This window comes from Bos taurus, chromosome 12 (genome assembly GCF_002263795.3).
Source record: "Bos taurus isolate L1 Dominette 01449 registration number 42190680 breed Hereford chromosome 12, ARS-UCD2.0, whole genome shotgun sequence".
NCBI lineage: Eukaryota > Metazoa > Chordata > Mammalia > Artiodactyla > Bovidae > Bos > Bos taurus.
Genome location: NC_037339.1, coordinates 23,642,982 through 23,715,070, shown reverse-complemented (window position 1 = coordinate 23,715,070; position 72,089 = coordinate 23,642,982). Strand labels below are relative to the sequence as shown.

The 72,089-nt window shown below is 38.4% G+C and overlaps 1 protein-coding gene and 1 long non-coding RNA gene across 2 annotated transcripts; both read left to right on the top strand.

Moving 5' to 3' along the window:
- Nucleotides 1-20,057: 20,057 nt before the first annotated feature.
- UFM1 (ubiquitin fold modifier 1) lies at nt 20,058-34,400 on the top strand. Its single transcript, NM_001046314.1, is given in 6 exon segments — nt 20,058-20,134; nt 20,211-20,267; nt 25,751-25,808; nt 29,355-29,394; nt 30,755-30,787; nt 32,281-34,400. Coding segments are annotated over 6 exon segments (258 nt in total). The 5' UTR covers nt 20,058-20,132; the 3' UTR covers nt 32,349-34,400.
- Nucleotides 34,401-50,965: 16,565 nt separating this feature from the next.
- LOC132346748 (uncharacterized) lies at nt 50,966-57,585 on the top strand. Its single transcript, XR_009496687.1, has 2 exons — nt 50,966-54,574; nt 56,475-57,585. It is a non-coding gene; the product is annotated as an uncharacterized lncRNA (long non-coding RNA).
- The last annotated feature ends 14,504 nt before the right edge of the window (nt 57,586-72,089 follow it).

Sequence of the window (72,089 nt, the reverse complement as noted above, 5' to 3'; positions counted from 1 at the left end):
TTTCTTTCCATTTGTATTGTTCTCAGCAAACGGTGCTAGAATAATCTGATACTTCTATGAAAACAAAACAAAACATTTAACCTTGACTCTGGCCTTAAACCACTCACAAAAATGGCTTTGAGACAGATTATGGGCCTACTTTTGATTTTCTGTTGGGGTATAGCCAATTAACAACATTGTGATAGTTTCTAGTGGACAGTGAAGGGACTCAGCCATACATGTACATTATCCATTCTCCTCCAAACTCCCCTCCCATCCAGGCTGCCAGGGAACATTGAGCAGAGTTCCCTGTGCTATGCAGTAGGTCTTTGTTGTTAAATACAGCAGTGTGTACATGTCCATCCCAAACTCTGTAACTATCCCTTCGGCCACCCTTCTGCCTGGCAACCGGAAGTTCGTTTTCTAAGTCTGTGAGTCTCTTTCTGCTTTGTAAGTTCATTTGTATCATTCCTTTTCAGATTGTGCATATAAGGGATATCACCCTGAGTAAAGTAAAACAGACAGAGGAGGAGATGTACGGCAATGACTTCTTATACCACATAAAAAAGTGCTAACAATAAGAAAAAAAAAATGTACTTTAATAGCCCAACAAAGTAATAGGCAAAAGATTTGAAAAGATATTTCCCTCATGTGGATGTGTAACTGCAAAATAAGCACATGAAAAAATTCTCAGCATTATAAGTCATCCTAAAAATACAAATTAAAACCACCCATAAGTTACCACTATGCAATCACTAGACTGGCTAATTTTTTCTTTAATGACAATGCCAAGTATTCACGAGGGAAAGGAACAGTTGGAAGTTCATATGTAGCTGACGGAATTGTAAATGGTAATATCACTTTGGAAATCTCTTAGGCAATTTATTTTAAAGCTAAACCTATAGCTACCCACCCATTCCTCTTCAGGATGTATAAAATATATATATAACCAAAGTGACTTATAGAAAATGTTCATAGCAGCCTGATTTATAATAGTCAAAAAAACTGGAAGCAACCAAATGAACAAAAGAATAAACAGCATATATATAAACAATGGTACACAAGTCAGCAACATGCTGATAATGTGTGTTAATCGTTTATCAAACAAAAGAAAGCAGACACAAAAGATCATATACTATATTACTCCAACTATATGAATTTTACAACAGCAAAGGCTAAACAGTGATGATAATCACAAAATATTAATGGTCACCTGGATGAGAGGAACTGACTGGAAAAGAACACAAGGGAAGTTTCTGGAGTCATGAAAACTTTGTCTTTATGTAGTGGTGGTTTAATGAACACATATATTTACCAAAGCTCATTGAATTGTACACTTAAAAACTTTACAACTGTGCATTTCATAGGTAAATTATGATTCAACAAATTAAATAAAATTAACTTTACCTTATATATATTTAAATGTATTCAACATAATTCTCATAACATTTTTCTTAGATAGGTTTCATGTACATGCAAGCATGGTTTCAAAACCCCTGCACTAGAGATGGAACTTGAAAACTAGTTGCCTGGCTCCAGAGGCTATAGACATACTCAGTGTAGGATGAAAGAGAAATTTACCAGCTTTATATTCTTTAATTCAGTCATCACTAGACATTTAACAGAACCAAAAACTTCAAGCAAGAATTCTCCGTTTACTAAGAAATAAAGTTTTTAGAAGACACTCACTCACTACATATGAACCTTGTTAGCAGTTAGGGAAAAGGTTCAGTTCAGTTCAGTTCAGTTGCTCAGTCTTGTCCAACAGTTTGTGACCCTATGGACTGCAGCATGCAAGGCTTCCCTGTCCATCACCAATTCCGAGAGCTTACTCAAACTCAACGTCCATTGAGTCGGTGATGCCATCCAACCATCTCAACCTCAGTTGTCCCCTTCTCCTCCCGCCTTCAATCTTTCCCAGCATCAGGGTCTTTTCCAAAGAATCAGTTCTCATCAGGTGGCCAATGTATTTGAGTTTCAGCATCAGCATCAGTCCTTCCAATAAATATTCAGGAATGATTTCGTTTATGATGGACTGGTTGGATCTCCTTGCAGTCTTGAGAAGACTCTCAAGAGTCTTCTCCAACACGACAGTTCAAAAGCATCAATTCTTATGCATTCAGCTTTATTTTTAGTCGGCTCTCGCATCCATATGTGACTACTGGAAAAACTATAGCATTGTTGGCAGAGTAATGTCTCTGCTTTTTAATATGCTGCCTAGGTTGGTCATAACTTATCTTCCAAGGAGCAAGCATCTTTTAATTTCGCAGCTGCAGTCACCATCTTCGGTGATTTTGTTGTCTCTCACTGTTTCCCTTGTTTCCCCATCTATTTGTCATGAAGTGATGGGACCAGATGCCATGATCTTTGTTTTCTGAATGTTGAGTTTTAAGCCAACTTTTTCATGCTCTTCTTTCACTTTCATCAAGAAGCCCTTCAGTTCTTCTTCACTTTCTGCCATAAGGATGGTGCCATCTGTGTATCTGAGGTTATGGATATTTCTCCCGGCAATCTTGATTCCAGCTTGGCTTCATCCAGCCCAGCATTTCGCGTGATGTACTCTGCATATAAGTTAAACAAACAGGGTGACAATATACAGGCTTGACGTATTCCTTTCCCAATTTGGAACCAGTCTGTTGTTCCATGTCCAGTTCTAACTGTTGCTTCTTGACCTGCATACCGATTTCTCAGGGGGCAGGTCAGGTGGTCTGGTATTTCCATCTCCTTAAGAATTTTCCACATTTTGATGTGATCCACACAATCAAAGGCTTTGGCATAGTCAATAAAGCCGAAGTAGATATTTTCCCGGAACTCTCTTGTTTTTTCCATGATCCAACGAATGTTGGCAATTTGTTTTTTTTGTTTTTTTTTTTTTAATTTTATTTTATTTTTAAACTTTACATAATTGTATTAGTTTTGCCAAATATCAAAATGAATCCGCCACAGGTATACATGTGTTCCCCATCCTGAACCCTCCTCCCTCCTCCCTCCCCATACCATCCCTCTGGGTTGTCCCAGTGCACTAGCCCCAAGCATCCAGTATCGTGCATCGAACCTGGACTGGTAACTCATTTCATACATGATACTTTACATGTTTCAATGCCATTCTCCCAAATCTTCCCACCCTCTCCCTCTCCCACAGAGTCCATAAGACTGTTCTATACATCAGTGTCTCTTTTGCTGTCTCGTACTCAGGGTTATTGTTACCATCTTTCTAAATTCCATATATATGCGTTAGTATACTGTATTGGTGTTTTTCTTTCTGGCTTACTTCACTCTGTATAATAGGCTCCAGTTTCATCCACCTCATTAGAACTGATTCAAATGTATTCTTTTTAATGGCTGAGTAATACTCCATTGTGTATATGTACCACTGCTTTCTTATCCATTCATCTGCTGATGGACATCTAGGTTGCTTCCATGTCCTGGCTATTATAAACAGTGCTGCGATGAACATTGGGGTACACGTGTCTCTTTCCCTTCTGGTTTCCTCAGTGTGTATGCCCAGCAGTGGGATTGCTGGATCATAAGGCAGTTCTATTTCCAGTTTTTTAAGGAATCTCCACACTGTTCTCCATAGTGGCTGTACTAGTTTGCATTCCCACCAACAGTGTAAGAGGGTTCCCTTTTCTCCACACCCTCTCAAGCATTTATTTGTAGACTTTTGGATCACAGCCATTCTGACTCGTAATTTGATCTCTGGTTCCTCTGCCTTTTCTAAATCGAGCTTGAACATCGGGAAGTTCACGGTTCACGTATTGTTGAAGCCTGGCTTGGAGAATGTTGAGCATTACTTTGCCCTTCTTTGAGACTGGAATGAAAACTGACCTTTTCCAGTCCTGTGCTGAGTTTTCCAAGTGTGCTGGCATATTGCGTGCAGCACTTTCACAGCATCATCTTTTAGAATTTGAAATAGCTTGGCTGGAATTATATCACCTCCACTGGCTTTGTTCATAGTGATACTTCCTAAAGCCCACTTGACTTCGCATTCCAGGATGTCTGGCTCTAGGTGAGTGATCACACCATCATGGTTATCTGGGTCATTAATATTTGGGGGGGTATTGTTCTTCTGTGCATTCTTGCCCCCTCTTCTTAATATCTTCTGCTTCTGTTAGGTCCGTACCATTTCTGTCGTTTGTTGTGCCCATCTTTGTATGAAATGTGCCCTTGGTATCTCTAATTTTCTTGGAGAGATCTCTAGTCTTTCCCATTCTATTGTTTTCCTCTGTTTCTTTGCATTGATCGCTGAGGAAGGCTTTCTTATCTCTCCTTGCTATTCTTTGGAACTCTACATTCAAATGGGTATGCCTTTCTTTGTCTCTTTTGCCTTTATCTTCTCTTCTTTTCTCAGCTATTTGTAAGGCCTCCTCAGACAAGCATTTTGCCCTTTTGCATTTCTTTTTCTTGGGGATGGTCTTGATCCCTGCCTCCTGTACAATATCACGAAACTCTGCCCTTAGTTGTTCACGCACTCTTCTTCAGGCACTCTGTCTATTAGATCTAATCCCTTGAATCTATTTCTCACTTCCACTGTATAATCATGAGGGATTTGATTTAGGTCATACCTGAATGGTCTCATGGTGGTTTTCCCTACTTTCTTTGTCTAACTCTGAATTTTGCAATAAGGAGTTCGTAATCTAAGACACAGTCAGCTCCCGGCCTTTTTTGCTGACTACAGAAAGCTTCTCCATCTTTGGCTGGAAAAGTTTGGTGAATAATAATGTTATTCACCGCACATTTAAATCTATTTATATTTTGTATCTTCAGTGATGGCTTTCTTTCTATTTATTCTTTTCCTTGTCTAATCCGAATTTATCAGAAGTACCGTATTTAAATTTCCAAAAGAGAAGGAGAAAAAAAAAATCACAAGAGACATCTAAAATAAAGTTTCCTAAGTTCTTATACTTTCTTGAAAAACAAAAATAAGAACTACACTGATAATATCAGTTACAATATGAGTGAAAACAATCCCACGTGTGTTTTATGACCTGTGACTATTTCCTTTTTTATGTTTTATTATTCCAAGCAGTTTGATCAAAATTAAATACCAAAAAGTTGCTTATCAGGTGCCTCAAAGCACCTAGTTAGTGAAAGTGTTTTAATAACAAAAGTGTCATCTTACATTGTTATCACTTTGCACTAAATGAAAATAATTCACAGAGAAAGGAAAGATGTCCGTTTCAATATTGAAGAAAGATGTACTTAAATTTACTTATATATTGCAACTTGATAGATGATGATCAGCTATCAAAGCTATTTCAATTTTTGTTGTTGTTGTTGTTTAGTTGCTAAGCTATATCCAACTCTTATGTGACCCTATGGACTATAGCCCATTAGGCTCCTCTGTCCATGGGATTTTCCAGGCAAGAATACTGGAGTGGGTTACCAATTCCTTCTCCAGGGGATCTTCGAAACCCAGGGATCAAACCGGTGTCTCCTGCTTGGCAGGCAGATTCTTTAACACTGAAGCATCTGGGAATCCCATTAATTCATTTTTAGTTTTCTTTTAATCAAGGTTATGAAAACTGAGACTGACTTACAGAATTATTTTTAAAATTTTCTCTTCACAATAAATGTGTCTATATATGATGTACACATATAAATATATATGTCAAGTCCATATGTCAACGTCTGCTTACCAAGAAAGCCAAAGTTTTTACTGTAATACATTTTTAATGAAAATTCCAAAAATTGTTAATTGAGTTTTATTACTAAAAAAATTTTATTGGAAATCATTTGTCAGAATATGTGTTGCAGAAGGGCTTCCCAGGTGGTCAGTGGTAAAGAATCTGCCTGCCAATGCAGGAGATGTGTGTTCAATCCCTGGGTGTGTAGATCCCCTGGAGGAGGAAACAGCACCCTAATCCTGTATTCTTGCCTGGAAAACTCCATGGACAGAGCAGCCTGATGGGCTGCAGTGCATGGGGTTGCAAAGTCTCAGACATGACTGAGCAACTGAGCATGTTGTTAGTGTGTTTGTATAGAGGTTAATTTTACCCCCAAACCTTGTGGTAATTAACTCATTACATTCTTATTCTAATAAACTCAAGCATTAATAAAATCATGGTAAATTTTCTTAAAATTAGAAACATGGTTAAAGGCATAATAAGTTTCCACAAATTTTCACTTAAAAAAAAGACTCAAAAACATTTATTTTAAAATGTGCAAAGCTCATTATGCCTGTTGTTCTGGCCTAAAAGGGTTAGTGGAGTATTATATCAAATGGAGTATTATATTGAACTCCCCAGGTCGGTAGGTGCCCAAAATGCTACTGGAGATCAGTGGAGAACTAATTCCAGAAAGAATGAAGAGACAGAGCCAAACAAAACCAAAACCCAGTTGTGGATGTGACTGGTAAGGGAAGTAAAGTCTGATGCTGTAAAGAGCAATATTGCATAGGAACCTGGAATCTTAGGTCCATGAATCAAGGTTAATTGGAAGTGGTCAAACAGGAGATAGCAAGACTGAACATCAACATTTCAGGAATCAGTGAACTAAACTGGACTGAAATGGGTGAATTTGACTCAGATGACCATTATATCTACTACTCTGGGCAAGAATTCCTTAGAAGAAATGGAGTAGCCACCATAGTCAATAAAAGAGTCCAAAATGCTGTACTTGGTTGCAATCTCGAAAACAACAGAATTATCTCTGTTAATTTCCAAGGCAAACCATTTGGTATCACAGTAATCCAAGTCTATGCCCCGATCAGTAATGCTGAAGAAGCTGAAGTTGAACGGTTCTATGAAGACTTACAAGACCTTCTAGAAATAACACCCCCCAAAGATGTCCTTTTCATTATAGGGGACTGGAATGCAAAAGTAGGAAATCAAGGAATACCTGGAGTAACAGGCAAATTTGGCTTTCGAATACAGAATGAAGCAGGGCAAAGGCTAATAGAGTTTTCTCAAGAGAGTGCACTGGTCATATCAAACACCCTCTTCCAGCAACACAAGAGAAGACTCTACACATGGACATCACCAGATGTTTGATATAGAAATCAGACTGATTATATTATCTGCAGCCAAAGATGGAGAAGCTGTATAAGTCAGCAAAAACAATACCAGAAGCTGACTGTGGCTCACATCATGAACTCCTTATTGCAAAATTCAGACTTAAAATGAAGAAAGTAGGGAAAACCACCATGAGACCATTCAGGTATGCTCTAAATCAAATCCCTTATGATTATGCAGTGGAAGTGAGAAATAGATTCAAGGGATTAAATCTGATAGACAGAGTGCCTGAAGAACTACGGATAGAGGTTCGTGACATTGTACAGGAGGCAGGGATCAAGACCATCCCCAAGAAAAAGAAATGCAAAAGGGCAAAATGCTTGTCTGAGGAGGTCTTACAAATAGCTGAGAAAAGAAGAGACGATAAAGGCAAAGGAGAAAAGGAAAGATATATCCATTTGAATGCAGAGTTCCAAAGAATAGCAAGGAGAGATAAGAAAGCCTTCCTCAATGATCATTGTAAAACAATAGAGGAGAACAATAGAATGGGAAAGACTAGAGACCTCTTCAAGAAAATTAGAGATACCAAGGGCACATTTCATGCAAAGATGGGCACAACAAAATACAGAAATGGTATGGACCTAACAGAAGCAGAAGATATTAAGAAGAGGTGGCAAGAATACACAGAAGAACTGTACAAAAAAGATCTTCATGACCCAGATAACCATGATGGTGTGATCACTCACCTAGAGCCAGACATCCTGGAATGCGAAGTCAAGTGGGCTTTAGGAAGCATCACTACAAACAAAGCTGGTGGATGTGATGGAATTCCAGTTGAGCTATTTCAAATCCTAAAAGATGATGCTGTGAAAGTGTTGCACTCAATATGCCAGCAAATTTGGAAAACTCAGCAGTGGCCACAGGACTGGAAAAGGTCAGTTTTCATTCCAATCCCAAAGAAAGGCAATGCCAAAGAATGCTCATACTACTGCACAATTGCACTCATCTCACACACTAGCAAAGTAATGCTCAAAATTCTCCAAGCCAGGCTTCAACAGTACATGAACCATGAACTTCCAGAAGTTCAAGCTGGCTTTAGAAAAGGCAGAGGAACCAGAGATCAAATTGCCAACATCTGTTGGATCATTGAAAAAGCAAGAGAGTTCCAGAAAAACATCTATTTCTGCTTTATTGACTACACCAAAGACTTTGTGTGGATCACATCAAAATGTGGAAAATTCTGAAAGAGATGGGAATACCAGACCACCTAACCTGTCTCTTGAGAAATCTGTATGCAGGTCAGCAAACAACAGTTAGAACTGGTCATGGAACAACAACTGATTCCAAATTGGGAAAGGAATACGTCAAGGCTGTATATTGTCACCCTGCTTATTTAACTTATATGCAGAGTACATCATGCGAAGTGCCGGGCTGGATGAAACACAAGCTGGAATCAAGATTGCCGGGAGAAATATCAATAACCTCAGATATGCAGATGATACCACCCTCGTGGAAGAAAGCAAAGAAGAACTAAAGAGCCTCTTGATGAAAGTGAAAGAGGAGAGTGAAAAAGTTGGCTTAAAATTCTACACTCAGAAAATTAATATCACGGCATCTGGTCCCATCACTTCATGGGAAATAGATGGGGAAACAGTGGAAACATTGACAGACTTTATATTTGGGGGCTCCAATATCACTGAAGATGGTGTCTGCAGCCATGAAATTAAAAGATGCTTGCTCCGTGGAAGAAAAATTCTGACCAACCTAGACAGCACATTAAAAAGCAGAGAAATTACTTTGCCAAAAAAGGTCCATCTAATCAAAGCTATGGTTTTTCCAGTAGTCATATATGGATGTGAGAGTGGACTATAAAGAAAGCTGGAATGCTGAAGAATTGATGCTTTTGAACTGTGGTGCTGGAGAAGACTCTTGAGAGTCCCTGAATATTCATTGGAAGGACTGATGCTGAAGCTGAAACTCCAGTCCTTTCACCACCTGATGCAAAGAATTGACTCATTGGAAAAGACCCTGATGCTGGGAAAAATTGAAGGCAGAAGGAGAAGGGGACAATTGAGGATGAGATGGTTGGATGGCATCACCGACTCAGTGGACATGAGTTTGAGTGAACTCTGGGAGTTGGTGATTGACAGGGAGGCCTGGCGTGCTGCAGTCCATGGGGTCCAAAGTGTCGGACATGACTGAGCTGACCTGAACTGATATTGAATGTGGCAAAAACCACACTTTTTTGATATGTAGTTACCAGTCTTTGTAATAGCTGGCAAATGATAGGAGATAAAAAATGTATATATTTAAAAGGTAAATATGGCACTTCTTAGTAAAAGTAGGAAACAACCTGTTAAAAGCTTATGAACTAGTCAAGAATTGTAGTCTTATGATCCTCTGAAACTTGTGAGCCATTTTACAAGTCAAAATTAAGAAAAATTTATTAAAATTTTGAGAAAATACTTGGAATTATGATTATATACATATTAAAATTTTTCAGGGTAGATGAATTACTTAGAAATTAAATTTTGTAACATTCAGGAAAAGATGAAAATTCCAAAAAAAGTAAGAAAGTGTTAGAAGGCAAAGCAATTAATGTTTATAGCCACAGAATCTCAATGATTTTTGGCTTGCATTTCTAATCTCAAACTGCTAGACCATACTTCCACAGCTCCTAGAATAAAAAAATCAATTAAAATTCATTTTGTATCATATATATTCATTCTAAATTATACTATTAAGCCATATGTTTAAATCTGTTTACTTCACTACAAAGAAAAAAAAGTCTTTCAGAAAATCTTTAAATCTTTGAATGTCTTACCCATTAGCTGCCAAGCAGCTGGTCAAGAAATACTCAGTGAAAAAAAAAAAAAAGAAAAGAAAAAGAATTGCTTGGTAGTACAGAAAATTTCAATTTTAGAAACTATTCTCAATCAACAGCCTTGCCTCGGGTATTCAACATATCTGGAAAGTATCCCAACAATGGAACAGATGAACTATTTCTTTTTTCTCCTGCTTAGCTACAGGCAAAATCTAAAATTATAAAAATGATCACCACCCAATTCTTAAAAGAATATGATGCTGAAAATCACAAGAAAACAAAACAGCTGCACTCCTTCCAAATTCTCAGATCTCATTCCCTAACTTTTGTGTAAATTCCTCTCAAACAAAAGCTTGAAGCGTAGTCAGGAACTAAAGGGCATTGTATTAGGTCTAGATGGGCTTACACATGAATTTAGCAATTCCTTTGTATGAAGAAATATATACTCTCTTAGGCAAGTTTCTGTATAGTTATCTGAAAATTTTCCATTTTATTCTCTTTGGAGGTAGGTTTATCTTAATCACTGCATTGTTATTGATGTGTTTAAAACACTTACATTCAATTTCATTATCAACACGGTAAAATGGGTAAACCTTGTTATTAAAATCTTGATATTTATTTTCCATTTGCCACTTTTTTCTTATTTTCTTTTTTCCTACTTCCTTTGAGAAATATTGAATTTTTATGATTTTATTTATACACGTTATTCGCTTATTATTTAAATTATTTTATGTTAGAGTGGCTATGCTAGTGTTTGCAATATATATCTTTTACTTATAGTCTACTTCCAAATAATATTGTATCATTTGCTTATACTGACAGAGATTACAATGTTACACTTCTACTCCCCACCTACTTAATTAATGTTCATGTGCTAGTGACGTCATACACACTCTTTCTGCGTTTGTTATAGAACTGCAAGACATTTTTATTATTTTTGCTTTGAATGATCATCTTTTAAAGAGCTTTTAAAAATTAGACAAACTCTCTTGTATTTTTATTTACATAATCACCATTGCTAGCACATTTTATTCTCTTGTGTAGATTAACATTTCATTCTAGTATCAGGTATTTTTTGACTTCTGCCAATAAGAACTTCCTTTAGTATTTCTTGTAATGCAGGACTGTTGGCCTTGAAAGCTCTTTTGTGTATCTGAATAAAATCTTTATTTATTTTTTTTGTCATTTTTGAAAAACTTTTTTGCAGTTATAGAATTCTAGATTGACAGTTTTTTCTTCCAGTACATTAAAGACGTCACTCTATTATCTTCTGGCTTGCAAACTCTTTGGCAAAAAGTGGGCTGTTTTTCTTGGTTTTGTTCCTATGTTTTTCCCTTTAACTGCTTTTAAGATTTTTTTTTCTGTATTAGCAGTTTTCAGCAATTTTATTTTTACGTACCTTGTTGAATTTTTTTTTAATGTTTCTCCTACTTAAGTTGGTTGAACTTCTTGAATTTCTGTCCCTAAAATTTTCATCAAATTTGGAACATTTTCAGCTATGATTTCTTCAAATATATTTTTGTACCCATAAACGTCTGTGTACCACCCTTTCTCTAATATATAAAATATATTTGATATTTCCCATAGGTCATTGAAATTTAATTCATTGTTTTCTGTATTTCATTTTGCACAGCTTTTATTGCTAATTTTTTTGCAGTGTCTAATCAGTTAAGTATTACTGGTAAGATTTTCATTTTAGAGAGTGTCATTTTCATCCAGATGTTGCATCTGGATCTTTTTTATGTATTCCATTTCTCTTCTCATCATATTCAATTTTCCTCTATCTTCTTGTACTCACAGAGATAATTATAACAACTGTTGAAGGTCGTCATCTGCCAAATCCTTTTTCTGTTGTCACATGGGTCTTTTTTAATGGCTGATTTGTCTCCACTTCTTTGAAATCCTTCTAGGGTTTTTATTGGATGCTGAACCTTCTGGATGCTACATTGTGCTGTATTCCTTTAAAAAGAACAGAGTGATGTTATAACATATAATTAAATTACTTTGAATCAGTCTGAACCTTTTGAGGCTGGCTATTGAAGCTTGTTTGTGTGAGTCAAGTACACCATTGAGCCTATAGTTAATATAGAACTACTACTAAGGGATAGCTGTCTAGAAGATTCTTAAGTAATGGCTTATGTATTAAGGTCTTTTCACTTGGTAAGTAGAAACACAAATTGTTTCCACTTCTTTGTGCACTGGTGGTTGTTAGGCTTACTGCTTTTCAGTTTCAATCTCCTCTGCCTGTATCCCTAGCTTAAAGGAATTTCCTCATATGCAAATAAACACTGAGTGAAAGACCCTCTGTTAATCTTAGACTTTCTCTTTGCAACTCTCTCCTCTCTGATCTCTGCCCTGAAAATTCTGTACATCTATGACTCCTTAAGGGAGAAGGTAATGGCACCCCACTCCAGTATTCTTGCCTGGAAAATCCCATGGGCAGAGGAGCCTGGTAGGCTGCAGTCCATGGGGTCGATAAGAGTCGGACACGACTAAGCGACTTCACTTTCACTTTTCACTTTCATGCATTGGAGGAGGAAATGGCAACCCACTCCAGTCTTCTTGCCTGGAGAATCCCAGGGACGGCGGGGCCTGGTGGGCTGCCATCTATGGGGTTGCACAGAGTCAGACACGACTGAAGTGACTTAGCAGCAGCAGCAGCATGACTCCTTAAATGTAATCTCTGGTCTCCTGAGAGCACTGGACTCTGCTTGCATTCCTCTCCATGTGTCATGGTTCATAAGCAGAAAGCTCCAGTATTCAAAGGGCTCACCTTGCTTGTTTTTCTATAGTCTATAGAAAATAGTTCTATAGTCTATAGGAAATAATTGTCTCATACATTTTATTTAGTTTTCTAGTCATGTAATTGCAGGGGAGTAGATCAGGGTCTGTTGTTCTATTATACTCAGAAGTTTTAGCTTAGTAATAAAATTTCAATTCATTTATTTCTATTTTTCACACTTTTTAAAATTTCTGTTTAATCTGTATATCTTTATTTTCAGAATTTATCTTTTTCTATTACAAAATTTCCTGTTTTCATAATGTATTATCTTTTTTTAAGACTAAAATGACATTTTGGTTTAAACTAATTCTTCAAATTCTTGGGAGACTAAGTTTGTTTATTCTTTTGCTACAAAGTCATTGCTCATGTTTTCTTTAATGCTTTCATCAGTGTTTTCAAAGGAAATTTAGAAAGGCTGTCTTACAGATAATTGGCATCAGACTTTATTAAACCAGAAATGTATTTTGGTAATTTTACAAGATAATGAATTATTATTCCTTTACTAAAGACAATGTAAATTCACTCATTTATCAAATAATGTCCCAATTATTGTACCCATGGGATTTTCATTTATAGAGATGACTGAATGATGACACAAAGAGGTTGATGCCATTAAAAAATTTTCAATTCACATTTCCCGAGAGAAGGGGGCACACCAACCACAATGAAAATCACCAGGTTTTGGTCAAGAGGCATTATCAGGAAGGAGTGACCTAGACCAGAGCCTTCATAGGAATTTCTGCAGGAAAGGCAAGGGAGGGGCAGGTAAACAGCTTAGGACTGGCTAGTTTGAATAGTTCTGGTAACATTTGGGTTATGGGAGTGGTCTCTAGTTGCCTGGCACCTGGGTTGATGTCCCTAAATCATATCATTCACATTAAGGGTCAGAAGCTCAAATGACTGCAGGGGATCAATAGAAAACATGAAAGTGTGATTAGGATGACAGGTGCTGAGCCATTTATATCTGCACCAAACGGTAATACTCACTTAGCCACACTGTACAGGCAAACACCAAACTCCCCCTGGGCCACTGTTACCAGCTCACAACCCCTGCTATGCCCCCCACCACCATACAAGAAAGGTGGTGCTTGTACGGTTAGGGAGCTAGAGAAGGCGAGGTTCAAAAAAGAATGAGGCCGGCACTTTACAGGAACAGATCACCTTTAATGACGCAAGGAGGGGCAGCAGTCAGATTAGCGAGCTGCCGCACTTACCCAAGAAAAGAGTAGGTATATATAGGCATGTATGTGGAAAGTTACTGTCTTAAGGGGGTCTGTTTTTCTCCAAGGTTGTTCAGAGTAGTTATCTCTTAAACGGTTGGGGCAAGGAATTTTGGAGATCAGCCAGAGGCTGGACCAGCTGGGAGCTGGGCGTAATCAACCTTAATGTCCATTTTTTTCTTTGGGTGAGAGAGTTCTTTGTTTGGCATAGAATGGTGGGGAGGACCTGGAGGGGAGTTTTAACCCCAGGCTACCATGAAGCTTGCAACTTTCCTTCAGTGCTAATATCAATATTAGCAAAGCAATTGCTAATATCAGTGAGCAATTCCTCATCTCTAAGAAGTATATAATCCTAAGAAAACCAATAATGAGATTTCTGGTGCAAGGTCTCTGATTCAGCACAAACATGTCACATAAAGTAATGGTGTGGGAACATGTGAGGATATTCATGTAATTTTTTATTTAAATGGCATCTTTATTTGATAATATTTGATAAGAACCTTTAATTAGCTTTTTCTAACCTCTGCTGTCACCAGTAGCCATAAATTGAGTGAGGAGTCTGTCCTTTGAATAGATAAGCTTTAAAATAAGAATAAAGCAAGAATCAAAGTGTATAGTCTACTGCATTAAGAACATTGATGACTGCACTTAATGGAATGTAAAACACTACTGTAATTAGGAAGCACCTACAACAATTTTTAAAGTAACATTAATTAATTAAGCAAATATTGATTGAGTACCTGCTATATGCTAGATACTGATGGGAAATAAAAACTGAGTAAGAATTCCTTGACAAGCTCATCAAATGAATTTACCATTCAATTATTTGTATTTCACTACTAAAAATAAACTTTGTATATGATCAAATTTTGTAAAGAAACATCAATAACTATGCTTTGTCACTATTTCCTCACAAATCATGTGTGTTACCCTAGGCCTGTTCAAAGCCTCTTTTGTCCATTTTCTCATTTTTAAAAAAGATAATAGTACACATCACAAGTGCTTTGTACGTTTTATTTTAGACAACAAATAAGACAGTGAATGCAAAACTTTTCAAAAAGAACAAAATGTTGTATAAATATAAGAGAATATTATCAATGACCATTTCTTGCTCTGTTTAGGTATGATGGAGAGTCATAAATAATTTCAAAATATATTTAAGGCCAGAAATATCAATTAAAATAATATTAATATTTTAATGGTCATCAGTGGTGTGACCTTGAAAAAATCACTTAGCGTTTTTGTGTCTTAACTTCCTTACTTGTGAAATAAGGATAAAAATATTTCCTCCCTCAAAAATTTGGTTGCCACTAGTTAAAGATATGACTTAAATCCTTAACCTCTTGTAGTGTTAAAACTCAGTTTTTAATACCAGATATCTGAGTTCAATCTCATTTCAGTCACTTACTTATATTTAGGATAGGTTATTTAATTTCCATGAGCTACTTTCCTCTCCTGAAAATAGAATATAACTAGTACTGACCTCATAGAGCTACTGGTATGTAGAAGAAACACATCCTGTGTTTGGAGATTTGTGAAAGAGGACTCTAATTTTTTCCAATAAGTGTATTCCCATTAGACAGACAATTCATGTAGTATTTAGAGAGAAAACTTTAATTATGCAAGACTAGTAAATTCTTCCTTTATATAATTTAAATGCTTTTTAGTAATAAAGGTATTCTATAATTTCAGTAGTTAAAATACTGCAAATTTTGTGATTAAGTCTCACATTTATAAGGCTGATAGTCAAACAATGACATTCCTAGAAAACTCTTGTTCATTTTACTTTCCTTCATTAAATTTCAGGAAATAAGTGGGAAATGTATGTCACCATAGTAATCAGTGGCAGCACATTTCAGGGTGTAATCTCCTCTAAGGCCATTGCCTGGTCTTGCTAAACTCTAATCTCAGCTATATTTCATTGTTCGCAGGTTTACAAGGAGGTAAGGCACTCTCGAACCATATAGAACTTACAAGGATCAACATAGTATCTACATATTTTCCCATACTTTTGTCTACCAGATCATTCTCTTTGAATAAGACTTCTTGTCATTGAATTATTACAGCTAAGGTCAATGAAAGTTTAAAGTCTATATTTTGTGATTCCACTAACACTAAATACTTAACATAATACCTAGCACAAAAAATCTTGATACATCTTGAGCCATTATTATTATCATTGCCCCAGTAATACCAATGCTTGCTAGAAGATTGGGGTAGGGGGAATATGACCAAATTCAGTTCAGTTCAGTTCAGTTACTCAGTTGTGTCCGACTCTTTGCAATCCCATGAATTGCAGCATGCCAGACCTCCCTGTCCATCACCAACTCCCGGAATTCACTCAAACTCACGTCCATCGAGTCAGTGATGCCATCCAACCATCTCATCCTCTGTCGTCCCCTTCTCCTCCTGCCCCCAATCCCTCCCAGCATCAGGGTCTTTTCCAATGAGTCAACTCTTTGCATGAGGTGGCCAAAGTACTGGAGTTTCAGCTTCAGCATCAGTCCTTCCAATGAACACCCAGGACTGGTCTCCTTTAGGATGGACTAGTTGGATCTCCTTGCAGTCCAAGGGACTCTCAAGAGTCTTCTCCAACACCACAGTTCAAAAGCATCAATTCTTCGGCACTCAGCCTTCTTCAGAGTCCAACTCTCACATCCATACATGACCACTGGAAAAACCATAGCCTTGACTAGATGGACCTTTGTTGGCAAAGTAATATCTCTGCTTTTGAATTTGCTATCTAGGTTGGTCATAACTTTCCTTCCAAGGAGTAAGCGTCTTTTAATTTCATGGCTGCAGTCACCATCTGCAGTGATTTTGAAGCCCCCCAAAATAAAGTCTGACACTGTTTCCACTGTTTCCCCATCTATTTCCCATGACGTGATGGCACCAGATGCCATGATCTTCGTTTTCTGAATGTTGAGCTTTAAACCAACTTTTTCACTCTCCTCTTTCACTTTCATCAAAAGGCTTTTTAGTTCCTCTTCACTTTCTGCCATAAGGGTAGTATCATCTGCATATCTGAGGTTATTGATATTTCTCCCAGAAATCTTGATTCCAGCTTGTGCTTCTTCCAGCCCAGCATTTCTCATGATGTACCCTGCATAGAAGTTAAATAAACAGGGTGACAATATACAGCCTTGACGTACTCCTTTTCCTGTTTGGAACCAGTCTGTTGTTCCATGTCCAGTTCTAACTGTTGCTTCCTGACCTGCATATAGGTTTCTCAAGAGGCAGGTCAGGTGGTCTGGTATGCCCATCTCTTTCAGAATTTTCCACAGTTTCTTGTGATCCACACAGTCAAAGGCTTTGGCACAGTCAATAAAGCAGAAACAGATGTTTTTCTGGAACTCTCTTGCTTTTTCCATGATCCAGCGAATGTTGGCAATTTGATCTCTGGTTCCTCTGCCTTTTCTAAAACCAGCTTGACCAAAGTAAACCTCTATTTAAAAAATTCATTTATTGCTAAAGCATTGATATATAATTTGTTTCCTGTAATATAAAATGTTTGGAGTAGAAGACCCTAAGATTTACCCAAGCATAAACCATCCAGGATGAAAAAACTTGACTATCAGGTGATTTTAGTCATAATTCCAAATACAGTCAAATTAGGGTGAAAGAGTTAGAAAGATAAAAATGAATTGGTACCTAAATCTGACATGTTTTCTACTTTATTTAAATCTGGCTACAGAAATAACTGGTAAGAAGAATTTTATGACTCTGTCAGCCTATTCTTTTCATCCTTAAGTAAATTTACTATCCCTCCCATTTCTTTCTAATAATGAGAGCTGTATATGCTTTTGAAAAAAGAATATTGGGTTGCTTCAATGATATTTAATGAGTTCTAATATGATCACACCATGCAGTTCCACAATCATTTCTGCCTCTGCATGATGCTAATTGGCCCCCTTCCAAAACACATTAGTCTACTTATGCTAGTTGTTGTCCTAAAATGTTACATTTGCCAATAACCTCCTAAAATCAAGTTTGCTTCCAGTTTAGAGTTATTAAATATATTTTGCCATATCAACTTTTCAATAAATAAGAAGATCCTTCTTTAGTTATATTTGCCAAATTTTGCTAGATGTCTTAGCAAATTAAAAAAAAAAAGAGTAATATTGAGCTAATGCTATAACTGTTGATCCCCAAATCTATCAGTAGACATTAGCTTCTATGCTACTACATACATGGCAAGACCTACATTTTTAAAAGTGTAGAAGACAGTGACTGTCATGAGAATATCAAGGTCTTTTTTTCCTACAGTCGGAATCATGCATGGATAGATACCAATACAGAAAAGTAGTAATCTACGAAATTAAGGCAAAGATGAAATTTGTTTTCAGCACTGCCACTACAGTTGCTCCCCTATTCCTCTCTTAGACTCCTCTCCTTAAGAATGTAACATAGTATACTAAATGTTAACCATTTTTTCCATTATATTCGTCTATTAGTCTATATTAGTCTATAAGTCTATATTAGTCTATTTCCATTTTGTCTATTCATTGCAATGTTCCTTTTAAAAGGTTCTTACAGACATCGTAAGAAGATGTTTTGTCATCCAGACATAGATGCTTGGATTTGTAATAAAAAATTAGAGGAAATACAGTCTTCTTCTCTCATTATACAAGAACTTGTTAGATTCCAGAAGGTTCGACCTACCTACCTTATTCATATCAGCATACTCAGCATTTAGCTTTAGTGCCTGACACATAGAAAGGATTCAGTTCAGTTCAGTTCAGTTGCTCAGTCGTGTCTGACTCTTTGCGACCCCATGAATCGCAGCACGCCAGGCCTCCCAGTCCATCACCAACTCCCTGAATTCACTCAGACTCACGTCCATCGAGTCAGTGATGCCATCCAGCCATCTCATCCTCTGTTGTCCCCTTCTCCTCCTGCCCCCAATCCCTCCCAGCATCAGAGTCTTTTCCAATGAGTCAATTCTTTGCATGAGGTGGCCAAAGTACTGGAGTTTCAGCTTTAGCATCATTCCTTCCAAAGAAATCCCAGAGCTGATCTCCTTCAGAATGGACTGGTTGGATCTCCTTGCAGTCCAAGGGACTCTCAAGAGTCTTCTCCAACACAATTCAAAAGCATCAATTCTTCGGCGCTCAGCTTTCTTTACAGTCCAACTCTCTGACCACTGGAAAAACCATAGCCTTGACTAGATGGACCTTTGTTGGCAAAGTAATATCTCTGCTTTTGAATATGCTATCTAGGTTGGTCATAACTTTTCTTCCAAGGAGTAAGCGTCTTTTAATTTCATGGCTGCAGTCACCATCTGCAGTGATTTTGGAGCCCCCCAAAATAAAGTCTGACACTGTTTCCACTGTTTCCCCATCTATTTCCCATGAAGTGATGGGACCAGATGCCATGATCTTCGTTTTCTGAATGTTGAGTTTTAAGCCAACTTTTTCACTCTCCTCTTTCACCTTCATCAAGAGGCTTTTTAGTTCCTCTTCACTTTCTGAGAAAATTTGCTATTAAGCTGAACAAATGTAACTGATAATAGGCAAACTTATCCCCTGGTTTAATCCTGTGAGATCACAAACTACTGAAATCTGTTTGTGGGATTTCTCTTCTCAACTAGACTTCAGGTTCCTCAAGTGCAGGGATCTTGTCTTTCCCACCAACTTGGTAAGTTTCTTATCTGTGGAAAACAAAAACTTTAGAGCTAAATTACGAGAAACCTACAACATGATTAGGTAGCTGGGCAGGTAGAAAATACTAATATTAAAACTGGGTGAGGATTCCCGCTTCTTTTTTTTTTTTTTTTTTTGGCTTCACATACTTTATTTTTTTTTATTTTTTATTATTTAATTCTTTTTTTAAAATTTTATTTTATTTTTAAACTTTACATAATTGTATTAGTTTTGCCAAATATCAAAATGAATCCGCCACTTCTTGAGCATCACTGGATCTTCTCCGCGCTCATGTTGCCTCGGCAACGTAGGATCGCGCCCGCGTCCGGCCCTGCCCACAATCCTGCCCACCGCTCAGCTTTTCCCCCGCCTTCCCGGACCCATACTTCCGCCCCGACTTGCAAACTGGGACCTTGAATCTCGCTGTCTCTGTGCTGCCTAACTAAAAATACGGAAGAAAAATAACTTCAAGTAAAATAGTATTCTTTCCATACGACCCGAAACTGTGTTCCAGAAATATACATACAAAAGCATTCGCTATTTCGATCTCGTAAGCTCCGTCCAACTTGAGCCTCTGGCTCCAATTTTCAGGCAGTGCTCTGGACAGCCACATCTTCGGAGGACCCCAGCTTGCGGAAGGAGACGTGGACCTGAGTTGGAAGAGACGCTAGGGTGCAAGTGTGAGGTTCAGCACGGGTTTGCTGTGAGGTTTCGGTCCCGAACGGCGGCACCATGTAAGTGTTGGCTTTCCAGCCGCCCAATTCCGCGGTCCCGTTGCCCGACCTTAACTTCTTCTTCTCTCTTCCTCAGGTCGAAAGTTTCTTTTAAGATCACACTGACGTCGGACCCGCGGCTGCCATACAAAGTGTGAGTAGCTCGGACGCGGTGGCGGGTGGAGGGGCTCTCGAGTTGGGGGGAAGGCGACTCGAGCCATCCCAGCGGCCTCCACCTCAGCAGTGCGCGTTCCTCTCCTCTCCCCGAGGCAGCCCCACTCACCTGAACCGGGTTATCGTGTATCAGCTTGCCCTGGCGCGAGGCTGTGTGGGTGTTATGTGATGGGAACGTCGTTGTTGGTTTCCGAGCTCTCTTCGGAACTCATTTCGGGGGTGGTGGAGCAGGGGCACGTGTGGACCGGGCCCTGGTGATTTGCTTGGATCCTTAATACAGTCTTAAATCTGCTTATAACGAGACAGGCCTTTCACCGCTTTGACCAACTGTTCGGGGAAGTAAGGCAAGGCCTCCCAGCCCAGGTTCTGAAATGTCCAGAACGTCAGGCCCTTGATTCCCGTTGGTGTAACTCCCACGATAGTTGGGCTTAACAAAGTAGAGCCCTTAACTGCCTCTTCTCATCATCTCTGATTTCTGCCTTTATACCGGAGTATTCTCATCAGTCTGTCAACTGGCTCTGGATAAGAATGAGAAGGAGGGAGGGAAGAAGGTGTAAGGCAGCCTCAGTAACTATATAAGGGTGCCTGAAAGTGGTACCAGTTCGCTTAATACTTATTGACTGGATGAGTTTGCTGGCAGGCCTCTAGTTTAGTGTGTGTGTGTAGTTGTGTGTGTAGTTTGTATATGGATATGTTTATATAAAATGTATATAACATGTATGATTTTAGTTCAGTCGCTCAGTCATGTCCGACTCCTTGTGACCCTATAGACTGCAGCACGCCAGGCCCTCCTGTCCAACACCGACCCCCAGAGTTTACTCAGACTCACATGCAATGAGTCAGTGATGCCATCCAACCATCTCATCCTCTGTCATCCCCTGCTCCTCCCGTCTTCAGTCTTTCCCAGCATCAGGATCTTTTCCAATGAGTCAGTTCTTCACATCAGGTGGCCAAAGTATTGGAGTTTCAAGCTTTAACATCAGTCCTTCGAATGAATATTCAGGACTGATGTCCTTTAGGATGGACTGGTTGGATCTCCTTGCAGTCCAAGGGACTCTCAAGAGTCTTCTCCAACACCACAGTTCAAAAGCATCAATTCTTCAGCGCTCAGCTTTCTTTATAGTCCATCCTCACATCTATACATGACTACTGGAAAAACCATAGCTTTGACTAGATGGACCTTTGTTGACAAAGTAATGTCTCTGCTTTTTAATATGCTGGCTAGGTTGGTCATAACTTTTCTTCCAAGGAGCAAGCATGTTTTAATTTCATGGCTGCAGTCACCATCTGCAGTGATTCTGAAGCCCCAAAAAATAAAGTCTGTCACTATTTCCCATGTATTTCCCATGAAGTGATGGGACCAGATGCCATGATCTTGGTTTTCTGAATGTTGAGTTTTAAGCCAACTTCCCCCCCACCCACCCACCCACCTCCTCTTTTACTTTCATCAAGAGGCTGTTTAGTTCTTCTTCACTTTCTGCCATAAGGGTTGTGTCCTCTGTGTATCTGAGGTTTTTGATATTTCTCCCGGCAATCTTGATTTCAGCTTACGCTTCACCCAGTCCAGCATTTCTCATGATGTACTCTGCATGTAAGTTAAATAAGCAGGGTGACGATATACAACCTTGATGTACTCCTTTCCCAACTGAGAAACAGTGTGTTATTCTATGTCCAGTTCTGACTGTTGTTTCCTGACCTGCATACAGGTTTCTCAGGAGACAGGTCAGGTGATCTGGTATTCCCATCTCTTGAAGAATTTTCCACAGTTTGTTGGGATCCACACAGTCAAGGCTTTGGCATAGTCAGTAAAGCAGAAGTAGATGTTTTTCTGCAACTCTCTTGCTTTTTTCGTGATTCAACGGATGTTGGCAGTTTGATCTTTGGTTCCTCTATCTTTTCTAAATCCAGCTCTGGAAATTCATGGTTCACATACTGTTGAAGCCTGGCTTGGAGAATTTTGAGCATTACTTTGATAGCGTGTGAGATGAATGCAGTTGTGTGGTAGTTTGAACATTCTTTGGTATTGCCTTTTTTTGGGATTGGAATGAAAATACATTTTCCAGTCCTGTAGCCACTGCTGAGTTTTCCAAATTTGCTGGCATATTGTGTGGCATATTTCACAGCATCGTCTTTTAGGATTATGTAAGTAAAAGCAGCTCTGAGATTTGTGGGAAAACATGCTTTAACTCTTTAGGCCACTTTTCACTTGTCAGGCAGGTAAATATGTACTGTAATAGAGAAGCGTCCTTTTGAGTTGCTAACGGTTGCATTCTAGAGAGGATGTTGCAGTTGTAGATTTATTCTGGGGGAATGTCCCAGTTTTTATGGTTGGTTTTGCTTGTTGATTGATTCCTTGTTGATACTGCTACTTGGTTATAGAAATGTTGAAATCAAACATTCTCTGTCATGTACAGGATGCATTAGAAACACCTTAGACTCTTTCAGCTCAGATGGTAAAGAATCTGCCGGCAGTGTGGGAGACCTGGGTTCCATCCCTGGGTTGGGAAGATCCCCTGGAGAAGGGAACGGCTACTTACTCCAGTATTCTTGCCTGGAGAATTCCAGGGACAGAGGAGCCTGGCAGGCTACAGCCCATAGCATCACAAAGAGTCCAACAGGACTGAGCGACTTTCACTCTGACTCTTGCAGTCTAATTCTAGTCTTCCCAGTCTCAACTCCCTGCCTCGCCTCCCCAGCCCCGTCACTACCACCATCATTTAAAGTTTCAGCCATCCTAGTTGCATATTGACAGCAAATCTTTTGAAATCTACCTGCTCTGGCACACATTCTCTTCTGTGCTTAGAATGTAGTTTTGTGAGTACCACTTCCTGATAACATCCTTTAATGATTAAAATTTCACCTCCGTGACAATTTCTGTGATGGTATAGAAAGTTCGTGTCACCCTTCTCTCAGTGTCCTGTACAAACTTCATTCTTTCTAACACTGGTCAGTTCAGTTCAGTCACTCAGTCGTGTCTGACTGTTTGTGACCCCATGAATCACAGCATGCCAGGCCTCCCTGTCCATCACCAATTCCCGGAGTTCACTGAAACTCACGTCCATCGAGTCGGTGATGCCATCAAGCCATCTCATCCTCTGTCGTCCCCTTCTCCTCCTGCCCCCAATCCCTCCCAGCATCAGAGTCTTTTCCAATGAGTCAGCTCTTCGCATCAGGTGGCCAAAGTACTGGAGTTTCAGCTTTAGCATCATTCCTTCCAAAGGACACCCAGGGCTGATCTCCTTTAGAATGGACTGGTTGGATCTCCTTGCAGTCCAAGGGACTCTCAAGAGTCTTCTCCAACACCACAGTTCAAAAGCATCAATTCTTCGGCACTCAGCCTTCTTCACAGTCCAACTCTCACATCCATACATGACCACTGGAAAAACCATAGCCTTGACTAGATGGACCTTTGTTGGCAAAGTAATGTCTCTGCTTTTCAATATGCTATCTAGGTTGGTCATAACTTTCCTTCCAAGGAGTAAGCGTCTTTTAATTTCATGGCTGCAGTCACCATCTGCAGTGATTTTGGAGCCCCCCAAAATAAAGTCTGACACTGTTTCCACTGTTTCCCCCTCTGTTTCCCATGAAGTGATGGGACCAGATGCCATGATCTTCGTTTTCTGAATGTTGAGCTTTAAACCAACTTTTTCACTCTCCTCTTTCACTTTCATCAAGAGGCTTTTTAGTTCCTCTTCACTTTCAGCCATTAAATGTGGTGTCATCTGCATATCTGAGGTTATTGATATTTCTCCCAGAAATCTTGATTCCAGCTTGTGCTTCTTCCAGCCTAGTGTTTCTCATGATGTACTCTGCATATAAGTTAAATAAGCAGGGTGAAGTTATGCCATACTTCTATTTATGTGAGATTTTTAATTAAAAAAATGCCAGTAGTCTACTTTAAAAGATCACCTCAGTATACAGGATGGTTGTCATCTTTCCAAAATACCAATGTAATGTATGAGTAAGTGATGTGACTGGCAAACTCAAGGGCATCAGATCTAGATAAATTCTCTGGAGTGAAAGTAACTCCCAGTCCCTGTGCAATTTTCTGTCAGAACATTCACTAAATACGCTTTTATATTTTATTGGGTTTTGTTTGGATAGTCTCACCAATTTAATCTGTGGAGAGAAACTTTTGTTAATGAGTATCAGCATGACATTTAATTATATGGTACAAGGACATTTCCTATCTCTAGTCCAAAAGTGAATTGAAACCCCAAAGTTTTAGAAGTTCTCTACAGGCAAGAGTTTTAGGACAGCGATTCTCAGGTTCTGAACTGTAAATAAACTATAGAAATACTTGCAAAGTACTATTCCTGGCTTTGTAAATTTTTATATTGCCAGTTTATTAGGTATTTTTTAAATAAATGGCTATTCTTTATAATTGTATTTGTCTCTTTTTATTCCATATAAAAAAGGAAAGGGAAAAAAACATGTTCTGTTTTCTCTTTAGCCATATTTTGGGGGAGTGGAATATGGCAGCCAAGAAATCTGTTCACACTTTTCTTATTGAAAATCATGGTAATGTGCAACATCAGATATAATGATTTTTGTATTCAGCATTCAATCTGTAGACTGAGTGAGCAGGTGGTATATATACCTGAGAATGTTACATATTGTAGTTGTATTAAATCATTAGAGAACAGTACAGTGGTGACAAATAGAGAAGTTTCAAAGAGAAATGTTACTTTTGTTTCTGTCTTTACTCACTGTAATTTGTTTTACATTAGGAATCTTACATAGCTTATTTTTTAACCTGTTTCTCTGTTTTCTTAAGGTATAATGTCAATTCTTTTTTATGGTTAAGTTGAATAGTTGATACAGATTGATTGTTTATCAGTGATCTTGAATATACTTGCCACAATTCAAGTCAAAACCACACATCACTTTTCAGAATGTTATTTCAGATTGTGTTGTATGAGCTTTTTTATATGTTATAAAGGTGGGAGATCACTTCTTATTTTCCCATAGTAAACATACTCATTTTTACCAACTTGGACTATTATTTTTGACTTGGTGATTGAAAGTGCACAGAAAAGTTCATGAAAAGATGATGCTCCCCAGGTAGCCTGCTCTTCTAATGAAAACAATCATGTTCCTGCACAGGATGAACTGTAGGTGGCAAAGTGTACTTAAGATTGAGGAGAGATTCCACTTTTTGAAATCCATTTTTGGAAACAAGAAGCAACCTACATGCTAGACTTGTTTGTATCAAAGTATTAAACATGTACAAATCCATACCTATTATAGGTTATGCATTTTCAAGTGGACCTGAGGGCACCATGTCAGCTATAAGGCTAATTATTGCTTTCTTTTTTAGACTTAATGCACATGGTGTATAATCAGAACAGCCAACCTCAGACTCAAAAGACAGCTTTGCCAAGGTCTGCTACAAGAGCTGAAATAAGTAACAAAGGACTTAAAAAATCAGCCTTTCAAAAAATTCTTTTTTAATTTTTGCAGACTCAGTGTTCCCGAAAGTACACCTTTCACAGCAGTGTTAAAGTTTGCAGCAGAAGAAGTAAGTATAGAAATTGGAACGGCCTGTAGAGAATACAATTTGTGTCTCAAAATGTGTCTCAAAAATCTGCATGTGTCTTGACCTCCCACTTCCACACAAGTTCATTGCTAGGTTTATGGTGTCAAAATTAAACCTCACTTAAAGGTAAAAGCAGAGTGAGAGTTGAGACCCACAGATACAAGAATGGGTCACACAAACTGACGCATGTATTTAATGTAACTTAAATTATAAGGGGAATCCTTATTGAAATTGAAAAGATAGTCATATGTCAATTTTTTAAAAACGTCACACTGTATGCTTGTATTTTTACTAACTTTGATTCTGGAAGTACAATTTTATTATATATTTATCATGTTTTTCAACTTTTCTCTATAAGCATGTGCGGTGTCAGTAAAATTTATTGTTTTTGAAAATATGATTGGGTTTCTGTTTTTAAGAGATAAAATTTTTCCAAACAAAGATTTTCATCAGAGGCATCTATAAAGTAACTGTTTGTTTTTGACAATTAGAAGAGAAGCTTATGACTTGGGAGACTTAGGGTTCCTCTTTTAACTGTGTCATTAATTATTTGTTTGACATGACAGTTTCTCTCTTCCTGAAATTTCTTACATCTGTAAAATGGAAATAGTTAATGCTTATCCTTCCTGCCCAATAACATGATTTTGAGTAAAAATATAATAGCATTTATATTTAATGTTGTGGAATCTTTCAGTAAGAGTAAGAGTTGACCTGAGTTGTCCGTGGATATAAAACCCTAATATAATTCTCTTAATAAAAAATAAAACCCCCCAACATAGGACTGGAAATTAATTTAAATGAGTTGTCAAAGCCTGAGAGGAACTTCTTACCATCCTAAATTGTAAAACACAATGGGATCTGAAATAGAAATAAATGAAAACTGAGGAACTTCACATCTAGGAAAAAACTTGTCAGTTTTTTGTAGAAAGAAGTGGTAGTTTCTGTATTTTCATCACTAGTAAAGCTTCCCCAAATTTCAGTTAAACATTGTTACTATAGTCTGGAAAAGGGAAAAATTGTGTCTGCAGTTGCTTTTGATTTTTATTGTCATGTAATAGGTTACCACTAAAGAAAATGCGTAACTTAAAGTAGACATAACTAAGAATAACAACTAAAAACTTTGTCATATTCAAGTTTTAGAAATCTCAGATTGCCTATAATTTAGGTGTTTTATCAAGGTTTTAAAAAGTATTACAACCTCTATAAAAACTTAACTATTTTAAAATTTATTAAAGTATATTTTGAAGTTACTTTAAGTTTATTTAAAATTTTTAAAACATAAAGGACGTTTACAATTAAAAATGTGCCATATGGACAGTAAAATTGTTTTTTTTTTTTTTAGGTACATAGGCCCCTAACAAGTAATTGTTCTCATGTGTAGTTAAGTTCTTATTTTAAAACTTGATTGTTAAATTCATAAATTATAATGAGCTCTTAGTTTTTTCTCAACTATGGTGTGTGATTATTGTAAATACTGAGAGCAGCATTTCCTAGAGAGAATGTTTTCCCCAGACCACTAGAACCACCAAAATATAAAATAACCATTAAAAACTGAGATTGGGATCAGTGGTCCAAAAGTATGGGGCGTTATTGATTATTTTTGTATTTTCCTGGAGTCAAATAAACTATATTAGCAGCATATTCGGAGAAGGCAATGGCACCTCACTCCAGTACTCTTGCCTGGAAAATCCCATGGACGGAGGAGCCTGATAGGCTGCAGTCCAAGGGGTCGCTAAGAGTCAGACACGACTAAGCGACTTCACTTTCACTTTTCACTTTCATGCATTGGAGAAGGAAATGGCAACCCACTCCAGTGTTCTTGCCTGGAGAATCCCAGGGACGGGGAAGCCTGGTGGGCTGCCGTCTATGGGGTCGCACAGAGTCGGACACAACTGAAGCGACTTAGCAGCAGCATACTAAAGGATATTGAAAAAATTCCCAGTTTAACTTAAATTTAACTTAAATTCCCAGTTCAGTTCACTTCAGTCGCTCAGTCGTCTCCGACTCTTTGCGACCCCATAAACCGCAGCATGCCAGGCCTCCCTGTCCATCACCAACTCCCGGAGTTCACCCAAACCCATGTCCATTGAGTCAGTGATGCCATCCAGCCATCTCATCCTCTGTCGTCCCCTTCTCCTCCTGCCCTCAATCTTTCCCAGCATCACAGTCTTTTCAGATGAGTCAACTCTTTGCATGAGGTGGCCAAAGTATTGGAGTTTCAGCTTCAACATCAGTCCTTCCAATGAACACCCAGGACTTACCTCCTTTGCTGTCTAGGTTGGTCATAACTTTCCTTCCAAGGAGTAAACGTCTTTTAATTTCATGGCTGCAGTCACCATCTGCAGTGATTTTGGAGCCCAAAAAAATAAAGTCAGCCACTGTTTCCACTGTTTCCCCATCTGTTTGCCATGAAGTGATGGGACCGGATGCCATGATCTTAGTATTTTGAATGTTGAGCTTTAAGCCAACTTTTTCTCTCTCCTCTTTCACTTTCATCAAGAGGCTCTTTAATTCTTCTTCACTTTCTGCGATAAGGGTGGTGTCATCTGCATAACTTAGTGTTTTCCAAACTTAATCACAAAACTCAAGTATAATATTTATAAAGCTAGTCTGTAGCATAGAAGTGCTTATTACATTATTGGAAAAATGAATGAGCTATGAACACACTTTGACAAATAAGAGCATTAAGAGAATAATTCTACCTTTAAGCTACCAATAAGCTCCATACCACATTTCATTGACTCATAAAGCACTTACATCTCTGAATAGAGATGAGTGGAGGCTGTCTGTCATGGTTGACCACGTGACAGTCACATAATTGTCCAACTGACATCACCTGCACCCCTACTTGTACTTAGAGGTATTTCTTGGTGGCATAATTGGACTATTGCAAGCCCGTATTAAACACAAGAGGGCATTTGTTTGAACTGATTATTTCTACCAAGAAATTTCAGTTACTTGGCTTTTATTTTCACTTGTGCCTGAGCATTATGTATGACCAAAGTAAACTGTGTGGAAGTCTGAAAGATCAAACACTGGGTTAATAGATTCATCGACAGTGTTTTTCCTTTTTTATGGTGCATAAAATAAGATGCATCTTACAATCTCTGGTGTCCTAAATACAATGAAATGCAAGTTTTAGAAAACAGGTGGCACTAGTGGTAAAGAACTTGCCTGCCAACGCAGGAGACGCGGGTTCAGTCCCTGGGTCGGGAAGATTCCTCTGGAGAAGGAAATGGCAACCCAATCCAGGGTTCTAGCCTGGGAAACTGCACGGACAGAGGAGCCCAGGTGGTACAGTCCGTGGGGCTGCAAAGAGTTGCACACAATTGGAGCGACTTTGCACAGCACATTAGTCTTTAAAGATAAAGCAGATTGTAATACTTTCTTTGATGATGTTACTTATCCTAAAAGATAAATTACATTTAAAATTATAGAATTGATTATATGTACCCTATCATTGCTAACTATCTTTTATAATTAACATTTTATATGCTTATATGTATTTTTTCTTTTCTTCCTTTTTAGTTTAAAGTTCCTGCAGCAACAAGTGCAATTATTACCAATGGTAAGAATTTGTCTTAAACCTGTTTATTAACAGAGCTATTAGCTGTTTAAAAGAAACCAAATTAGTTAAAATTGACTTAAAATACAAAAACCCTAAACTTTATATCAACATAAGTGATATACATAATTGTAAACACTACATCAAAGTTACTGTTCATAATTGTGTCTTCAGTTTTTTCTGTGCTTTTGTTATGTAGTACAGTACTTTATGGGCTTCCCTGGTGGCTCAGATGCTAAGGAATCCGCCTGCAGTGCAGGGGACCTGCATTCAATCTCTCGGTCAGGAAGATTCCCTGGAGATGGGCGTGAACCCATTCCAGTATTCCTGCCTGGAGAATCCCATGTACAGAGGAGCCTGGCAGGCCGCAGTTCATGGGGTCACCGAGTCAGACATGACCAAGCGACTAAGCACAGCACATTATAATATCATATGTCCTTATGCCAAATTATTGCTAAAAATAACTTGTCATTTAACAAACGTTTTCTATTGTATCATAAATCGTTTTAGAATATAGGAAGCTAAGCAGGAATGTACCTTTGCTGTCCCTTACTATTGCTTTCCTGATAGAAAACAATTCTTACAGGCTTGCAATAATGAGGATTTTATCCAGTTAGATAATATAAATTAAATCCTGTTTTTGGATACTACAAATAATTAATGGAACCAGCCCAAAGAGAAAATACTGAAATAAGATGAGGAACAAAGATGGCAGGAAAGGCTTAACTATTAAGAATACAAAGTCATGGTCCCAGGTACTGGTGAGTAGTTCATGTGTAGTTAAGAAAGACTAAGAGAAGGTGGCTTTAATGAGCAGTAAGTGGTATGATTTAGTTTAGATAATGATGGAATTTCTCATTCTGAAAAATTGTGCATGCTGCCACATTGAAATATGTCTGTATTTGGAAGAAAGCGATCCTTCCTTTTCTGGAAACTTTTAGATTCATAAATGAGTAGCTACTGAGAGAGTGCATTGTAAACTTTTATCAAGTGTCAGTGGAACTTATATCTCTCTGGTTCTTCAGCCTTAAGATTTGATGCCTCAGAGCAGTGTTAAACAACGAATGGCATACTTAAGGCATTTTGGCTTTATTTTTCACTGGATTTGGCAAAACAGTATGAAAAACTATCCTCTGTCAGACTTCGTGGGGTCGTTTCACTGACAGACATTGTCTAGTCCAGCAATATGTGTAAAGGCATAATAGTGAGAGATTTAACAGATAACCTACCTGCCAGGTTGTCATTCATGTTCGTGGTATAACTGCCTGTATGCACAGCAGCATTATTTTGGCACATTTCTTCTTACTGTTAAAGCCTTTTAGCTTCAGAAATAACTCAGGTCATTTTACAACTTATTTTCTAGATGGAATAGGAATAAATCCTGCACAGACTGCTGGTGAGTATCTGCAATCCATGGCAGTGTGGTGAGGCTGTCTACATCAATTGATAATGAATACGTAATTCATTCTAATTAGACTTGATAGGATTTTACCAAGATAATGGCTGATTTTCAGGGATTGTGTGGCAGTCTTTACCTAAGTGTGTGAATAATTTGTTACATTCTGTGTATCAGTTATATGCTTTTGGCTACAAGAAAGAGAAATTCTGAATAATGAACATTAAAGTTTTTTAACTAATACATGTAACAAAAAGTCTTAAGGTAAGATTGTGCTCTAATGGGAATAATGTTCTGTAATAACTATCTCATTAGATAGTTGTGAGGTTGTACATGTAAGTGCTTAGAAGTTTGTGTTATTCATAATGAACATTCAGTAAGTACTGACTTATTATTTTGAAGAAGTACAGTCATTTAAATTTCATGGGACTTAGCCTGCACTTCGAGTCTCAAGCCATTAACATTATGTAGCGCTACGTATTGATACCCTAACAAGCAGGAAGGGTAAGAATAGTCTTAAACTTTTTAACTGACAGTTCTGTATTTGTTTGAGATGTACCTTCCTTAGCTTATGAAAGTGAAAGTGAAGTTGCTCGGTCATGTCTGACTCTTTGCGACCCCATGGACTGTAGCCTATCAGGCTCCTCCGTCCATGGGATTTTCCAGGCAAGAGTGCTGAGTGAGGTGCCATTGCCTAGCTTATAGTTCGGTTAAAATATTTTTAAATTAAGCATGATTTAATATAAATGCAGTCTTGAGAAGTAGTTATTTTTAAACTGTTATTTTTTTAAGTACTTCTACAAATTATATTGTCCTCATAAGGCCTGGGATTGAAATGTAAATTTAGCCATATAACAAATAAAGAGGGATTTGAAAATTGTGAGGCATTTTGTTGTTGTTTAAACTTGGGTTTAAAAATTTTGCATTTTCTTACTCTGTAAATGTCCAGTAGTTTATATTAATCCGAACTCCTTCTTACTCTGACATGTTGCCTGTTGGATTCCCCTTTAAAGTTGAATTGTGGGCATCATATAGTGGGAAGAAACTCTCAGTAGGCAGCCCAGACCCAAAATAGGTCAGGACTGCTAAACTTTTGTCACTTGTGGTAATTTACACTTATTTTTCCTGCTCCCAAGTATTTTATTATATATTAGAGCAAATATTGATGATTGTGTTTGGTGGTATTTCTTTGGGTAGTGTCCTTTCTTTTTTTATTTTTGTGGGTAGTGTTCTAATTTCAAATTTTCAGACGTTTGTTGGGTTGTGAGGATGTGAGAGGAGTAAGAACAAGACATAAGAAGCCTCTGCTTTGGTTTTGAGGATGTGAGAAGCGTAAGAGCAAGACCTAAGGAGCCTAGACTTGGGTTCTAATATATTTGAGCTTTGCACCTACTTGACACTCCTTTGTTTCTTCTGCATATTAATTGTCGAATTGTTAATGAGAGCATGTCATTTTTTAAATACCTAACGTTTTGTTCTGTCTGTTTGTGTAGGAAATGTTTTTCTAAAGCACGGTTCAGAACTGCGAATAATTCCTAGAGATCGTGTTGGACATTGTTAATATCTGCTGCTTGGAACATAAAACCCCCTTCCAGAGTAAATATTGGTATTGTTATTGTAAAATTGGAATCAGGCATTTGAAATCCTATGAAAATACCAGTAATTGAAGACATAATGAAAGGTGACTATCTGTCCATGCTTGTTGTTCACACTTCATGTGAGGAGAGAACGCATCCCGGCCTAGGGCCCCATGACCACAGAGGATCAGTCTTTTTCATTGCTGCCTCGCTGCACACACAGGTAGTTCATCAGGGGTGAATGGATCAACCATCTGTGTCTTATAACCGGAGGATGCTTCTGGTCATTCTTTCTGAGAACATCTGGAAAATTAAAATTTACTGAATCTTCCTCCTTGTCCCTGAGTTAAAAATGTAAAAAAGATTATGGATCCACACATGACGGTTGGCTTGATAGCATCTGACTCACAGACACAAACATAGTTGAATTCCTCCTTATATATCATTTATGGTAAAGGATCATATCAATGAATAACTTGTCTTATCATTTAGCTTGTTTTAAAGTTTCAGACTTCTTGAGTTCTTAATAAATTTTAATTTGATATCAAAGAGCCCAAAATTGCATTTTCCATCTAGCCCTTATGGGTAAAATTGGTTGGTATCTCACACCAAGGAGTTTTAGCGATGATCTTGCAGACTCCAGTACTTGTAATGATGAAAATTAAGAATAAAGTAGAAGCATCAGTTGTTGAACTATGCATTCCTTTATTGATCTCTTTTAAAACAACCTTTAAAATAGGAATCCTCAAGAAAGCATCATCTTTTTTAAGATAATCCTAAATAGCCTTCAGGGAGAAAGTGTAAAGAAGAACATCTGAAAGTTCACAACAGAGCTCATAAAAATGCTAATTTAAATTCTGGTTAGTTATACATAATGAAGACCGAACATTTAAGGAAGCATTAAGACTATAGTTGTGGGGTGAATAAGAAGCTAGGGAAGAAAAATGGGGAAGCCCAGATGACCAGGCTTCTAGCAAGAAGGAAAGAAACAAAAGGGAAGGCAAGCAGAAACCTGTAACGAGAGTGTCACAGAAAAGGCCAGACTGGGTAGACAAAGCCACAGAGGCAATGGAAAGAACTGAAGGGAAAACAAAATACTTGACATTGTTATAAGGAGCTGAAGATGATCAGAGAAAGCACAGCATAGGCATTGTCAACATACGGTTTTTGGAATTCTCTTAGTTTAAAGAAAGATATACATAAGGGAAGATTATGGTTGCCCTTAGTGAGGGCATCAGTATCTCTGCATATCTTGAAAGGTGAAGGCTTATAGTGATTGAGAACCAGCACTTGACCTGCTGTATTCTAAATGCTGAGGTCTCTGGAGGCAGACCTGGTTGTTTGGTATCTGTTTTGTACTTTGGAGGCCTGGAAAATGTAAGCTTCAAGATATAGGTGTTGAATTATTCATGAATAAAGTATTTCTAAAACCAATTTTTATTGAAATGTGCATAGGCCCTAGGTTCATTGGGGAAAAAAAATTATGCAACAGAATCAGTATCCGAAAGATGATATTGGTTAAGACTAAGACATGGTTCAGATATTTGACAATGACTAGCAGTCTTCACAATTGTAAAGGGCAAAAAAATTTGTGCTGAGGTAGAAAAGTATGTTAACTAATGTTCGTGGAATTTTTTATTTTTATAAGCAGATTTTTATTTTCTGATGCCTAAAGACTCCTGGTCTTTAACAACATTAAACCTCCATTAATGAGAAATTTATGAATGCCTATTTTCTGAATTTTTTGTCTTATTTAGATTTTCCCTCATTCTGTTTCTAGCACAGAATTCTGCCTGATTTGTCACACAGATAGGTTTTATGATGTCTCATAAATTATTTAAAATTTTTGTTCTTTGGTTGGAAAATTTTATTGCAGTAAGGTCTTAAAAATATTTCCTTGTATAGAACTAGACATGTTATTAAATATGATCTGTAACTTCTTTGTGCAAAATGTTTCAAAGTGGTGTATTTAGTTTAAAGTGCTTTATTGGTACATGATTCATATCTTGTGAAAATACATTTTCTTACACCATAAACCATATTGTGTACTCTTATTTTATTATTTAAGTGCTTAATTAACACACCTGTTAAGGCAGTATATAACATATGAAGCCCAAAAAAGGGATAGGGGACAAAGATGATTAATGGCTATAGGTCTTAGAAATGAATGTATACTTCCAAATGCCAGTCCATTTTCAGATAAAATTGAAAGTATAGTTAAGTGCCTATAGTAAGTGTTTAGGCTAGTAGGTCCTAAACCTGTGCGATTATCAAAGTGACCTAGAAAATTATGAATACAGACTTCTGGAAACTACCCCTAAAGTTCTTACTCTTTAAATGTGGAATGATATGCAAGCATTTCTGTATATAAAAGCAGTCCTAATGATTTCTGCTTTTCAGCTTAGCTTGAGAATTTATAACTTTTCACTTTGTGTGTGTGCTTAATCGTTCAGTCCTGTCCCGACAATTTGCAGCTCCATGGACTGTACACGCTAGGCTCCTCTGTCCATGGGATTTCTCAGAATACTGGAGTGGGTTGCCATTTCCTCCAGGGGATCTTCCTGACTCAGAGCTAGAACCCACAGCTCATGTGTCTCCTGCACTGGCAGGCAGATTCTTTACCACTGAGCCACCTGGGAAACCCTTTCATTTTGTAGATGAATAAAATGAAGTCTGAGGGGTCAGAGTGAGTAGAACATGTTCTAGGATCTTGGGAAATATTCTTCCTACTGCCTGCTTCTCCAGTATCTAAGTGCAGAGATGCTGTAACAGTCTCTTGAGACTCACTGGGAATAAAGCCTCCTTTTAAAGTGTTCCAAGTCCAGTTTTTGTTTTTTGTTTTTTTTTTGTTTTTTTTTTTTTACGTGTTCTAGTAACAGTCATTTGAAAGAAAAGCCAATGAAAAGAAAATTCAGTCCAATTTAAGCCCCTAGTACCCCAACTAATATCTCTATCCAACCATATCTCTATTCAAAGACCTAGAAATATTTATAACTTGGAAGCATTTATATACTGAAATGGAGTACTTGTAAGATAACTGACTATATATTGGTGTTCCCAAGGCTATTTATAAAACTGCATATTATGTAGGTAAATCATTTATATGTGTGTGTATACTTAGGAGCCTGGGGACTACAACCCGTGGGGTCACAAAGAATCTGAGTGACATGACTGAGCAGCTAACACTTCCTTGGGTTTCCCAGATGGCGCTAGTGGTAAAGAACCTGCCTGCCAGTGCAGGAGACATAAGAGACATGGGTTCGATCCCTGGGTTGGAAAGATCCCTTGGAGAAGAGCACAGCAACCCATTCCAGTATTCTATGGAAAATCCCATGGACAGAGAAGCCTGGAGGGCTGCAATCCATGAGGACACAAAGAGTTGGACATAACTGAAGTGACTTAGCACACACACATATACATGTATATTTTTTATGTATTTAACTATAGAATTAGTGGATATATATACACATATATGAATTACATATGTAACTTATTTGAAAGAAATGTACGTATAGAATATGACCATGAATACCCATTTTCAGTATATTGAACATCAAAACATTTTGATAGATACTTTCACGTGTCTCATTCTTCACAACAGTGCTTTCCATGGACAGAGGAGCCTGGCAGGCTACAGTCCCTGAGGTCAGAAAGAGTCAGATACAACTGAATGACTAACTTATTAAAATATGGTGTAAATATGGTAAGATTGTAGGACATTAAGTAAAAGCCAGTCAAAGATAACTTTGAGTCTGGTACTGCTCTAGAAGGTGGTACAGACAATTATGTTTTTTTAACCTATGTGTCTTGATACAGCTACAGGGTAAGTTCCTGGTAATCTGCTCCTCCAACCAGACTGTTGTATATAAGCCCCTCCAGTATAGAAATTCTAGAATTACACTCCGATAGTGCCTGAGATGGATAAATCACTATTTAAACCACACTATTTAATTAAACCATTAATTCAACATTCTTAACTCGATCTGTGCAGTCTATTAGCCACATCCTAATTACCTAAACCAGGTATTTGAAACTCATTAAGATTCTTGATTTTCTCTTGCCTTAGCAAACCAATCACAAAACTGACAAAATCGGATTGATACTGTTTACATAATAACCATCTCCACTGTCCAAAGCCCTCATCATCTTATATATGCTCTTATAGAAGCATCTAGCCTCCATTTCCTTTTTCCACACAGTTATCATGAGATAATGTGACATGGAAACATGATCATGTAGTTCCACTAGTGAAAATCACACTGAACAAAAATCTACGCCCTTTGTGACATATGCAGCCCTTCGTGAAATGGTCTTTGTTCAGAGTCACCTGTTACTGCTGCTGTCTCTCTTACAGTGTCATTCTCCAGTTCACACTGCACCTACGCTGAACTACCAGTAATATTCAGTATCTTTGATGCTCCTTTGCTTTCTCCATTTGCCTGCCTGCAAAGCTTGGGACTCGTTCATCAAGTTTGAAAGATGTGAAGCCTTTCCTCACTCCTCTAAGTAGAGTTAGGTATTGTGCTTAGCTGTCTAAGCACCCATTGCATTTTGTACACTCCATTATAGCCATTATTAAATGCAGAGTTATATTTGTCTCTAATTTAAACTATATATTTTATAAAAGCGAAAAATCATGACTGAAACTGGATGTTCAAATTGCCTTGCTCATAGCAGGTACTTAATAAAGACGTCAGAAGATTATGATAAAGAATGAAAACTTAAAATTTCCACCTCTTAGGCCCCTACAAATAATTCCTTTAGCCAGAAGAGTTGATGAACGTATATACTCATATTTCCTCACTACTTGAAGCAGGGATTTACTCTTTGTCTCAGAAATGAATTAATCATTCTTTCAAAAGTGTGGTACATTCTCCCATTGTTAAACAAATACATTAATCATTAGCTGTATTATAGATGATCTCCTTTGTTTGAGCTTCACCAATGCTGTTCAAATCACACAATGAAATCTCTAACCCCCTCCCTTTCCTCCATATGATCTCTGATTGTTTCCAAGGCAAACCATTCGATATCAAGCCGATGCCCCAACCAGTAATGCTGAAGAAGCTGAAGTTGAACAGTTCTATGAAGACCTACAAGACCTTTTAGAACTAACACCCAAAAAAGATATCCTTTTCATTATAGGGGACTGGAATGCAAAAGTAGGAATTCAAGAAACACTTGGAGAAACAGGCAAATTTGGCCTTGGAACATGGAATGAAGCAGAGCAAAGGCTAATAGAGTTTTGCCAAGAGAATGCACTGTTCATAGCAAACACCCTCTTCCAACAACACAAGAGAAGACTCTACACATGGACATCACCAGATGGTCAATACCAAAATCAGATTGATTATATTCTTTGCAGCCAAAGATGGAGAAGCTTTATACAGTCAGCAAAAACAAGACCAGGAGCTGACTGGCTCAGATCATGAACTCCTTATCGCCAAATTCAGACTTAAATTGAAGAAAGTAGGGAAAACCAGTAGACCATTCAGGTATGACCTAAATTAAATCCCTTAAATGATTATACAGTGGAAGTCAGAAATAGATTTAAGGGACTAGATCTGATAGAGTGCCTGATGAACTATGGACAGAGATTTGTGACATTTGTCTTCCTGACAGGAGACAGGGATCAAGACCATCCCCAAGAAAAATGCAAAAAAGCAAAATGGCTGTCTGAGGAGGCCTTACAAATAGCTGTGAAAAGAGAAGTGAAAAGCAAAGGAGAAAAGGAAAGATACAAGCATCTGAATGCAGAGTTCCAAAGAATAGCAAGGAGAGATAGGAAAGCTTTCCTCAGCGATCAGTGAAAAGAAATAGAGGAAAACAACAGAATGGGAAAGACTAGAGATCTCTTCAAGAAAATTAGAGATACCGAGGGAACATTTCATGCAAAGACGGGCTCAATAAAGGACAGAAATGGTATGGACCTAACAGAAGCAGAAGATATTAAGAAGAGGTAGCAAGAATACACAGAAAAGCTGTACAAAAAAGATCTTCACGACCCAGGTAATCACGATGGTGTGATCACTGACCTAGAGCCAGACATCCTGGAACGTGAAGTTAAGTGGGCCTTAGAAAGCATCACTATGAACAAAGCTAGTGGAGGTGATGGAATTCCAGTTGAGCTATTTCAAATCCTAAAAGATGAAGCCGTGAAAGGGCTGCACTCAATATGCCAGCAAATTTGGAAAACTCAGCAGTGGCCACAGGACTGGAAAAGGTCCGTTTTCATTCCACTCCCAAAGAAAGGCAATGCCAAAGAATGCTCAAACTACCACACAGTTGCACTCATCTCACACGCTAGTAAAGTAATGCTCAAAATTCTCAAAGCCAGGCTTCAGCAATATGTGAACCATGAACTTCCAGATGTTCAAGCTGGTTTTAGAAAAGTCAGAGGAACCAGAGATCAAATAGCCAACATCCGCTGGATCATGGAAAAGGTAAGAGAGTTCCAGAAAAACATCTATTTCTGCTTTATTGCCTATGCCAAAGACTTTGACTATGTGGATCACAATAAACTGTGGAAAATTATGAAAAAGATGGGAATACCAGACCACCTGACCTGCCTCTTCAGAAACCTATATGCAGGTCAGGAAGCAACAGTTAGAACTGGACATGGAACAATAGACTGGTTCCAAATAGGAAAAGGAGTACGTCAAGGCAGTATAATGTCACCCTGCTTATTTAACTGCTTATATGCAGAGTACAGAATGAGAAACGGTGGGCTGGAAGAAGCACAAGCTGGAATCAAGATTGCCAGGAGACATATCAGTGACCTCAGATATGCAGATGACACCACCCTTATGGCAGAAAGTGAAGAGGAACTACAAAGCCTCTTGATGAAAGTGAAAGAGGAGAGTGAAAAAGTTGGCTTAAAGCTCAACATTCAGAAAACGAAGATCATGGCATCTGGTCCCATCATTTCGTGGCAAATAGATGGGGAAACAGTGGAAACAGTGTCAGACTTTATTTTGGGGGGCTCCAAAATCACTGCAGATGGTGACTGTAGCCATGAAATTAAAAGACGCTTACTCCTTGGAAGGAAAGTTATGACCAACCTAGATAGCATATTGAAAAGTAGAGACATTACTTAACAACAAAGGTCCGTCTAGTCAAGGCTATGGTTTTTCCAGTGGTCATGTATGGATGTGAGAGTTGGACTGTGAAGAAGGCTGAGCACCGAAGAACTGATGCTTTTGAAGTGTGGTGTTGGAGAAGACTCTTGAGAGTCCCTTGGACTGCAAGGAGATCCAACCAGTCCATTCTGAAGGCGATCAGCCCTGGGATTTCTTTGGGGGAAATGATGCTAAAGCTGAAACTCCAGTACTTTGGCCACCTCATGCAAAGAATTGACTCATTGGAAAAGACTCTGATGCTGGGAGGGATTGGGGGCAGGAGGAGAAGGGGACGACAGAGGATGAGATGGTTGGATGTACATCATGGACTCAATGTACATGAGTTTGAATAAGCTCTGGGAGTTGGTGATGGACAGGGAAGCCTGGCATGCTGTGGTCCACGGGGTTGCACAGAGTCAGACACAACTGAGCCACTGAACTGAACTAGGAAGGATCTCATAGCTTGCTATTGAACATTTCTGTGATCTCACTTTGCTTGAAAAAATTGAACATTCAATAATCTACAGACACATTGAAGACTTTTAGTAAATATATGTACACTGATAACTACAAAGAGATTGTGATCATTGGAAAAGTAGGTTTGGGGCCCTGTAATAACCTGCTTTGCTATATCAAGGGTGTGTGGAAATTCTGTCTGGATGCAAATCACTGGCCAAGGTTGGCAGACATATGCAGAGAGCCAGTTTTTTGGCATAAATCTCTGATTTTCTGACAGACTCTTTAGCAATTTAAAAGCTGTTATTGAGAGCATATTGTGATGATACATCATGTCAATATTTGTTTGGCTGAGTAACACTGTGGATTTAATAAATTAATTCTTAAATGCACAATGTATAACTGATTAGCTATTTAAGAAAAAAAAATTCTCTGTGATGTTTGTTGTGAATGCCACAAACATTTTGACATTTTAAGTGGAGATGCTAGCTTCTATGATTTTACTAAATAAGTATTGGACAGATTAGAGCTTTAAAAAATTATCCTTAGGTGTACACATTTTGTAGGAATAACACATAAGAGACAATGACTAAATGAGTAAGTCATAGAGGTGTTTATCCTTTCCGACCTCTGCTATAAATCCATATTACCTGCTAGACTATTTTACTCAACATTTTCAGGTCTGGCATAGCATTAGAAGATGCTTAAAATTTTGTTGAATAAGTCAATTATTTATTGTTTGTTTGTTTGTTTGTTTTCTGGTATGTGGGAAAGATACACCTGGCACTTTGAGCCTTAAACCTGAAGTCTTAAAAAGGAATCATCACTATTAACTTCTTCCTGAAAAAGATAGCACATGTGGACAAGTTACTGAGCTTTAGCTGAGTGACTTCACTTTCACTTTTTACTTTCATGCATTGGAGAAGGAAATGGCAACCCACTCCAGTGTTCTTGCCTGGAGAATCCCAGGGACGGGGAAGCCTGGCGGGCTGCCGTCTCTGGGTTGCACAGAGTCGCACATGACTGAAGCGACTTAGCAGCAGCAGCAGCAGCAGCTTTGTATAAGGCACTTTTGTGTTTTACATTCTTATTTGACTCTCATTATAGTCTACGAGTTTCAAGACTATTTTTTCACAAACTTGAGATTAAGAAGCTGGAATGTTCAAATAGATTTGGTAATTTTCCCAAGGTTACACAACAAATAAGCAGCAAAGGTATATGTAACTCAAACTCTTGCCATGAAGCCCCAGGACACAGGACACAGCTGATTGCGGCCCTGGCGAGTTCATCTAGTTCAAAACCCAGAAAGCTGGAACCTGCCCCAGTGCCGCCTTTTTTGGCCTCTCTCCACTTTCTTCTTCCTTATTCACCCTGACCTATTTCTAACCCTTCCATGTAGCTTAAAGCCAGTAAGAAAGGAGGGTCGTATGAATAGAAGACTCTGTAGGTACAGCCATGCTTCATGCTGCTTCATAACTATCTCTCTGACATTCTTCCATTCCTTTATTCAGGCATTTACTTACCAAGGATACAAAGATGAATTAGACCAGTTCACTGCTTTTCAGAGTTAAGGTCCATGCTCTGAGGCTTGGGGAGCAGGTGTGTTGGCAGCAGTTTCTAACTATTCCCACCATCCTTTGTAGGTCGCATTGAATGTTCTCAATTCCTTGTTTAAAGCCTGATGACCCCCACGCCCACTCCTCACCCATCACTGCTTCCTCTTCACAGTTAGCCTACATTGGTAATGTAAATGGTGTTTACTGGGACTTCCCTGGTGGTCCTGTGGTTAAGACTTTGCCTTTCAATGCAGAGGGTGTAATTCCATCCGTGGTCAGTGAGCTAGGGTACCATGTAGCTCACGGCCAGAAACACAAAACATAAAACAGAAGCAATATTATAACAAATTCAATAAAGACTTGAACGAGTGGTCTACGTGGAAAATAAAACACAAGTGGTGTTTACTAAAGAGTTGAAGATAACTGAGGCCAGCCAAGGTCAATGAATCTAGAGAAAAAGCAAGAAGCCATGTTTTAAAGCAAAAGGGCTTTCTTGGTGGCTCAGATGGTAAAGAATCCACTTACCAAGCAGGAGATGTGAGTTTGATCCCTGGGTCAGGAAGATCCCCTGGAGGAAGAAATAGCAACCCACTCCAATATTCTTGCCTGGGAAATCTCATGGACAGAGGAGCCTGGTGGGCTACAGTCCATGGGTCACAGAGAGTCAGACATGACTGAGCAACCTAACACACGTAAAGCAAAAGGCAAGGCAGTAACCAAAGGTGAGGGGCTAAAGTAGGTAGAGCTTAGAATTCAGGAACTAAGATGGAATTTGAAATCTAAACTGGTCAGGCATCAGGAGTCGCACTGGTAATAAAAAGGTCATGACACAGTGGGCATTTGGGGGGTGTGATTTGGCAAGAGAAAGATGAGTGAATTTGTGTAGGTGTGTCTCAGGCAGTTGTTAAGAAATGTGAAATTTAATTTGACACAACTACTGTCCCAGTCAAGAAGCAAGAGAAATTCTGAAGTCCAGAACCCATTTGTTCAGTGTTTCCTGGTAGGAAGTAAAGAACCACATCAGAAAGATGCTTAATCAGGTTGAATATAGTATAGGTTGGGCTTCCCAGGTGGCTCAGCGGTAAAGAATCCACCTGCCATTGCAGGAGATGCTGGTTTGCCCCCTGGTTCAGGAAGATCCCCTGGAGAAGGAAATGGCAACCCACTCCAGTATTCTTGCCTGGGAAATCCCATGGAGAGAGAAGCCTGGTTGGCTACAGTCCATGGGGTCACAAAAGAGTCAGACACGACCTAGTGACTAAGCAGCAACAACAACAATCCATCATTCAACTATTCATTTGATACAAACCAGTGTGGCGCCTAGAGCATCCAATCAGAGGACAGACAGGGAGAAGCAGTAAAGGTGGAGGCTTCATATTAAATGGGAATGGAAGCCACAGAGCCAATTATAGGTACATTTCTGCTTGTTGAAGAGCCTGCAAAATAGAAACTTTAAAAAATTTGCCTCTAAAGTTTTCTTTTCAGTGAAATTGGAAAAAAAAATGTGATAGGCCATATATAAAAAAGAATATCCATTCTGCCTGCCAAAGTAATCATTTTCTTCCTCTTACCATATTCAAGGCACAGGATAATTGCCTCTTCATGATGCTTTGTTATGAGTGTTCTAAATAAACCACTCTCAAGTGGCCCCCTTAAGAGCAGCACCCCCTAGGAATGTACCATTGAGCCTTGAAACTATAATTTGTTGCAGACACTCTGAGAAGAATGCATGCTTTCCCAATGTCTAAACTTGACAATTAGGTGTGTTTAGTTCTAGTTAAAAATAAAACGAAGTGGAAAGTTATCCAGGTGCAAGTTATTAACCTGGGGTGATGGCAGGCAGAGAGGAACTTCAAAGCAAGCTCACATTTTTGGTGCACATTATGTGATTCAGACACTTTGCTAAGCACTGTAACAAGCGTACCTCTTCATCCTGCACAGTGATCCATTTATACATTTCTTTTATGGATCTGAGAGAGGTGAAAGTGATTTATTTACCAAGTAAACAGTAGGACAGAACTCAAACCCATGGTGGTTTGATTCTAAAGTTCATATTCCTTCCACTCAGTTCCAGCAACTGAGATGTAAGTAGAGAATGTGCACAACAGCACATCAGTCTAATTTCTCAATCCATCAAGTTGCTTCACATTCTGGCCCATTACGTCTCTGCTATACCTAGCCGTACACCCTTTTCTGTAACCCTTCTTGGGTAACCCATCATCCTTTTGCTCATGCTGTTCTTGCCTGGAATGTCCATTTCTACTCTTCTCTGCCCGCAAGGTTCTTAACCAGGTACAGTCCCACTCTCCTAGATGTTTGGAAATGTATACCGCTTTCATGGTTGTCAAAAGGGGGCACTACTGTCAGTAAGCGCCTGGTAGCTTGGGTTAACAGCAGTCTGCCATGCCCTGATGTGTGGATGGCTGCACACGACAGAGGACAGAAGACTGCTCTGTGCCAAGTGCCCATCGAACCCCACTGAGAGCACAGATCGTGAATCTTGCTTATCCCTCCAGCCCCATCACCTTCATGAACTTTTTGACATTCTGCATCCTTGGGCCTGAAATGGTCTTTCCCTTTTCTAGAATGCAGAAAGATTTCTTGTCTATTAGTCTGAATGTTTAGTGCTAATGTAGTTTGACCTCAGTTATGAGTTGTCCTTTCTTATTACATATATTCTTTGTGTTTCTAGTAGTTCTTTGAATGATCGTTGAGGTCAGGTTCATGTCATATGTCCCTTTAATTGCAGTCACAATAGCAAATATTTCTATAGCTTATGTAGCATGGATATGCCAGCCACAGTTCATATGTGTATATATATATATATATATATATATATATATATATATATATAAACTCATTTAATTCTCCCCAAACACTATAGAATATTATCATTCCCATTTTATAGGCAGAAAAACAGAAGAACAGACAGGTTAAGTAACTCATACAAAGTCACACAGTTAAGCCAGCAGTTCAAACCCAGAGAGTCTGGCTTCGGAGTCTGATGCTCTTACTACCAAGTTCAGTGGACTTTCCTAACAAACATGTCCTATAGATCAAACACAAAAATAAGACTTTAAATTTTAGAAAATATTAATAAAACTAGTTAATTATAATAATGGAGTAACATAGAGGAGATCTAAAGATGGGCACTTGACCCAGTTAAAGGGGAAAAGGGAGGCCTCCTAAAAGGATGAGGTAAACCTGAAGCATCAAGTTCAAGCCAGGGTCAATGGAAAAGCAGGGTAGAGAGTAGGCATAGACAGCTCACAGAAGAGCCATGTCAATTAGCTTAAGCTTAACCTTGTAGGTAGTAAGTTTCAAGCAATGGGTGACCCAGTCAAGTAAGAGTTTTACAAATGGCATCTCGGAATCCAAGTGAGGATGATCCGAGGAGAGAAAGTTTATAACACTGACAGTGGTTGGGAGGCTGTGGCAGTGCAGGGGTGATGATGGTGGAGATGGTGATGGTGGTGATGATGCTGGTGATGGTGGTGACAATGGTGACGGTGGTGGTAATGGTGGTGATGATGGTGGTGATGGTGATGCTGATGATGCTGGTGATGATGCTGGTGATGGTGGTGGTGACAATGGTGTTGGTGGTGGTGATGGTGATGCTTATAATGGTGGTGATGGTGGTGATGATGATGCTGATGATGGTGGTGATGATGCTGGTGATGGTGGTGGTGACAATGGTGTTGGTGGTGGTGATGGTGATGCTGATGATGGTGGTGATGGTGATGCTGATGGTGGTGATGATGCTGGTAATGGTGGTGGTGACAATGGTGTTGGTGGTGGTGATGGTGATGCTGATGATGGTGGTGGTGATGCTGGTGATGGTGGTGACAGTGGTAATGGTGATGCTGGTGGTGGTGATGGTGGTGGTGGTGGTGGTGATGGTGGTGATGATGGTGGTGATGGTGGTGATGATGGTGGTGGTGATGATGATGGTGGTGGTGATGATGGTGCTACAGTGGTGATGGTGGTGTCAGAATCCTGCCTGAACATGGATATCTCTACCTTGTTGTTGCTGTTGTTCAGTTGCCAAGTCATGTCCAACTCCGCGACCCAATGGACTGCAGTACCCAAGACTTCCCTGTCCTCCACTATCTCTACCTTACATGTCCTATTGTGGACTGTCCCCTCCAGGCTACACTGAATTCCCCTTTTTTCACTCACCAGCATCCTCCTAGTATATCCCCATATGGCCCATATACCTTTTCTTGGGTAGATGGATTGCAAATCAAGCCTACACTTCATGTACTTCAATGGGAAGCAACATGGTGCATGAAGATGAACACTAAGCCAAGGATCGTAATATTTGGATTCAGCTCCAATGTTGCTTTTGACCACCTGTGTCACTTAACCTCAATGAGTACATTCTCTTTTCCTGGGTAAATGAGGATACCCTTGAAAAGGCCAGAAAATATTAGAAAAGAAGGTGTCTTATCCCTTTGCCAGGGACGAATGTTACTTATCCTCTGAACACTGAATTGTTATTTTATTATAATCCTAGAAAATATTTGTGTTTCTTATTTTGACACGGACACCTCCATTTTATCATTTTGTGACAAACAAGTTTCATTGTTATTATTTTTTAATCTAACAATGAGCCATGCTGTGCCCTTGGTTCACTTCTTTGGAAATTCTGCTGAAGTCAGTGAACATGGAATGATTATCTTACAGCTGAGCCTGGCCTGTGTTCCTCTGTGATTAGCGTGGCAGGAAGCCAGAGAGAACTTTGGAAGCAAAGAGCTGTGTCTGCGTGAACTGTGTCTCTGGAACATGAATTCCAAAGGGGCTGCAGGAAGGAAATAATGACTCTAACAGACCCGTCTTGTCCTGTTTCCATCGTCACTGACCCTGCTGCCTGTTCTGCAACATCTGTAAAAAATATATATGAAGGGAGGTTGTGTGTGTGTGTGTGCTTTGTGTTTGTATGGTATGTCTATCTGTGTGATGTCTGTGTAAAATGTATATGAGTCTATCTTCTGAGCAAAATAAGGTGTAAAGGGAATTCAGTTACAACACCAGTTGCCCTCACTTCCCCGGAGAAGCCTCATAGTATGTAAATATCTCAGGCCTTAGCAACATTTCTTAATTAGCTGTTTATAGACCTGCATCTTCCTGTGTCTAGCATATGACAGGAGCACAGGGTCCTTGTGATTGCACTCTATACCCAGTGTGGTTCTTGGCACATAGAAAGAGATAAAAATTTGTTGAATTGCTTGTGGTCAAATCAACCCAAATTTTGGTAATTAACTTGGAGCAGTTGCTTCTCATCTTAGTATGAGCCCCAGAAATTTCTGTCAAGCAGGGGGAAAAAGTTGCTTTTAACAAGTATGGCAAGTTTGTCAATATGTATGAGTCTTTGCAATTCAGTGAGAGAAAAAGTACTCATTGAGGAATAAAAATTCATAAAATAGGAATTCAAATGGCTCATGTGTTTTTAAACATTTTCAAACTCACTAGAAATCAAAGAACCAAATAATATAAGTATACTATATATATATAGGGTAGTATAAGATGCTGTTTCATCCATCGAAATATCATGGATTAAAATTAATAGATGATATCTGAGTTGACAAAAGATGCAAGGCATAGACCCTCTTATACAGAGGGGGCATAAATATAAAGTGATTTGATCTTCTGGAGGACCACTCCTAATATTCTCAAAAGTCTTAAATAGATCATTTTACCTGGTGATCTCCATTACTAGGGAATTATTCAATGCAAGTAATCAGAGATGTGAACAAAGGTTTCTGCACAAGAATATTCATCATAGCATTATTTATAAAAGCAGAAAACAAAAAAGAAATAATCTCAATGTTAAATAATAGAGATTTAGGTATAAAGTATATTATGTAAAAATATAGTAATACCATTGGGAAAATTAGTGATATTTATGGGTAATATTTAATTAAAATTATATTTTTATATTAAATTAAATACTAAACTAAGTAAAAATAGGGTATAAGATTTTGTGTGTGTATATACATATATACACTGATTGTTATAGACATGCTTATATTCTAACAGTGGTTAGGTGATTTTAATTTTTTAATATTGTCTAAATATTAAGTTTTAACAGTTATTGTTATCTCTTATTCAATACCAAAAGAATATAAGTTATTGAGAATATGTTAAGATTTTGGAGATCCTAAATATTTAGTATATTATCTTTAAATTTCAGGAAGAAAGTGCCAGAGGCAGTCTCCTTTCTTCTACTTTCTTGCACAGTTTCTAATGTTTCAGTTGCTTGCTGAGTACCACTACTACTACTACTACTACTACTACTACTAAGTCGCTTCAGTCGTGTCCGACTCTGTGCGACCCCACAGACGGCAGCCCACCAGGCTTCCCTGTCCCTGGGATTCTCCAGGCAAGAACACTGGAATGGGTTGCCATTTCCTTCCAATGCATGAAAGTGAAAAGGGAAAGTGAAGTCGCTCAGTCGTGTCCAACTCTTAGCGACCCCATGACTGCAGCCTACCAGGCTCCTCCGTCCATGGGATTTTCTAGGCAAAAGTACTGGAGTGGGGGAGTATTACTCAGCCATTAAAAGGAGTATTACTCAGCCATTAAAAAGAATACATTTGAGTCAGTTCTAATGAGATGGATGAAACTGGAACCTATTATACAGAGTGAAGTAAGCCAGAAAGAAAAACACCAATACAGTATACTAACACATATATATGGAATTTAGAAAGATGGAAACAATAACCCTGTGTACGAGACAGCAAAAGAGACACCGATGTATAGATCAGTCTTATGGACTCTGTGGGAGAGGGAGAGGGTGGGGAGATTTGGGAGAATAGCATTGAAACACGTATAATATCATGTATGAAACGAGTCGCCAGTCCAGGTTCGATGCACAGTACTGGATGCTTGGGGCTGGTGCACTGGGACGACCCAGAGGGAGGGGAGGGGAGGGAGGAGGGAGGAGGGTTCAGGATGGGGAACGCGGGTATACCTGTGGCGGATTCATTTCGATATTTGGCAAAACTAATACAATATTGTAAAGTTTAAAAAAAAAAAAGTACTGGAGTGGGGTGCCATTGCCTTCTCCACTGAGTACCACATCAGCTAGTAATTTTTCTTTACTATGTCAGAACCTACTTCTAGATGCATTTTTTTTAATCCTTTTTAATTCTTATGTATCTCTAGCTATGGCCCTACAGATGAGACTCTTCTCTGTAATGTCTAAGGAAAATATTTCTTAACACTAGTTGTTCACAGAATGACAACAGAAGTAAAATCTTTACTTTGATCTGGACCAAACTTCAAGAAAATTGGTTGAGCATGTATGGTGTTAAAAAGGCTCTGTCTATAAACATTTTTCTTAGCTTAAGTGAAGAATCAAGCTCTGTATCTTTGACCTTTGAAATGGGCTCATGCTGCCAAAAATGTTATTAGTGTTTCAGATAGGAGACAGCTTTGAGTAGCAGTAAGTCCATGATCAGGAAATTTTATCAGATATTTATACTTGTGGATGTATGCATGCATGCTCAGTTAGTTAGTCATGTCCCATCTCTTTGCAGTCCCATAGACTGTAGCCCACCAGATTCCTCTGTCCACCTGATTCTCCAGGCAAGAAGACTGAAGTGCGTTGCCATTTCCTCTTCCAGGGGATCTTCCCTACCCAGGGATGATACCTGCATCTTCTGCATTGGCAGGTAGATTCTTTACCATAGAGCCACCTGGGAAGCCCCATATATATGTATAGTGAAAGTCGCTCAGTCCTGTCTGACTCTTTGCGACCCCATGGACTGTAGCCTGCCAGGTTCCTCTGTCCATGGAATTCTCCAGGCAGTTCCACAATTCTACTGCGGTTCCCTTCTCTAGGGGATCTTCCCAACCCAGAGATCAAATTGAGGTCTCCTGCATTGCAGGCAGATTCTTTACAAGCTGAGCTACCAGGGAAGCCTATATGTATGTATACATACCTATAAATCATGGAAATATATGTCTGCCTATCAAGACATTAGAAATCTTTGAATAGTTTTAGCTATGTATTCTCTTTGTATATTGAATTTCCAAATAAATCCTTCACATTAAAGTCCATATCCTGGAACTAATCAGCAAACAGTTAGAAAAGTGGAAAGTTAAAAGGAGTCCATTTTGTCCTATCTCTATAGTGATTCACAATGAAAGGAGAGAACATCTGACTGACTGAGCTTTTGTAGTAAGGCACATTTTTATTCAGGTGTGCTTGATAAAAGCAGTTAAAAATTGGCACGACTGTGAATCTTTTCTTTCAGGTTTTATTGACAGATTGCGATGGCTTTATCTTTTTACTAAAGGGGAATTGTCATAATGTTTATCAGTTTTGTGCATATTGTGAATTGCTTTATCTTGATTTTACATTATTCGCACATGCATTTTATAGATAAATAAAAATCAATTTTCTTTTGTAAAGAATAGTCTTCATTCTAAATATTGATTTCTCCTTTACAATTTTACTGAGTTCAGTTGAGCCAAGTTGTCTCTATTTTGATTATATGTTTTATTTTTGGCCAATTATGACGCAGCTGCCTTTAAAACTTGGAAAACAATCCTTGCTACCAGGTCAGTGTCACTTGTTAGGCTGGAGATGTCATCCTAGATCCTTATATGGAGAAGGAATGTTGCATAATTGAAAAACAGGTTTGGAGTCAAATCGTAGGTTACTTTGTTTCTTCCTAAGTCAAATAAAATGTTTAAATGATGACACCAAGCATGAAGCAGCACTTGTGGAAGTAGCTGGAAGGGCACTCAGTAAAAGTTAGCTGACTTCTTTGTCCTGCATTGCCTCTCCTCGCCCATCCTCTTCACAAGATGAACGAGAATTGTATTTTTATTGTCTTGTAAAAACAATTTAAAAAATCGGACATTTATATTCTCATTTAAGAACATGTAAATGTCTTTCATTCCTTTACCATCTGTACTCCCATAAATCCTCTGAATCACACATTAGATTTCCTGCGATGCTATTTTTTGTTTCCCTGGGTAAGTAAATGATTACTTTATTCCTTCTTCTTTCTCCTATTTGATTTTTTTAAAATGTTGGCTCTGTTCTCAGGATCTAAGAAAACTACGTATTACCAGTTATGGTAGAAATATATTTATCTACAAAATAGGTTTGTTTGCAACAATGAAGCTTATTTTTCTTCATTAATAGGAGGGGTAGAGGAACAAGAAAGACCTCTAAGAAGCAAAGCTACAACATCATTTCTTATTACATTATATATAGGACTCCTGGATGGGAAATTTGGCAACTAAATTTCTAAATAAATATATATACATATATATATAATATGATACCATATTTTGCTTTTAATTATTCTGTCATGAAGCCATTGATTAAGAATTTTTCTAAATTATTATATAATTCATTCATTCTTCTACTAGCTAGTTTACTAATCCCTACTAATAAGCAACACTTTATTTATTAAATCATTTTGTGACACTGCTATATATATATTCCTGTTTTAAATTGAAAATAATAAAAAGCTATTTATATTAACTAAATATTCTCTAAGATGCAAAGCCTACACAATTATGAACTTATGAGTATGAAAAATGTGTATTGTTATCACTTATATTCTGAATTTCTAGCAAGTACTCAGCAAATATCTATTAAACTAGTACCTAAATGAATGTGTAAAACAGGGGCACCAGAACTACCCCTGTGATACATTTGCAGAGTAACTAGAGGCTGAACACTGTAGATTATATCTTAAAGTGAAAGTGAAGTCGCTCAGTTGTGTCTGACTCTTTGTGACCCTGTGGACTGAGGCCCACCAGGCTCCTCTGTCCATGGGATTCTCCAGGTAAGAATACTGGAGTGGGTTTGCCATTTCCTTTAACTGATGAGTTAGAGCAATTGAAGAAAATATAATGAAGAGGTAAACTTAAATGTATCTTTAAATCTGCATTTAAAAGTTCAGCTTATATATTTGAAATGAATTCTACTAGATTCTGTATCTTTTTTTTTTTTTTGGTTTATTTTGCCCTTTTTCATCTTTCTGCTCTGTAAAAAGTTATGTACTTGAATTACAAATAAGAATGCATTTTTCAGTATCCAAAGAGAGGATCGTTATACCACCGTCATAGAAAGATGACACGTACAACCTTTCAGAAGTAAAAGAAAAAAAGCTAAATTAATCCAGGATAATCATTGTTCCTAGTGTTTCATCTTGGACAATCTGTTTAATTAACTATATTTCCAAGTAATGATGAAACTAGTGAATAGCCATATCTTATTTTCCCTCTGTGAAAAATTCTTTTTCATCATTACATGAGCAATAGCAATGAACAGCAATTATCCCAAATACAGGTGAGGAGGGAAGCAACTTACTTTGCACAGTTTCTTAGGAGAAAAGTAGATCTCTCCTGGAATGAACCATTAAAATTTGCTCTGGTTGGACCTATATGTAAGAGTTCTGTTATTGTGTGGATTTTAGAATTTTTTGTACCATAGGGTTACAGGGTTTTTTTGATTTATGGAATTATAAAAGTGTATTGTATCATGAAGTTCTGCTGTTGTCATTCAGTCACTAAGTCATGTCCTACTCTTTGTGACCCCATGAACTGCACCATGCCAGACTTCCCTGTCCCTCACTATCTCCAGAAATTTGCTCAAACTCATGTCTATTCAGTCAGTGATGAAGTTTTAGTTTGTTGTATCGTGAGTTATAGACTTTCATTACATCATTGATTTGCAGAGTTTTATTATGTCATGGAATTATAGAAGTTTGTAGTATTGTGGAGTTATAGAAATTTTTAATGTCATGGAGTTAGAGAATGTTGGAGGTAGAGAAATCATCTAGTCCAAACCCTTCATTCTGGAGCAGGGGAGCTGAGAGCCCTGCCTCCCAGTAGGATAGCTGGCAAAACCAGGGTCACAACGAGTTGGAAATATGTCAGAATTTGTCAGTTTTTTTTTTTTCTCCTACATAAGAATCTTATATTTTATTTAAATTTTTATCTTTGTTTGTAAAACCAGAACAAGCTTATATGTTTCTATATTAGGAACTTAATTCTGTTGTTTTAAGGCTTATTTTCAGTTTCCAAAAAAACTAAATCCCAAAGATCTCTGCCTTTTTCTTATTAATGTTTTTACAAAGTTAATAATCTGCATATGACATCTTTGTTCAATCTACTTCAGTACTTGCATAATTTTAATTAGCATTCTGTCTATAGAAGGCATTTAAATAGTACATAAATTAATTAAGGAATAAAAAATGATAGAAGATAGTCAATTTAATTTGAAGGAACCATGAATTAAATGTTATTTGAAACCTGAAGTGAGTTGTCAGTTTAGTATTAAATCTCTGAGTTTCCTGGCATGTAAGAATAGAGAAAAAGTATTGAATAGCTAAATTCCCTTTTCCTCATAAAAGTACATGTTTAATCAATGTTTAATATAAAACTGGTATATTCATATATCCCTATCTTGAGAAAAAAACTTTTGTAGCAATTATTTTAGTGAAAAATCTCTCTTATGAATCTTTGATTTAAAAAAATAAGTAGTATCTTTGGGCTTCCCTGATGGCTCAGCGGGTAAAGAATCCTCCTGCAGTGCAGGAGACATGAGTTCAGTCCCTGGGTCTGGAAGCTCCCCTGGAGAAGAAAATCGCAACCCACTCCAGTATTCTTGCCTGGAGAATCCCTTGGACAGAGGCGCCTAGTGAACTACAGTCCAAAGTATCACAAAGAGTCCGACAGGACTGTAGCCATTACAAAGAAACTAAGCAAGCACAAGCAATATCTTTAACAATGGCATAGCCATAAAAAAGAAAAAAAAAACCACAAATCAAATAACTTCCCCTTTTAAAAAAGAGAGCGTTAACCTTGCATCATAACTCAATGAAATTCTTCCTCCCCTTCCTACATGGTCCCATGATCTCATGAATGCAGCAATTCAAATCACAGGATATGAATCTGGACATTTTATACATTCAATGAGTGGGACAAATTTTTTGCAGTCAAATCAAAGATGATTTCTCTGATGAATGCCATCAGTGCCTATTTGCTATTTTATTGATTACGAAGAGCTTCTTTTATTTCATAAGCAGTTTGCAGGCCATGAAACTCTGTTTCATGAAAAATGGAGTCCAACCACAGATGCACTGCTTTGGTAGGGATAAGACCAAAGGAGTAGCTCTAATTAATTCCGGAATTTTCTTCCCAGATGGACTTTGATTCTTCTGAAGCACTCAGAGAAATGTGTAATCAAAACCCCAGAGTTCTGTTATTGTGGCATAAAACATTCTCGCCCCAAAATGTTCAAGGGTATTTGTTGTGAGTTAACAGCCTTGATAAAAAGGAAAATCAACAGGACCACAAAAGAATATCTGAATTACATCTGTGATATACCTGAATCGGTTATCTGAAAAATAAAGCTCATAAAAATGTTCAAAACCTGCCTTTAGATATGATTAACGCAAACTGTCCATGAAATGTTGGAAAATATTAATTAAATGCAAAGACTGTGGTTCTATTATATTTTGTGTTAATAGTTATTAACTCTAACAATTGTTAACTCTAACAATTGTTGACAAGAATCTTCTTGTATATATTTCTACTTAGGAAAAAAGATTATCACTGTTAAAAAAAAGCATCAGCAGTGCTTCTGATTTCTACTACGATCAAATTGCTACTGTGAAATGCTATGCAATTCATGATAAGAACTTACATTTGTATATTACTTTGGAATGCTTTTATATATATTATCTTGATAAATCCCAAAAAGCACTCTATGAATAAGATATTTGCATATCACAAATAAGACTGTTAGGGCTCAAAGTAATTAAATATCATTTGTTGAGATTAAGATTGACTGAAAAAGAAACTCAAAATGTGTTGGCCTAAATAAGAAAAAATTTCTTTCTTTCTTAAACCTTTATGTTTATCTTTTTCTCTCAGGTCCAGGGCTGCAATCGTGACCCACGGGAGCAGGACCCAAGATCCTTTTATTTTATTACTCTACAATATAAGGCTTTCAGACCCAAGGTCACTTCATGGTCAAAGAAGGCTGCCGAAAGTCTGGGAATTATGATCACATTCTAGTAAGAAGGAAAAACCATGTAAGGGAAGGTTAGTTTCTGGAAATCATACACCCCTTCTGGTGACAGGATCACATGCAACCACACCTGGCTGAAAAGGGACCTAGGGAATCTTATTCTGGGCTCCATTTGTCTAGTTGAAATTGGGGGATTCCATTAATATAAAAACAAGAACAAATCCCTATGGAGAATCAACTTTCAGTCTGTGCTATAGTTCGCACTTCATAGCTGGTAAGTAACAAAACTGGGATTGGAATTCAGGCTTTCTTGTTTCTTACCTCATAGTCAAACTGCATGTGGTCATATAAAGTGAAGTCACTCAGTCATGTCTGACTCTTTGCGACCCCATGGACTGTAGCCTACCAGGCTCTGAGGAGCCTCCCAGTCCATGGAATTTTCCAGGCAAGAGTACTGGAGTGGGTTTCCAGGCTCTAGGTACATGGGCTTTTGCAGTTGCAGCACACAGGCTTAGTAGTTGTGGCTCTCCAGCTGTAGAGCACAGGCTCGGTAGTTGTGGCACACAGGCCCAGTGGCTCCATAGCAGAAGGAATCCCCCAGACCAGAGATCAAGCACATGTCCGCTTCACTGGCAGCAGATTCTTATACACTGTATCACCGGGAAGTCCTTGAATTTTCTTTTAAGTGGGTTGCCATTCCTTTCTCAAGATCTTCCCAACCCAGAGATCAAACCCACATCTACTGCATTAGCAGATGGATTCTTTACCACTGAGACACCAGCAAACAGTTGTAAAATGCATGTTTTCATCTATTCCATGCAAAATTTTAGGTCAAGATTCATTTAGTTTCAGTGACTGAATAAATACCATTTAGAGGGTTTACCAAGGATGAATAAGTCTACAATTCTACAGTGATAGAAGAATTTACATCTTGTGGTTGGTATGGCCCTCCTTTGAGATGAATCATAGAAATTATGAATAATTTTGCCAAAAATTGGGGCTCATAATTCAGAATTAGAACTCTCAACTTCTCTGAGAAGGCTACATGATTTCTTGAATATTTTTATGTTTATATAAAATATTGATGTTAAAATAGGTTTAAAAGTTTGCTCAGTGATTGGCTGAAAATAGAAGTATATTCAACAGAATTTCAGCACTTACATACAGAAATGACCTACACTTGGCATTATACCTTCAGGCCCAAATTCCATAAACGTCCTGAAGATGTGAGAAAACAAAACAAACTATTGAAGGAAGTAAAACGTTTAATAAATGAAAAGAGGGGAAGAGACTGCCTTATTTTGTTGCTGTTAGCTGAGTAGAGAAATTTAAAATGGGTAAAAAGCCTGAGGGGCTTCCCTGGTGGCTCAGATGGTAAAACAATCTGCCTGCAATGCAAGAGACCAGAGTTCAATCCCTGAGTCCAGAAGGTCCCCTGGAGAAGGGAATGGCAAGCCACTTCACTATTCTTGCCTGGAGAATCCCATGCACAGAGGAGCCTGGTGGGGCTACAGTCCATGTGGTCGCAAAGAGTCGGACATGACTGAGTGACTAAGGATACACAAAAAGCCTGAGCGTTTGTGTTTGGAGACATAAAGAAACTATAATAAAGAATTAAATTATTTCTCTTGGTTCAAAGAGTTACAAATGCAATTCATACCAAACTGTGAAACAGTTCTGAAAGTTTAGACTTTTTTAATTACAGCAGTGATCTTCATATTGTAGGGTACACCAGAATCACCTAGAGGGTTTATTAAAACACAGATGACTGGTTCTCAGTCCCATAGTTTCTAATTCAGTGGAAAAGTCTGAAAGAGATGGGAATACCAGACTATCTTACCCACCACTTGAGAAACCTGTATGCAGGTCAGGAAGCAACAGTTAGAACTGGACATGGAACAGACTGGTTCCAAATAGGAAAAGGAGTTCGTCAAGGCTGTATATTGTCACCCTGCTTATTTAACTTCTATGCAGAGTACATCATGAGAAATGCTGGGCTGGAGGAAGCACAAGCTGGAATCAAGTTTGCCGGGAGAAATATCAATAACCTCAGATATGCAGATGACACCACCCTTATGGCAGAAAGTGAAGAGGAACTAAAGAGCCTCTTGATGAACATGAAAGAGGAGAGTGAAAAAGTTGGCTTAAAGCTCAACATTCAGAAAACAAAGATCATGGCATCTGGTGCCATCACTTCATGGGAAATAGATGGGGAAACAGTGGAAATAATGGCTGACTTTATATTTTTGGGCTCCAAAATCACTGCAGATGGTGACTGCAGCCATGAAATTAAAAGACGCTTGCTCCTTGGAAGGAAAGTTATGACCAACCTAGACAGCATATTAAAAAGCAGAGACATTACTTTGTCAGCAAAGGTCCATCTGTCAAGGCTATGGTTTTTCCAGTAGTCATGCATGGATGTGAGAGTTGGGCTATAAAGAAAGCTAAGAACCGAAGAATTGATGCTTTTGAACTGTGGTGTTGGAGAAGACTCTTGAGAGTCCCTTGGACTGCAAGGAGATCCAACCAGTCCATTTTAAAGCAGATCAGTCCTGGGTGTTCATTGGAAGGACTGATGTTGAAGCTGAAACTCCAATACTTTGGCCACCTGATGCAAAGAGCTAATTCATTTGAAAGTACCCTGATGCTGGGAAAGATTGAGGGCAGGAGGAGAAGGGGATGACAGAGAATGAGATGGTTGAAAGGCATCACCGACTCAATGGACATGGGTTTAGGTAGACTCCTGCAGTTGGTGATGGACAGGGAGGCCTGGCGTGCTGTGGTTCATGGGGTCAAAAAGAGTCGGACACTACTGAGCAACTGAACTGAGATCTGCAGTAAGGCTTGAAATCTGAATTTCTTCCAAGTTCCCAGGTGATGTAAATGCTACTGGTCCGAGGACTGCATTTTTAAGACCACTGCAATATGGAATAACTATTGGGGGGAAACAATTGAAATCGCATGTAGGAACAGATAGAATAAAATTCTATATAGTGTTTTCAGTTCTAAAGAAAATGAACTGGCCTTTATTGACAAAGTTGGTAGATGTTTTCATTACCAATAAATGCAATTTTCTGAAATATGACCATTCGAGAAAGATTCACTACAACTCTATGACCAGATAGTGCAGACTTTAGCTTATTTGAAGGAGAAACAGAGATATGTTAAGATTGTTCACCATCTGGGAGAAAGTGGATGTTTATGGCAACTCCACATCTCTGGCACAACACCAAATTACATGTGGGAAAAGACAGCACACAATTTATCCAGATGTTTAGTTTGTAACTTGCCATATGGCCAAACATTCAGAAACAGTGGTTTCAAGTAAATTAACCATCTGGATATTTGACTGAGTTTCTTACATTCTAATCTAATAATTTTAGATAGTGTAGACTCAAACTTGTCCTTAGAGCAATTGACAGATTAAGAAGTCACCCCCCTCCCATGTGTCTATCCACTGCTGGGTTGTTTTTTTTTTTTCTATTTAATTATTTGGCTGTGTCTTATTTTAGGGCTTTTTAAATTCAGGATTTTTAGTTGCAGCATGTGGGATCTAGTTCCTTGATTAGTGATCGAACCCAGGCCCCTGCAGTGGGAGCTTGGAGTGTTAGCCACTGGACCACCAGGAAGTCTTATCCACTGCTGTTTTTCCAACATATAGCATCTATATCACATTGATCCCAGATGCACTTCTGTGTCTTTGAGGCTGGTCATCTACAAGTCATTATTTCAATTGTCATCTCACTGTGCTTTAGTTGTTTAAATTTTTGCAGTGAGAAATCCATGAAGCCACTTAATAGGAACTTTTCCCTTTAATGATTCCATCATGGTTACAATGTTTTCAAAGAAGGGACTTCATGACTATGTACAATACTAGGTGACCACACTTTCTTTTGGACAAAACCTCAGAATATCCAGTATACCTAATTTACACATGTATGTAAACAGTCACATTTGAGACAGCATTTTCACTATTCAAGCTGTTTCAATAAAAATAAAATAGAAGAAATGTTTTAAATGTTGTGTGTGTACATAGTCTGATTAGTTAATATAAAACATATCTATACTACATAGTTAATATAAAACATATCTATGCTACATATATGTGTGTGTGTGTGTGTGTGTGTGTGTGTGTGTGTTTCTATGTAGCCTCTATCTAGTGTTTTACCTGAAAGAAAATACAAAAATTCTAGCTTGGGCGAATGGTATGCGCACATGCACAAAGAAAGTTTCCACATTAATTTATTTTCTTATTGATGTACAACATTTTTTTGCATTATACTTTGGGGATTAAATAATTTAATTTTAAAGCCTCTAATTATTTCCAGTTAGATGCCTGATAACGTGGTGCTTCAAAGAAAGTTTCTTAGATAGTGCCACAAATGGATAGGAACTATTAGCTTTAAAAGCATCTATGAGATAAAAGCTTTATGCTGTATAATGCATGAATGCTAATGAAAATGAAAACTTCAAAGGCAATAAGGTTAAGAACTGACCCCTAAAGTCTAGTTTAGTTCATGTAAAAGAACACTCCTTCAGAGAAAAGGGAGAAAATAGGCAAGTTTTTCTGTGCCAGATATCAAGCTGTTCCATCATATAGTGAAATAATCGCTAAAGTATGAGAATCCGTGATTGACTATGAAGGGCAGGACTGGAGATGACTAAGGTATGCTGTGGTCCTGGAAAGATGGAAGTTCAATATCCAAGGAGCCACTGGATGGGAAGTAGAACCATGGTCACATTAATATGAACAGTAAGACCACAAATCTCAATGCACTGAAACTCGAGTGACGAACAGGAAGTCCAGTGATTTCCAGAAATGCCCAGGATAACTAATTACATATGAGATCCATGCAGTAAGTACAAATCTAAGTCCACAACTCGGCCAGGACTTGTGAACCAAGTTTGTCTGTAGATTGAGGAAAAGCCAGCTGGCCAGTGCGGCTGACTCAACACTTGATGGGTACACTCACACCAGAATTCACTTCAGGAATCAGCCCTGGGAACTGACAACAAAGGTGATCGAAGACGAGTAAAAGATGTACAGATGGAACACAGGAATTGGAAAGTGATACATTGGAAGGGGGCTTTCCAGGTGGAGCTAGCGGTAAAGAACCCACCTCCAAAGCAGGAGACATAAGGGAAGCAAGTTACATCCCTGGGTGAAGATCCCCTGGAGGAGGATATGGCAGCCCACTCCAGTATTCTTGCCTGGGAGAATCCCATGGACAGAGTAGGCTGGCGGGCTACGATCCATGGGGTCACAAAGAGTCGGAAGGACTGAAGCAACTTAGTACACATGGAAAGGTTGGAAGGACTCAGAGTCCAAAAGGGAGAAAGTGTCACCCAGAGATCAGGAAGTTGCTCTCATGACTAGGCTGAAGCTCAGGAATCCATATTTCCCACTGATTGGCTGCAGGTTCTGCCACTGAGGCAGAGCAGGGACTGCTACTGGTGCTGCTGAAGTTACTGAAACTGTAACTCCTGATACCCATTGCTGATATCATCCCTGCCTCTGAGCAGGGGCGATTCTACCTACTGAAACTGATGGAGTTTTCTGATGCCCTCAGTCATTTACATTCTTCTGCTATTTCTCCCTATGGAACAGGATAACATGTTACTTCCCTTCATATTTTAATCCTTTAACTGTGATCCCCACTGATAGAAGCTACTCAAAATCCAGCTGCTTAGCGAGGCTTGGAATTGTGGTCTCCAATCTTTCAGATCTTTGGAATACAAAGAAAACAGGAGCTGAGTAGCCAGGGACCGTATGTGGGAACAGTGTACCCTGTTGTCTTCTCAGCATTCGCAAACCGTTTCCTTTTGTCTTCTCAGCATTCACAAACCCTTATCCGTATTTCACTGCCAAATGGCAAAAATAGCAATGACACCATGACTCAACTAGCCTTGATGAGATTAAAGAAAAGCACATTCTTCCCAGAAAGGGATGATCCAAGTCCTTCCAGTCACCACATTTTTATCTAAGTAATACTTCCTTTTTTAGTTCTTTCAACTGCCTTGGTATTTTATACCCTGAAGATTTCATTCTAATATTAATCACCACCAGTACTCTTTAAATAAAGGAATAGGAAAAAGAGATGGAGGAAATATTAGGAAACACAAGCCCTATGAACACTTCAGTACTTTGTCTTCTGTACCCATTGTTATGCATCTCTGAGATCAGTGTGTAAACCATCTTTTTTCTAACCATTATAATATCATAAGCGTTTCCCCATATCATTAAACATCCCTTGTAAACAATCTTTTTAGTGACTGCATTTTATTGTCATATAGCCATAACATTCTTTACTAATCAAAACTCTATTATGGAAATGTGCTTGCCATTGCTATTATTAATACATTTTTAAATGCATTTTAATCAGTTTCTTAGCCTCTCAAAATAGCATTATTCTGTCAAAAATATACTTTTTAAAAGGGTCCTTGATACATCCTGCGTGATTCCTTTCTAAAATGTGTCTCCATCTATGTTCCCCCACACCAACTCAATGGACATGAGTTAGAGTAAACTCCGGGAGTTGGTGATGGACAGGGATGCCTGGCGTGCTGCAGTCCACAGGGTCGCCAAGAGTCAGACATGACTGAGTAACTGAACTGACTGACTGACTGATAAAGAATTTAAGGTTAAAAGTTAAAATTATTTCCATGATAAATGAAATATCAGCATTGTTTTATTTCTGGTGCTGACACAATGTGTGGCATGTATCGTGGGCATTCAGAAAATATTTTTGAATGAGTAATTGAATTATTTCTATTCAGGCAAGTGTGCTAGAGAAGAAAAGAAGTTATAATCCTTTAGAGTACAAGAGGGTGCACTTATTTTAAAAATGGATTGATTAAGTGATTTGCCAAAACTCATACAGCTATTTTTGAAAAATCCCAAAGTAGAATACACTTTATTGCCTCTAAACTTTATGTTCTTTCTGCAAAAGTTCAGTTCAGTTGCTCAGTCATGTCCAACTCTTTGAGACCCCATGGACTGCAGCACGCCAGGCTTCCCTGTCCATCACTAACTCCTGGAGTTTACACAAACTCATGTCCATTGAGTTGGCGATGCCATCCAACCATCTCATCCTCTGTCATCCCCTTCTTCTCCTTCTGTCTTCAATCTTTCCCAGCATCAGGGTCGTTTCCAATGAGTCAGTTCTTCGCATCAAGTGGCCAAAGTATTGGAGCTTCGGCTTCAGCATCAGTTCTTCCAATGAATATTCAGTACTGATTTCCTTTAGGATTGACTGGCTGGATCTCCTTGCAGTCCAAAGGACTCTCAAGAGTCTTCTCCAACACCACAGTTCGAAAGCATCAATTCTTTCTGCAATACCTAAATATATAATCAATGTAGTTTTTTCCTAGTTGATGCTGTCTCTGTGTATCAACAATCTAAAATAACATACAATTTTAAACTGTATATTTCATTTAGCATAAAATTAAAGTCTAATTTACTATATTCACAAAATTTAGCACGCACACCCACATATCCGTACAAATCAGACTGGTCAATAATTGACCACAAAATAAAAAGAACTGACAAGTTGAACCATTTATCTTGATATATATGATTTCTTTTATGTGGATTTTCCAGAGGGAATTCTCCAAACCTGATGCATTTGGATGTTAGAACTTCAGCAGAAATCAAGTCAGGTGATGGAAATTGGGACTGTCAAGATATCTAATAGTTTAAAAGAAAAAAAAAATAATCCAGTGAGAAGGAACCTAAAAGAGGAACTCCCTTCAAATATACACATAACACTTAACGAATTTTGGTCTGGATCTCTGAATGTGATTTCCTGGGTGATCCTCCAAGGATCCCAGTTGGGGAAAATAAAGGTAGACGGCAGAGAAGTGGGTTACAATTAAAAGCACTAGATTGGCACTTCCTGGTGGTCTAGTGGTTAGGATTCCACACATCCACTGCAGGAGGCAAGGGTTCAATCCCTGGTTAGGGAACTAAGATCTCACATGCCTCGTGACCAAAATAAAAAATAAATAAAAATAAAAGCGGTAGATAAAACACAACATCAACCACCTGAGGATTCCTAAATTTGAACAAAAATAGATGGCTTATGAAGGGAAGCCAAAACTTGGAAAAAAACCCAGATAGAATGTGAGGGGTGTGTGTGTGTGTGTGTGTGTGTGCTATGATTTTTTACATAGCTGGGTAGTAAAACAGTGGCATGGGAAGCCGAAACTTCTATAGAATCCTGTATATCTGTCTATAGGAATCTGAAAAAAGAGCAGATTGCTTCAGAGTGCAGGAGGTGGCAGGGATGGGGTTTCCAGACAGGAGACTTGAAGAGGGAGACTTTCTGTTTACGAACCTGCACAGGCTCAGGCTCACCCCTTAATGGTGTATGAAGGAGACAGACTCAAAACATGGTAACAAAGAAGCTGAGAACTGAACTGGTTGAAACATTGGCCCCAGTCTCAGAGGAACCCCTGACTGTTTCATGTGTGTGACAGACCCAAAGCAGCATAACAAAAGCTTTGAAAACTGAACTAACATGAGAACCACCACCGACCAGAGGCAAGACAGAACTTGTGGTCTGAACCCAAATGGTAGGTTGCTACTGTTGCTGTTTGGTTGCTAAGTTGTGTCAACTCTTTGTGATCCCATTGACTGTAGCCTGTCAGGCTCCTCTGTCCATGGGATACTCCAGAATACTGGAGTGAGTTCCTATTTTCTCCTCCAGGGGTATTCTCAACCCGGAGATCGAACCTGCATCTCCTGCTTTGTAGGCAGATTCTTTACCACTGAGCCACAAGGGAAGGAGGGAAACCCTTATTAATAGGTTGATTACCTACTAAAACAACAACGACAGCATTCTCTGAAGATCTTAACAGAATCTACAGTTTACAAACAGAGTTGCCATTCAAAATATACAGAATCTGTATCAAATTTGCTTGACATAAAAAGACCTAGAAAAAGGTGACCAATTTTCAAGAGAAGCAACAATCTGGGAAAAGTGCCAAATGTCAGAATTTTTCAATCAAAGAGTGTAAAACAGGTAATATAACTGTGTTACATGAGGTCAAATGGAGCATACATGAAATGAATAAACGATAAAAATCCTCAGCAGAGACATAGAAACAATTTTTTCAATTGGAAATTTCAGAACTGAAAGTACAATACTTGAAATAAATAATTCATTGGCCGGGTTCAGTAGAAAAACGAAGTTGACAGAAGAAAGAGTCAGTGAAGTTGAAGATAGATTAGCAGAAATTCGTATTACCACCACAATGGATGCAAGAACGACATTTGGAAAAAAAGCAAGGTCCATTTAAACTCTCAGTAACAAAAACTAGAAGAGATCTCTCTTGATCTGATAAACTGCATCTATTAAAGCAACAGCACCTCCCAAGCTAACATCATTCTTAGCAAATGTCTGCAAAACGTCAGTGTCTGCAAAACTGTGCTGTACAGGCACCACTGCGCTGAAAAGAAAGAAAGAAAGCGAAGTCGCTCAGTCGTGTCCAACTCTTTGCAACCCCATGGACTGTCTGTCTGTCAGGCTCCTCTGTCCATGGAATTTTCCAGGCAAGAATACTGGAGTGAGTTGCCATATACTCCCAGTTGGTCCCCTCCTCCAGGGGACCTTCCCAACCCAGGGATCAAACCCAGGTCTCCTGCACTACAGGCAGACTCTACCATCTGAGCCACTGGGGAAGCCCACCACACTGATGTAACACATAGAAGTGTGAACTTTGACCTGAGATTTACCAACTGTAAGACTTGAATTTGCATGAATCCTATCTTCATCCCATCAGTGTAGTGGGCTTCCCTGGTGGTTCAGATGCTAAAGAGTCTGCCTGCAGTGAGGAAGACCCAGGTTTGATCCCTGGGTTGGGAAGATCCCCTGGGAGAAGGAAATGGCAACCCACTCCAGTATTCTTGCCTGAAAAATCCCATGAACAGAGAAGCCTGGCAGGCTACAGTCTATGGGGTCGCCAAGAGTCAGACACGACCGAGCAACTTCACTTTCTTTCTTTCAGCTTCAGCCCTATACACAGTCTGTTGTCATTCCCATAGGGACCTTGGACAAGGCCATTACACTGGGCTTCATTCATTACACTGGCCATTACAGTTGTGCTTCACCGCAGGGGAACCTGCACAAACCATGATAATCCTTGGAGAATCAGAGGATGTGCTTCAATTTACCTCAACTGGGGAACTTAGAGGCAGATTTGGGGGCCTCCATTCTGCTAACTGACTTTAATTTTAAAAATAAAAAAAATTATTTTCTCTCTTAGATTTTAAATGAATTTCCCCAGGCTACCAGTTTTGCCTGGTTAAGGCTACAGCTCACTAAAAGGTCTGAATCCATCATTAAGTATTCACTCTGTGATCCAATTTAATAAAAATAATTCTATAATCTTTTATCTAAAACTATGTTGTATGAAATATCATTATATAGAGGCTATGGAAATTTTCCATTTCCTTTTTTTTATTATTCAGGAGAAAATAGGTTCTCTGACACACAAATTGCAAAAGATAGAATTTGTTTAAAGTTAGAATTTCAAGTAAGGATTAATCAAAACAATATGCCATTGGGGAGAAAAGGGATTTTCATTTAGGCTTTTTCTCTAAGGTTCTCTTGCCCAGGAGCAGTGTCAGCGCTGGATAGCGCAGTCATGTTTGACTAAAGAAAATGCAGAAAAGATTTACTGGTCTCCCAAGTCAAGAGTTATCTCCCTGGTTCTAGGAAATTTGTTTTAATTGAGACTGACCTTAGCCATCTACCTTTTTTTCACAAAGAGATAAAGTTCTTTGGTTTATCCCAACTGAAATGAGAGTTTTATCTTATCATAAAACTGCCAATTACCTTGTGCTCATTGAGTTCGTTTTATATTTTGAAGTGAAACTAGTCCAACAATTCACCAACTGATGAGTTGAGAGTCTTGGTATTCCTGATTAGTAGGTCAAAACACTTCTGGAATGAAATTCTGCCTTTGCCAACAAGGCCGACATTTTGTAATTCTTGTATCTGATACCTAGGAATAATTAATAGTCTGTAATTCCTGACTCTGAGAAGTGTATGCTCTTCCTTCTGCAGTAAGTCCCCTACATATGAACAAGATCCTTTCTGAGAACATGTTCATAAGTCCTATTTTTTTGTAAGTCCAACAAAGTTAGCCTCAGTATCCAACTAACACAGTGGGCTGTATAGTACTGTACTATAATAGGTTTATAATACTTGGCATGCAAATAATAAATAGAAAACAAACACAAAAAATAAAAATGTTTAATCTTGCAGTACCTTGAAAAGTACACTACAGACGTACACCAGTTAGCACACATTGGCTGGCATCAAGTGAACAGGCAAGAAGAGTTACTGACTGGAGGAAAGAGCAGAGGTGAGATATGGTAGAGGCGAAGGATCGTCAGCAGTAGGAGACAGAGGACAAGCTGCAATTTCACTCTTGCCTGACGTGGATGACACAGGTTCTGGTCCCTTGCTGGAACCAGATGCTTGTTCACATCTTTGAAATTTCACAACTGAAGATGCGAATGTAGGGGACTTACTGGGTATGTAACAAACTGTTGGATTCTCATCTCCGGAACATAATACAGTCCCTCTAATTTTACTCTGTTCCATCATTTAATCTTCTCTTTGCCCCAGTTTTTAGCCTAAGCATGTGCTTTGCATGTACCTGACTTAGATGGCTTTGCTTCCATCACATTAAATTATAATTCTAGAGAACTGTCCTATGAATATCAATGGATTACTGTGAGAATTAAGTGAGATAATGCCTGCAAAGTGCTTGCCACATGGACTGGCATGTATGAACTATGCAAAGAACATAAACTATTATGTCTGATAAGCTCCTTGCGAGGAGGGTCTTTGTCTTTAGAACTTTATGTAGAGTGATCAGTATAGATCCATGCCATCAGTCCCTAAATTAATGTTGTCCAATAATTTCATGTGAATGATTTAAATTGTGAACATATATGGTGATTTTTATTTAGTACTTCCTTTCCTGAAGTTATCATTTTTTTCACCTAAGAAGGTTCTTAGCAGTTAAGTGACACTTTTAAAAAACTTCTTCCTCATTGGTGGAAGAAGGGACAGCAAATGAAATGTATCCAGTAGGGGAGATGAGCAAATAGAACGGCAAATGCAACATCCGTCAACTAGATAGATATACAGTAAAGTCATGGGCTCTGTAACCTGGTTTAATTCATTATCATAAATTATCTTTCTACTCTTTAATAGCTGTTCAGTAAACTAAAGTGGGCTTCCCAGGTGGCTCAGTGGTAAACAGTCCATCTGCCAATGCAAGAGACGCAAGAGACTCCGAGTTTGATCCCTGGGTTGGGAAGACCCCCTGGAGGAAGAAATAGCAACTCATTCCAGTATTCTTGCCTGGGAAATCCCATGAACAGAGGAGCCTGGTGGGCTGCAGCCCATGGGGTTGCAAAGAGTCAGACATGACTGAGGACTGAGCACTTTGACTTGAACCAAAGTAAAATTTTAAAAGCTTCGAGGCTTTATATTAAAACAACACTGAAAACTTTGTTTATATTTGGTTAGATTCCCTTCCCCTAATCTCAGCCTGGGCAGCATTTTCTCTTTCTTATAACACAGAGAGGTATAAAATAAACATAATTGACAGAACAAATATTTGATAGGGTGTGTGCATTACTCTTTTTCATCAAACATGCTTTGTGTCAGAATACAAATTATTTGAGAAAGAAGAGGTATAAGCTATGCATACAGTAGGTAAGCTACAATAATATATTATACAGCACAGGGAATTGAGCCAGTATTTTATAATGACTTTAAATGGAGTATAATCTACAAAAATTTTGAATCACTATGTTCTACACCTGAAACTAATATAATATTGTAAATCAACCATGTCTCAAAAATAAATAAAGTAAAAGATGGAAAAAAGAAAAAAATATTTGAAGAAAGTAATGTTTTCTTTTGGTTATCTTTTCTTATTGCAGAAACCCATCACCTTAACAGGAATCCTCCAAAATTGCTTAGGCCATATAATTTTTTGGTTTTTTGTTTTTTTTTTTTGTCACTGGCAATATTTCATAGTATAGCACTATACTCAATTTTCTAAGTCATTCATTTTCTCTGATCCAGAAGCTACCTTTCTTTTCTCTGACTTCAGAGCAGTCAAGTCACTCTTTTAGTGGTGACTAAGAGACCCACTTCAACATGTTCTATTGTTATCACACTAGCAATTTCCTGTTAGAAACAGCATCAATCACCCTGGATACGAGAAGTTCTTTGGTAAAAACACTGACAGAACCTGAGTAGAGATTTTTTTTTTTTTTTTTTTTTATCATTCCACAGAAGTAGTACCTAACTGGTAGGTACTGCTTCCGTGGATCCTTAACTGGTATTTCTGGATGTCTCAAAATATAAACATAATACTTTTTCAGAGGTTATTGGCACTACGTGTTATTTTGGGGCAGTAAAATCAAGCAATCATTGTCAACTAGTTTACTATGGCTTGGATAATTTATTCTTTTTTGTATATGAATTTTTATAGCAAGTATATACACAATATATACACAATGAAAACAATGTTAATGTTCATCACAGGAAAATGGATAGCAATTGGTGGTATATTTATACAATGTAACGCTAGGGAGCAATAAGAAATTAACTACTGATGCTTGCAATTAAATAGCTAAATCTCAGAAATATGATGAATGAAAGAAACAGCATACAAAAGACTACAAGCAGTATGATTCCCTTTATATGACCCTCAAAAAGGCAAAACTACTTTATGGTGAGAGAAATCAGAACAGTGGCTGTCTTTGGGGGAGGGCAGTATTTACCAAGAAAGGGCATGAGCAAACTTGAATCATTTATTCTTTGGACAGTCACATTAAAATAAGCTGTCATTAAAACCTCATTCATTTAAATCCTATTATTATTTGAGTCTTCCTGGAGTATACTATGGCCAGTGTTCTCTATTAGGATATTTAAACATTTATTTCATAAAAATCTATAGCCATGCTAGTCTTTCTATGGCCTTGGAAAATAGCAAACTTGAAATAAAAAGCAACACAGTAACAGCTGTGCTTTGCTACCTAAAATTAGAGCGTCATCATAAACCTGGTTCCAGGTTTGCATGTGTTCAAAATATTGCTTGTGTTATCAATCATCTGAATGTTTGCAGGTGCTAGAGAGTGGCTTCAAACCTCCATTGGTAGAAATTACAAGGAACTGATCTTCAGTTCTACTTCCCTTATTCAATATGTGGATATAAACACCAAACTATTGTGAAAGTTATGTAAAAGAATGCATATAAACTTTTTTGCATAGTGTCAACCAATACAAGTTATCTATAGTTATGATAATTGCTAACAGTGAGTACCACACATTTCTATCACACCAGGAACAGTCTACTTTGTAAAAAAAAAAAAAAAAAAGTGTAATGTTAAGAAGTAAGACTATACGGTATAATGAGAATAATCAATATTTCACATTACAGTCATGTAACTCATACTCCTGTCAAGATACAGACGATTTCCCTCACCTCAGTTTTCCTTATGTATCTTTTTTTTAAGGTGTTTTGATGTGGACCATTTTTAAGTCTTTATTGAATTTGTTACAATATTTATTCTCTGTTTTTGTTTTTGTTTTTGTTTTTGTCTATGAGGCATGTGGGATCTTTGCTCCCTGACCAGGGATAGAACCTGCACCCCTGGCACTGGAAGACAAAGTCTTAACCACTGGACTGCCAGGGAAGTTCCTCCTTGTGTCTCTTTTTAGTCAGTTTTCTGCTGCCAATCCTGGCCACTGGATCACTGATCTGCCACTATAAGTTTGGCTTTTTTAGAATTTACTATAAATTGATTCAAATAATCTTTTGTGCCTGTGTTTCCTTCATGAAACACAATACTTTAGAAATCCATCCATGTCAGTTTTTTTTTATAGATGAGAAGCAATATTTTATTTCACTTCTGTTTTTTGCATTGAAAAGTAAATATTAGTGTTATACATATACAATCAGCATATGCTTAGACTTTCCCCAAAATGTATTAATTTTATCCTTCTTTGTTCTTTCCTGCATCTTAGATCTTCCATCTGAAATCATTTTCTTTTCTACTAAGGTACAATTTACAAAAGTCCCTCCAGTTTCATTTAAGGATTATCTCAGTTTTTGTCTGCCTGAAAAAATTATTTATTTTACTCTCTTTCAAGTTAATTTAACTAGATATAAGATTAGAGATTGACAATTAGGACAGAGACACCTATCCATGAGAGGTGTCTGTCCCACTGCTATGGTACAGAATGTTCACGGGGAAGTAGCTGCCCATGCAGGGATTATATTTATCAGCCTCCTGTGCATCTAGGTGGGCTCAAATTTTTAGTTCTTTCCAATGCATTGTGAGAAATAGTCTTTCAATTCCAGTCCAAAGTGTTTACGATGGTTTTACTTTCTATACCCAGTTTTACCCCTGTCTCGGCTGAAAGTCTGAGGCTCCAACTGAAGAAGGTGCCCAAGATGGAAGGAGCCTGGTTAAATCACTGTACAGAAAACTATGAGAACTTAATATATTACGTGACTGGGCATAAAGAGGCTTTTGTTTTGTTTTGTTTTGTTTTTTTCTCCCCACAGAGTCTCAAAGATGATCACTAAAGAAAAGTTGTTTTTTTTAAACTTAATTAATTTGCTGTTGTTGTTCAATTGCTCAAGTCAAGTCTGACTCTTTGAGAGCCCATGGATTGCAGCACACCACGTTTCCCTGTTCTTCACTATCTCCCAGAGTTTGCTCAAACTGCTGTGACTACTCAAATATTTGTTCAAGGCTGTAGGTAATTTGAATGATTTCTGTGTTTGTTTCAGGACCGATGTATAGCACTGAGGAAGCTCTTTTTTTTTTTTTTTTTTTTTGACACATTTCTAACACTCAAACTACCGCACAATTGCACTCATCTCGCACACTAGTAAAGTAATGCTCAAAATTCTCCAAGCCAGGCTTCAGCAATATGTGAACCGTGAACTTCCTGATGTTCAAGCTGGTTTTAGAAAAGGCAGAGGAACCAGAAATCAAATTGCCAACATCTGCTGGATCATGGAAAAAGCAAGAGAGTTCCAGAAAAACATCTATGTCTGCTTTATTGACTATGCCAAACCCTTTGACTGTGTGGATCACAATAAACTGTGGGAAATTCTGAAAGAGATGGGAATACCAGACCACCTGACCTGCCTCTTGAGAAATCTGTATGCAGGTCAGGAAGCAACAGTTAGAACTGGACATGGAACAACAGACTGGTTCCAAATAGGAAAGGGAGTACGTCAAGGCTGTATATTGTCACCCCGCTTATTTAACTTATATGCAGAGTACATCATGAGAAACGCTGGACTGGAAGAAACACAAGCTGGAATCAAGATTGCCAGGAGAAATATTAATAACCTCAGATATGCAGATGACACCACCCTTATGGCAGAAAGTGAAGAGGAACTAAAAAGCCTCTTGATGAAAGTGAAAGTGGAGAGTGAAAAAGTTGGCTTAAAGCTCAACATTCAGAAAACAAAGATCATGGCATCCGGTCCCATCACTTCATGGGAAATAGATGGGGAAACAGTGGAAACAGTGTCAGACTTTAGTTTTTTGGGCTCCAAAATCACTGCAGATGATAACTGCAGCCATGAAATTAAAAGACGCTTACTCCTTGGAAGGAAAGTTATGACCAACCTAGATAGCATATTGAAAAGCAGAGACATTACTTTGCCAACAAAGGTCCATCTAGTCAAGGGTATGGTTTTTCCAGCGGTCATGTATGGATGTGAGAGTTGGACTATGAAGAAAGCTGAGTACCGAAGAATTGATGCTTTTGAACTGTGGTGTTGGAGAAGACTCTTGAGAGTCCCTTGGACTGCAAGGAGATCCAACCAGTCCATTCTGAAGGAGATCAGCCCTGGGATTTCTTTGGAAGGAATGATGCTAAAGCTGAAACTCCAATACTTGGCCACCTCATGCGCAGAGTTGACTCATTGGAAAAGACTCTGATGCTGGGAGGGATTGGGGGCAGGAGGAGAAGGGGATGACAGAGGATGAGATGGCTGGATGGGATCACCAACTTGATGGTTGTGAGTTTGGGTGAACTCCGGGAGTTGGTGATGGACAGGGAGGCCTGGCGTGCTGCAATTCATGGGGCTGCAAAGAGTCAGACACAACTGAGCGACTGAACTGATGTAAAAACATTTTTATTAGAGTATAGTTGCTTTACAATGTTGTGTTAGTTTTGACTATATAGCAAAGTGAATCAGCTATACATATATGTATATCCCCTCTTTTTTTGGATTTCCTTCCCATTTAGATCACCACACAGCATTGAGTAGAGTTCCTTGTGCTATATAGCAGGTTCTCATTTGTTATATATTTTACACATAGTATCAATATTGTATATATGTCAGTCCCAATCTCCCAGTTCATCCCAACCCTACCCCTTTCTCCCCTTGGTGGAAAAAAAAACTGTTAGTCACTCAGTTGTGTCTGATTCTTTGTGACCCTGTGGACTGTAGCCCACCAGTCTCCTCTGTCCATGAAATATAGCTCCAGGCAAGAATACTGGAGTGGGTAGCCATTCCCTTCTC